Source organism: Juglans microcarpa x Juglans regia, chromosome 8S (assembly GCF_004785595.1).
Source record: "Juglans microcarpa x Juglans regia isolate MS1-56 chromosome 8S, Jm3101_v1.0, whole genome shotgun sequence".
Taxonomy (NCBI): Eukaryota; Viridiplantae; Streptophyta; class Magnoliopsida; order Fagales; family Juglandaceae; genus Juglans; species Juglans microcarpa x Juglans regia.
In genome coordinates this window covers 2145156-2203630 of record NC_054609.1, presented here as the reverse complement: position 1 = coordinate 2203630, position 58475 = coordinate 2145156, and the positions used below count along the sequence as shown (strand labels likewise).

The 58475-nt window shown below is 37.2% G+C and overlaps 5 protein-coding genes and 1 pseudogene across 5 annotated transcripts; all 6 read left to right on the top strand.

Annotated features, from left to right (window-relative positions):
• The first annotated feature begins 15656 nt into the window (after positions 1-15656).
• On the top strand, positions 15657-16943 carry LOC121244001 (putative protein TPRXL). The gene has a single exon (XM_041142051.1). The coding sequence runs from the start codon at positions 15782-15784 to the stop codon at positions 16703-16705; it is 924 nt and encodes a 307-aa protein (XP_040997985.1). The 5' UTR covers positions 15657-15781; the 3' UTR covers positions 16706-16943.
• A 1492-nt stretch (positions 16944-18435) lies between these two features.
• Positions 18436-19925, top strand: LOC121244997 (pentatricopeptide repeat-containing protein At3g13160, mitochondrial-like). The gene has a single exon (XM_041143260.1). It carries the CDS (start codon positions 18589-18591, stop codon positions 19726-19728), a length of 1140 nt encoding a protein of 379 aa, XP_040999194.1. The 5' UTR covers positions 18436-18588; the 3' UTR covers positions 19729-19925.
• Positions 19926-20986: 1061 nt separating this feature from the next.
• Positions 20987-21619, top strand: LOC121244942 (basic form of pathogenesis-related protein 1-like). The gene has a single exon (XM_041143195.1). It carries the CDS (start codon positions 21030-21032, stop codon positions 21513-21515), a length of 486 nt encoding a protein of 161 aa, XP_040999129.1. The 5' UTR covers positions 20987-21029; the 3' UTR covers positions 21516-21619.
• A 14169-nt stretch (positions 21620-35788) lies between these two features.
• On the top strand, positions 35789-36707 carry LOC121244943 (basic form of pathogenesis-related protein 1-like). The gene has a single exon (XM_041143196.1). It carries the CDS (start codon positions 35935-35937, stop codon positions 36418-36420), a length of 486 nt encoding a protein of 161 aa, XP_040999130.1. The 5' UTR covers positions 35789-35934; the 3' UTR covers positions 36421-36707.
• A 14964-nt stretch (positions 36708-51671) lies between these two features.
• LOC121244941 (basic form of pathogenesis-related protein 1-like) lies at positions 51672-52267 on the top strand. The gene has a single exon (XM_041143194.1). The coding sequence runs from the start codon at positions 51712-51714 to the stop codon at positions 52189-52191; it is 480 nt and encodes a 159-aa protein (XP_040999128.1). The 5' UTR covers positions 51672-51711; the 3' UTR covers positions 52192-52267.
• Positions 52268-53730: 1463 nt separating this feature from the next.
• Positions 53731-55113, top strand: LOC121244781 (annotated as a pseudogene).
• The last annotated feature ends 3362 nt before the right edge of the window (positions 55114-58475 follow it).

Below are 58475 nucleotides of genomic sequence, written 5' to 3'. Positions count from 1 at the left end.
TCTACTTCAATAACTAACTGTCCTGCTTGCTATAACGCCAGGCTCATGTTCTGCCTCACCCGCCCACCTCATCACGCTCAACTCGCCCATTTGAATTATTGTTCCTTGATGTTTGAGGCCCTGTCCCCGAGCCTTCCATGCAAGGCATGTGGTATTATCTCTCTTTAGTTGATGATTATTCAAAATATGTTTGGTTTTTCCCTATGCAAATGAAATCCAATGTTACTCTTTTAGTGTTGGCTTTTCTTCGATATGTGAGTAATACTTTTAATACCACAATTGTCTCGGTTCAAGCTGATTAGGGTGACGAATTTCATCCCCTAAAAAGTATTTTTCAGTCTTGTGGCATAATTCATTGAGTCATATGTCCACACTCTTATCAACAAAATGGAAGTGTGGAACGCCGACACTGTCATATTGTTGAAACAGGACTATCTCTTTTATCTCATGCCTCGATTCCTCACTCCTTTTGGGCCCAAGCATTTCAAACTGCCACTTTTTTGATTAATTTTATGCCAACTCCGCTATTGCAAAATAGGTTACCCTTTAAGGTATTAATGGGCCACATTCTTGATTATAAATTTTTTAAAGTGTTTGGGTCCGCATGGCCCAATCTAAGGCCCTTTAATCAGCATAAATTGGATTATAGATCCAAGTCCTATGTGTTCATGGGCTATAGCCCATATCACAAAGGGTACATTTGTCGTCATATTCCCACGGGCCACAACTATATTTCTAGGGATGTGATTTTTGATGAGACCATTTTTCCCTTTGTGTCTCAGTCTGTTCCCTCTCCCATGACCCAACAACTGCCTTCGGTCTACCTCTCTCATAATCAACCCAGCACACTCTCTTCTCTTCTATTTGGCCCAATTAATCTTCTAAGGCCCACTTCTCCTATAACCCAGCCCATTTCCCTAATTAGGTCTCCCTCTAACCCTAATTCCATCGTATTCTCTTATACTCGCTCCTTTGTCGCTGCCTCATCTTCTTTCCCTTACAGTGCTTCTCAAAATGAGTCCTTTGATCCTCAATCTTCCTTGTCCTCTGCCTCTGCCGCATCATCCTTGCCATACACTGCTTCCCAAATTGAGTCTGTTGATTTTCCATCTTCCTCTCATGGCCAACTTCCTCTCTCTTCCACTCATCCCGTGGTTATGAGGTCCAAAACTAATATTTTGTGTCCTCACCGTCACACTAACGGGACGATCCCATGGCCTCCCAGTCAACCTTCTGGTTCCCTTACCACGTCCACGATCTCCCAAAAATCTTCTTCCCTCTCTGTTCCCGAAGAACCAACTTCTTTTTTCAAAAGCTTCCAAGTATGCTGAATGGTGCACTGCCATGGCTACTGAGTTTGATGCTCTTCTCCATAATCAAACTTAGGATCTTGTTCCTTCCTCACCGACCTATAATCTCCTTGGTTCCAAATGAGTTTTGAAGTCTCAACACAGAGCTGATGGTTCCCTTAAGCGTCGCAAGGCGCGCCTCGTTGCTCAAGGGTTTCATCAGTAGCCTGGTTTGGACTATCATGAAACCTACAGTCCAGTTGTGAAACCAGTTATCATTCTGCTTTTGCTCTCCCTTGCTGTTACCTCAAATTGGTCGTTGCATCAACTTGACATTCAGAATGCTTTTCTGCATGGTGACCTTGAGGAGGCTGTCTACATGAAGCAACCTCCCAGTTTCGTGAATCTAGATTTTCCAGCACATGTGTGTAAGTTGAAAAAGTCTATATACGGCCTGAAACAGGCCCCTAGGGCCTGGTTTGCCAAGATAAGTGACAGGCTTCTTAATCTTGATTTTACTTGTTCTACTTCGGATTGATCTTTGTTCATTATGCGTAGTGCCTCTGATTGTTTGTATCTTCTGATATGCGTTGATGACATATTAGTGATTGGTTCCAGATCCACTCTTATTGTTGATTTTATTTCTTCTTTGAAACAATATTTTCCTGTTAAAGACTTAGGGTTTCTTAATTACTTTATTGGTATTGAAGTGTCTCGCACTCAATCTGGCTTATGTCTATCCCAATATAAGTATATTCATGATCTGTTGTGACGGACTCATATGCATGACTCTAAACCAGTAAATGTGCCTATGTCTGTTACTGAAAAATTAACAGCCTTAGATGGACCTACATTTGATGACCCTCACTGGTATAGAAGTGTTGTAGGAAGTCTCCAATACTTGGCCTTTACTAGACTAGATATCTCATTTGCGGTAACTGTGTTTGCCAATATATGCATAGTCCTCATCTTCCCTACTAGAAGGCAGTCAAGCGTATTCTTTGTTATTTGAATCATACTCGCACCTTTGGCCTATGTTTTTCTTCATCTTCATCATATAAACTTGATGCATTCTCTGATGCCGACTAGGCCAGGTGTCCAGATGATCGTCGCTCCATAGGAGGTTTTTGTATTTACTTTGGTAGTCATTTAATTTCTTGGGGTTCAAAGAAACAACCTACTGTTGCTCGGTCTTCCACGGAAGCCGAGTATAAATCTGTTGCTAATACCGCTTGTGAAGTTATTTGGTTGCAGTCATTATTGCAAGAACTTGGTATTCAGCTCTCAGCTCTACCCATTCTTTGGTGTAATAATCTTGGAGCCACATACCTTTCTCTTAATCCAGTTATGCATTCAAGAACAAAACACGTGGAGTTAGATTATCATTTTGTTCGGGAACGAGTGGCAGCCAAAGTTTTACAAGTTTCTTTCATTTCCAGCAAAGATCAGCTTGCAGACATAATGACTAAACCTCTCTCGGCACCTCAGTTTTCACAACTTCGATCAAGCCTCACAATTGTTCTAGTGATGCTTGGCTCGCAGGGGGATATTAAGGCAGTCGAATTACCAAAAGATTTGTTACAACGACCTTCTAGAAGCAAGAAGAAGATTCAAGAAGATTTGCATTGTAACCAACTTAGTGATGTGTCCCAATCATAAGGATTCTATTGTGCTTTGCTTTCTTTATATATTCATCACTCTACGCACTGATTTTGGCAAGCAAGTAGTTAGTATATTTTGTACTCTGTAAGAGAAACTTTTTTTTAGAAATATTATCAAACTGTTGGTGCTCCTTATTCTTTTCTTTCAACAGGTCTTTAATGCACTATCATGTTTAAGTAACTCTGGATCCATATCGATGATGCCGGTAACTTGCTACTGGACTTTCTTGAATTTAGCATTTGTATACAAATCTTGAAACATCTTCTCAATCGAAGATCTATATATACAGGGAATTGTGACATTAAATGTGTGGAAATCTGCGACATTTTCATTCTCGAATTTTTTTAACGCGTTGTCCAACTGGTCGACAAACTCTTTCAAGTTTGTCTTAGCATGAACATAACCGTAAAAAAAAGGCATTCATGCTATTGCTCTGCTGCGTTGTATACATTCCAGCCCAAAAAACATCTTTCAAGAATGCTGGCACCCAATGTTCACGCTCAGCATCTAAATTCTGCAACCATGCATTTTCATGCAAGTTATAAGTGGTAATTAATTGATCCCAATCTTTCTCAAACTCTTCAACAGTTTGAGTGTCATACACACATTTCATCAGTTGATTTTTTATCGCACTTTTGTAGGATCCATAGGGGCCAAGTTTCTGGGGTACTTTCTTCAGTATATGCCATAAGCAAAATCTATGTCGGATTTTTGGGAATACAATAGCGATTGTATTTTTCATCGCTTTATCCTGATCAGGAATAATTGCTTTCGGAGCTATACCATCCATACACTGTAACTAGGTCTAGAATAACCACACAATAGTTTCAATATCCTCATTGGAAATCAAGGCAGCTCTCAACAGAATTAACTGCCCATGATAGTTTACACCAACGAATGGTGCAAAGGGCATCCCATGTCTATTTGTCAAGTATTTGGTGTCAAATGTGACCGCATCACTGAAATATTGGTAGGCTGCTCCACTACGGGAGTCTGCCCAGAAAACATTCTTTAACCTCTCATCATCATCTATATCCATTAATGCAAAAAAGTCAGGATTTTTGTACTGCATCCATAAAAGTAGTCTCGAAGTGCTCCAGCACACCTGTGCCAAGTTGTAGATGTCTTGCATTGTCGATGTAGTTATGAGAATCATTTTCCAGAAACAGAAGGTTCTCAAATCCATCGGCGCCAACAACAAGAGATCCGAAACTCTTATTCATTCAGATGTCAGCCAAATCATTTGTATCTAAGACCCTTTTTACGACATCACAGACTTTTCTATTACATTGAAAGAAGTGGGATTTCCTTGGATTGAGACCTGGTTATGGATATTATGCATTGTAGTCAACTGAAACTTTTCTTCAGATTTTAAGGCATTAATCTTTGCCTTACATTCTGTCTTTCCTGTAGAATGTGGGTTCACGACATTTAAAGTCCTATTCCGGCCTTCCCACCGCGAGCACAAGCAAGGGTGATATATCTAACAATCTCATCAACTCCCCTTTCAGTCCTTTTTGTCATCACCCCAAACCCGTATTTTTTACCATATTGCTTATAATAACTCATTAAATCTTCAAGGGAAATAAACTCCATCCCTGACTTTGGCTCCTCAATCATATTATCACCATCCATCTGCACATTCTGAGATGTCTCGGTACTGTCATCCTCGGTTTCTTGTGGATTTTGTCTATCCTCATTACTTTCTTCAACTATAGAGGATGTACATGGCGCTTCAGTTTTTCCACCATCGGGTCTATTATCCTCTGAACCAACTGGTTTGTTTGTATTGATAAGAGGAGTCGAAAATTCCACGTCATGTTGAAATGGGTAAACAACGTTCTTAAAAATAAATTGAAAAAAAAGGAAAATAAAACTCATGAAAAGAAGCCAACTTATTAAAATTAAATAACATGTTATCACCACCTGTATATTGAATGGATATTGGTTCCCAATTGGATATGGCAGAAAAGCTGTTGACCACGCAGGCACTGGTCCATAGTAACCAAGCATGTAATTTGAGATGTTTGGACAAGTTGATGGTATGTCCTACCATGTTATTGGATTAAGTTATTGATTTTTTTTAAAATAAATATTAACTCAACAAATTCTAATTCACTTTTGATATATTAAATGATATTACATATCGCGGATGGTGGATTTGAACTAGATGGTGTTAGCATAAATGGTTGTTTTTTCTCGTTTCCTATGCTGATAGGGAGACAAATGCATTGTCAATATATCTCTTAAATGTCTCCATTAAAGAGAGAATCATTGTTGGCAAAGTTATTCTTAATAAGGGCTTAGTAATGGAGTTAATCATGAAAAAGGTCTAAAAAATTATAATAAAAAAATCACATATATATTACAATTTTAAGTTCAGTACATACAAATTCTTAGATATTTAAATCTCTACATTTATAGCATGAACAATATTAAGTTCAACACATTCTCATTCGTTACTCTGTTTTAAGTAATAAGAATAATAGCATGTACTGCTTGTAAGGAAAAGAAAAGAAGTCATGTACTGTAGAACATAAAGTCATGTACTGCTTGTAAGTGTTTGTATAAAGATGCCTGGCCATCTAAATCTAGTTGGGAATATATTTCAATCCAAACAATGATGTTTACCCACATTCACTTTATTTCGATCCCATGGTGAGACAAATAAAGTCATTAACTATTCCAAGGGATTAATAAATTTCAGAATCAATAACTTTTTTTATAGGTAAATTTTTCAACATCAATATATAATCCCATAACACATCAATTGAAAATTAAATAAAAAATGTTAGAAAGTTAGTGGAGACACCATGAGAAACAAATGAACTTCATTATTGTAGCATATAAGACAATGCAGCCACGTCAAGGAAGGAGCAAAATAAAAGAGACAAAGCTTCGAGTAACTTTTCTATACCACCCACATTTAAGAAACAAAATAAAGTGTTTCCATTTTACTTATGAAAAATAAAAATAATAATATTGGCTTAAACACACAGTAAGCTATATTTCTCACTCTTGAAAATCCATTTCTTTTTCTTTTTCCCTTACAACCAAATGCAGCAAAACAGAAATTTTGTTTCTGTCTATATCAAGTTTGTATAAAGTGACATTGACCTAACAAAAACTCAAAAATTTGAAATGCACAACATCAAACTAAAGAAACAGAGTATTATCAGAGTCACTTTGTCTTACACTCTCCAAGCTTTCACTAGTGACAAACAAGCATCAGATTCATCATACACATCAGGGAAGTAACTTTCTTACAATATTAAGATTCAGTATCCATTGAAAATAAAAGCATGCTATAAAATTCTTCGAAACCTGAACCTGAATCATCTTTGATTCCAAGACTAACTTAAGCCCATATTTTCTTTAAAGAAATGTGGCTATTCATCTAGCAAAAAAAAAAAAAAAAAAAAAAAAATCTTCATTCTATCTTAACTTTTTACAACTAATTTGCAACTCTCAAATCTATCCTTCAATGCAAAGATATAACTTGTTCACAACTGTAAATATATACTTCACAAACATCGCAGAAACATTTCACTGAGATTTCACTAAGATTCCAATGAGATAGTACACAAACAAAACTCTAGAAGATCAAACTTTTGATTACCTAATAAATTTCACTAGCACTACAAGAAATTTGACTTTTAGGGAGGAAATTAGTTAGGGACGAAATAAATTTTGTCCCTAAAAGTCATTTTTTTACATTTCATCTCCAAAAATGCCTGAGCTACTAAATTCGTTCGAATGGAAAAATATCTATTCGAACAAGATATTTTGTGACGAACAAAATCGTCTCAAAAAAGGAAAACCGTTCGAACGGAGCAAAATATATTCGAACATGGAATTAATGTCCGTTCGAAAGTATATAATCTGTTCGAATAATAATATTGACAGTAAATTAATTTATTTTTCCCGGGGTAAGTTAATAACCGTTCGAACTTAAACTTATTTGTTCGAACGGATAGAGATTCAATTAGTTTTTTTATTAGTATGGATTTGTGCATATATTTTTTCATTAAAGTAATAAATATTTTTTTCATTAATTTGTTATCATTTTCAAAATATAAAAATGTGTATATATTATATATTATGATTTGCGGTGAGTTAAAATATTTATAAATTCATAAATTACTTTTATGTAGTTAACTTCAAAACTTTATAATGATTTTTTTTTATGTTAAATTTATAAAAATATAACTTTAAAGATAGTATCATTTTTTATATTATCATGAACGGCAAGTAAAATTAAAAAAATAAACAAAGTAGTAAACACGAGGAATAAAAACCATACATTAATTATATTTCAAATATATAATGTTCAATACAACATAAAAAAGTAAAATAATAACTAAAACGATCATAATTATTGATTCCTTAGTATATCAACATCCTCTTGCAACATTTTAATAGATCTTTCTAGATCCCTAAGTTTCTCCATGATGGGCTCAACGAACTCCACAAACAGAGCTCGTACCAGATCTAAAGTAGCCCGAGGTGGCTGTCTCTCAGCAGCGGCAGCACTACTAGAAGCTGGATCTGTGGGAGGATCACTTGGCTGTTCTAGTGCAATCTTCCACAAGTGCCCCTGGCTCCTGCTGAATGTGATCTTGTTAAGGGTCCCCATCTGTGGCGACCTCCGCTCAGTGGCCGACACTGTAACCCCGGATCGGAGTAGGAGGTTAGATATCAGCAGTGCAAATGGTAGACTACCTCCACTGGAAAAGGGTGACTCCGATCGAATGCGGAGAAATAAATACAATACCAGATCAATGGGATCCCCCTGTGCTATCTGCAGCAAAAATTTGGCTTGATCGATCTCGAAATCAGTCTTATGTTTTTTCAGATCGATGTTATAGCCAAAAATCAAATTAAGTATTCTAAAAAATCCTATACACTCGGTCTGTCAGATCACCTTGCTCCCATCATATGGAGGAGCCGATAGGTCTCGCATTAGCTGACGCACTTGATTGTCTGTGAGACCATCATCAGGTAGATCCTCATCCTCACTACCATCCGAAGTAGCATCCGAATCTACATTCGGGGCTAGCGTGGAGGATGCGGCCGGTGTGTCAGAATCAGATGGTGCAGCCGCTGGTCCCCGTGTAGCTGCTGCAGGATATGCGTCGGCTATACGGGGAATGTCAAGGAACTCAGCAATAATGCGGGGAGAGAAATTAATACTTACTCCCCGGGCTGATATAGTGTAGAACAGAGCATCAGCACTAAGTTCTCCCATGGCACTGTAGAACTCATCGGCCATCTCTCGATATGCAGTCCCTCGCTGCTCATAGATCGGTATCCATCCCCGCTTGGTGAAGATGGACTGTATGCTCCGTCCCTCCCATGAAAGATCGGAGAAGTCAGACAAAATGACTGGACACTTGACAAGTGTAGACCTCGTCTCCAGAGCATGAGCTACTGATCCATTACTTTGGCTGGGCTGATCTCTCGCACGTTTTTTTCCGCTGGATGCCATTGATATATTGTTTAACCATAATGAAACTAAGAATATAATTAACCATAATATTTAAATTATATTATTGACGAATTATAGTATATTGAACTGAATTGAAATAATTCGTTCGAACAGAACATAGTCTGTTCAAACTAGAAAACTCTATTCGAATGGACTGTTCTGTTCATTCGAATAGAGTTTCTTTGTTCATTCGAGCGAACTTATTTTGTTCGAACAGAAATAATGTTGTTTGGCAACTAGGAGTTCGAATAGACTAGAGTTTGTTCGAACGGAAGAAGCTAAACAGCCATGGCTGAGTCGACTCAGCCTCGAACTTATTTAGATGTTATCCTTTGTTTTAATCAGTAGAAATGATTAAGGAGTGAAACCCAATCATTTCTACCGATTATTTTGATGTTATTTCCACGGAATACACCAAAATGGGTGGATTTCAGATTCGAAATCCATACCCCCCAAACATATCCCATTCGTGCAAAAAACTAAACAATAGAGGTGGAGAGTTGACCCATACCTCTTAGAAGTTCAAATGTGGAGTTCCTACAGCGGTTGAGTAGCGGTTTTCGCGGTGGAGTTAAGGGGCGAACTCGGAGGCTATTATTTTTTTTCTTTTAGCAATGGAGTACTGTGAACAAAGCAAATAGATTAAATTTAAAGATAAACTATCAAGCAGGTTCTCGATATTTTCATCGTTTGTCTAACAAAATGGTAAGTTATTTTAGTGTCCGTTAAATATTAACATATAATACACCTTTTTTTGATTTAAATTCTAATATAGATTTTCCTTTTACAGAAAGAAAAAAGTCTCGCTGACTATAATTTGACCCAATTGTATGCTAAAACACATAAAAATCGTGATGGTGTTTGGGCCAGTCCCGAAGCAGAGGCAAATTATGTAAGTTTAAGTTTTTTTAATTTCATTGTCACATAATATTTTGTTACTTATACTAACCTTAATGTTTTTGTTTTTGTAGGACAAGATGATATCTCTTAAGGAAACTGCTGCGGATCCATCTGATGCATCATCTGTCAACGATGCTCAGATCCTTTATCAAGGTCTTGGATCACGTTCTGGATATTTGAGGCGTTTAGGACGTTGCGTAAAACCATCCTCATCATCCTATTCTCAAGCCAAATCGAATGACGACAAGACTAAGGAATTGGAGGAAGCAATACTTGAGATAGAACGATTGAGGTCCAAAGAAAAAGAGTTGCTGGCCCGATTAGATCAAGCAGCGGATTTGGAGGCGAGATTAGAAGAGAGGATGCATTTGAATAACCAAAAAATGTTTGAACAATTCCAGTCAATGATGTCCCAAAACTCTATGCCACCACCATAGTCTTCAAATTTATCTTTTCTTTAATTGCTATTATGATGTTCCAAAACATTTGAACAATTGATGTTTGAATTACAAATTGTGTAATATTAATATATTATTTTTAATTAAATTCTGATCTGTATGATTAATACAGTTCGAACTGTAAATAACTAGTTCGAATGGTAAATTACCATTTGTAATTTCATTCGAACCAAAATAGACCCATTCGAACGAAAACTACTCCATTCGAATGACAAAAGAGAAATACGGACGTTCGAACAATAAATTATTTGTTCAAACAACAGTTATGTGCAAAACCCCATTCGAACGGATATAATTTCCAAAAATAAAATTTCTTTTCAAACAGACATAATTTTTGTTCGAACACAAGTCGTTTGAAAAATTTATTAGTTCGAACGCATAAAATCTGTTCGAACACTCCGTTTGTTCGAACATGATTAAATATAGACATTAATTCGAATAAATATTTCATATTGTTCGAATGGACATCTCGGTTCGGACGGAGAAATATTCCATTTGAACATTATATTGAGACGAAATCGGTTCGTCTAAAAAAAAATTATCCGTTCAAACGGTTTCGACTGGATCCACCCAATTTCGTCTCTAAAAATGATTTTTTGAGACGAATTTTGATTTTCGTCTCCAAAAACTTTTGAGACGGTCTTTCTGAGATAAATTTGAGATGAAATTTTTTCATCTCCAAATATAATTTGGGACGAAAATTGTGTTTTTTGAGACAATTTTTTATCTAAAAAAAACAATCTCTTGTAGTGTGGGTTGAAGAACCGACGGAAACTCTCATGGCATTCACGCAGGCCTCTCTCTCACCCACGACGCCGTAACCCAAAGACTTATAGGCTGTGACAATGGCTATCGCGGGATGGCAATCGGAATGAATCAACAGACTTTCTTCATACGCACGACGATCAGATCTCCCTCTCCGATTTCGCTCTCTTCCTCAAGTGGCAGAATGTATTTTTGTTTTGTTTTCATTTCCCTTCCATTCGCATACAAAATTTTTCATTGTCTGCCACGTCAGCCGATTAGCCAAGTCCTCAAACCAGATGTATATAGAAGAATTGTTTATTTTTATTTGGTGCTCTTTACTTTTGTTATTAGTTTTGGTGGACTCTGGCCATGGTGTACTATGAACTCGTGTCAAAAAAGGTCGAGAATTTATCTTTATCGAGTGTTGAATTTAAAATGTCTCATGTCATGTCTGAAAGCTACTTCCCTTTTGTTACATTCATAAAAAAATACTCCCCCTTTATTATAGAAATTACATAAATCAGGCTTGTTGAATGCTAAGAGAAGTTTATAAGTAAAAAATAAATTACTTTGAGTTTTTTTTTTCACAATAAATAATTGTTAAGAGAAGTCTTAGTGACACAAAAGCATTATATATAAATAAATTTACAAATTGATATAGTTTATATGATTTATTAGATCTTTTTTATGATAAAAGTAATTTTACAATATAACGTATCATATCAGGTCATTTCACTTTATGAATTTATTTTTGTGTAGTCTATTCGTTACTAAGTACTTTTCAATTGCCAAATGTGGAGGATGTTTCGATACAGTTGAAGGTAAAAAGCTAAGCTACGAATTATAAACCTGTATATCCATGCAAAAAGATGTACAAGAAAGCAACCTGATTTTTCATTAATGAGCCCTATCAATGTCGACTCCACATTCCACGTTATATTCTTGATTTTGTCTGCTTCTAAACGACTTTGAATCTCTACGCGTTAATCGTTATCCTCTCCCTTTTCCTTCCACGCGCTTTTCCTGACTTAAAAAGTTAATGACGATAAGTTGAAGCATAAGGAGAGAGAGAGAGAGAGAGAGGTTTTAACAACTTTGTAGGAGTCTTTGAGAAGAGGAAGATAGGCAGAGAAAAGCCAGGAGAGAGACTGTTGGTGAAGCAGAACTAGAGTGAAAAAATGAAGGCCAAGACAATGGGAGTGGTGGTTGAGGGGGTGAACTCAAGTGATCATGAGGAAGAAGCGGTTGTGGCCAAGACACAACCATGGTTTACACGAAAGAAAGGAAGTGTGATTCCAGCAAAGAGGCGGTTAGTTAAAAGAATGATGTTTGATTCCATTGTTCAGTTCATTACCTCTCTTCTCTGATCTTGTGGTGGTTCTTCCTCAGGAGTTTCCATTTCCAAGCCTAAAAACTACTCTAGCAGCTCCTCAAACATTGTGGCACAACACAATTCATCGTACGGCAGAAAGAATAACGGCAGAAAGAATGCAGGCATGTAGTACCACCATTTCCTTGGACTCCACCATCCTCAGAGATGATCTTACTGTTCGCAATGCATTAAAGCTGCCTCCTACGTGTTCTCTCCTGTTTTGTGTCTTGTTTTTGGTCATTTTCTTGTTATGGTAGATGATGCTGTTACTAGTCATTATAAATGAATTTCCTTAAAGTGTGCTTGGATTTTGAAGTTTGATGTGTTTTTATGGCAATTCAAGGGTGTCTTTCCACAGGACAATCCTTTTATAGTTTGTGTTGTATAGAATTGACATTTTAATGATATGGTGTCTATTCCTTCTATTGTCAGATTCATTTACTTAAAATTCTAGCACTGTTCATAAATATTATAAATTAAATACACAGACACCATGGTGTGTGTGGTTTATGCACCATTACTGTGTTCGCAATTGGAAGAAGAAAGTCAAATGTGTAAAATGGTAATTATATAATCATCCTCAGTTACACCGATTGGTGCGACACATCCAAGTAATTTTTAATCATGCCCATATACGTAAACGCAAAACACACACACACATATATATATGGACATGTCATATAATTCAAGTGGTCCAAAACTCTGGTGGTCCTCCAAAAGTGACTTAACTCCAAGTTTGTTGTTGGGCCATACAATCTTCTGCGAATCTAATGGGGACAAACATAGAAAAGGAAATGAAAAACTTCAACCGATGTTCACGCTTTCATGTGTTTTGTTTTTTGGGGTGGTGGGGAGGGAGGAGGGGCATCTTCAACAGTTCAACTGATGTTCACATTTACTCATATGGGTTTGTTCGCATTATCACAGAGTTTGCACCCATTGTTCTTTGCTAATGATTTGTGGAAATAGGAGCCAAAAGGTGTATCTTGATGATGGCGTACTTGCCCTGCCAATTTCTGTGCCTTTTGTCCTGCAACTAATTCCAACCATGTCATATTGTTTCAGGAAGTGATGTGATGAAGAGATTATATAAAAGTAAACTCACAAACTGACGTGATTTGATTCGATACATTAAATTGTAAATTTATTTTTATTATAAAGTAAATTTAACGGATTACACGAAACCATATAGTTTGTAGGTTTATATTTATATAATCTCTTTATGTCTGTAGTAATTCTCATTTAAAATCTTCATTGAGTTATAACACATATATGGTTAGTTCCATGGATTCCATTTGACATGAGATCAAACCTATTAATGCACCCTACCTTTCATTACTGAAAATATGTCAATCTTGATCTATTTGTGATCATTTCGAGTCATGATTAATGTGGGCTTATAGTCGTGATTTTTGCTGCAAATTACTTGCTTTGTTTAGTTAACTATCTTGCATAAACTTGGAATAAGAACCTTAAAGACGAATATCATGAGGTTGAAATCGTTTTCAAAGTTGTTAGACGCACGTGGGCTTGTTCAAGTTTGAGGTCGAAATCTTTTTCGAAGTAGGGACATGACAGACGCAAGAGGGCTAGCTTGTTCATAATTGAGGTTGAAATCGTTTTCGAAGTAGGGACATGTTAGACTCAAGAGGGCATGTTCATGTTTGAGGTTGAAATCGTTTTCGAAGTAGGGACATGTTAGACGGAAGTGGGCTTGTTTATGTGTACTGAGGTCTTCTGGACAATGACATTGGAGATGCCATGAGATAGGAGCCCAAGGCTGGACCCCCTGAAATCAAACTATCAAATCGGTGGTAACATTAATGCCTGTGGTCTTTTTTGTTTTTTTTGAGAGGACAATGCCCATGGACTGAGACAATGTGTTACATGCATGTTCAAGTTATATTTGCATCGAAGCTTATAACTATTGAGATAAATATGAATGATTAAATCTATTTTTTTTTATCAATTTAAGCTTTTAGAATAAATGGTGATTTTTCATAATATCATAATAGAGATCTTAAATTCGAATTCTAACTTTACACTTTAATCTAATTAATTAAATATTTTACGTTTTCGCATATACATGTTCAGGTCAAGTTTTGTAATGTTTTTTTTTTTAGTGTGGTTATTTTACCTAGAAAGAGGTAAACGGAATGCGTTCAAAGTTCAAACCCTCTTTTTCCAAAATAACCTCTAGACAGTGGAGTAATAAATAGGCCTTAAATGCTGCGTTGATAGGATTTTGATTTGAGAAAAAATTAACCATTTCCAATGTCAATTGAAATGGGTATCTTTGATCAGATTTTGGATACCCCCTCATATGGATTTTTCGATCAATGTTTGGCAAAGATGACATCTACTCAGAATGGTGTTCCATCTGAGAGAGAGAGAGAGAGAAAGAGCCCGATGGGAGTTTGAGCAGGATGCGCACGAGAAGTGGTAGAACAAGTTAATTAGCTGTAACACTGCATAAAAGAAGCAAAATACGAAGATGAACTGAGATATAAGATAAGATGAGTTGAGATGATTTGTAAATTATAATGAGATTTGTGAGTTGAGATGGTTTTTGAAAATTTTGTGTGTTTGGATTGAAAGTTAGATAAGATAGTTTTAAGTTGTTTATGACGAGATAGATGTGGGTCTCACAAATAATTGCATAGTATTTATAAAAAAAATAGATATGTAATTTGAAAAATTATTATTACTTATTTATAAATAATATATTCTTTTTTTTCTCGGCTTATAAATAATATATTCATAATAATATTATAAGATGCCAATATTTTTAAAATCAAATTATATAAAAAATAATTTGAACAAGTTATTTTTGCATGCCTACGATGTGCAAGCCATTTTTTTAATTATGAGTTTCATTTCTTTTCAAAAAGACTGAATGTGATTTGCGCATTCTATTTTTTCTCGAAAAAACAAACTTTTACATGACATTACTCTTCTCAATATCCAACCATTTTACAGTTTAGAAAAATTAAATAGTCCGATTTGGATGTTAAGCCTGCAGCAGAACGGGCTAAGGTTCAGTTATCTTGAGAAATGGGCTGAGGTAACAGTTATAATGAAACATAGCCGAAGCCTTGATGAGCCCACATCACATATACGAAGCCTCTAAAACTATCTATGTATATGGCTAGTTTTTTATTTTTTATTTTTAATTTCTAGGCCCATAAACTTAGAGATATGTGCAGGCGCCATGGTATTTCCGTTAAGGAAGTCTTCATTTAAAAAAAAAAAAAAAAAAAAAAAAAAAACAAAAAAGGAGTCAGAATATTGTTATAAGAGAAATGATATATAAAAGCTCCAAATCTCGCGCAAGTCCTTTTCAACAAAATGGACCTCACCATAGAAAAATATTAAAAACTTATTGTTTCTTGATGAGACTAACATTTTTATAAAAAATATATACACTTAAAACTTATACCTTGTATGACTTATTGTTGGAATTCAAAAGAGAGTGATTTGGGTCATACTCCTTTGCTTGCTTATCAGATTTCATCTACGAATTGGGTCATAAATCTGGGTCCTAATTGGTTGGTGCAGAAGGCTATAAACTCAAAGGAAAAGTGGCTCTTCCTAAAATACAATGAGCGTGGGAAATGATAAAAATTTATCAGCCAGCATCATTCCCCCTACACAAGACAACCGTTGTACAACGGGTTTCATACCCGGCAACCAAATTCAAACTGTCTGAAAAGTAAAAGCCATCCTTCCACTTTTTTCCCTTTCCATTTTCAAATACAAATCCAAGGCTTTTGTATATATAAATTTGTCACTTTGTTCTACATGCAGGCCGGTAGTACTCATTTTTCTCGATCGTTTGCTAGCATCTGAATCAAAATCCATCAAAATGGGTTCTTGCATTAGCACATGCAGACCCAAGAAACATTCCCTTGAAGAGTTTAAGCATGTCCAAGACAAGCTTGTGATTTCACAAGCTCCTAAAACTTCCATTCCTCATCAGTACTCTAACAAGATTTCTCCTTCTCCCCCTTCCCCTCCTACTTCAACCTCTTCAACCTCATCTACTTCTTCCCTCTCTTGCACCGCCGGTAGCACCACTGCGAGCTCGTGCTCATCGTTGTCATCGAGTGCATCTTCGGTCTTGAGCTCGAAAGACAGATCGTTCTCCAACGAGTTCTTGTGGTCGTGTGTTAAGGAGAATCCACATATTGTACGTATCAATTCAATCAGGGAAAATGCTATTTTGTTCTCGCCTGCTAAAGTTTATGCCCAAAAGCCAGACTTGGTGTCAAAAACAATGGTGGCACCGGTGAAACATTCAATCCCAAAGAAGGTTGCTAGCTCTACACCACAAAAGAGAGTGCGGTCAAGCTCACCAACACCTCTACCACGGCAGAAGAGTTTTCGGAGGGAGACCGAGGGGTCGAGTCCTGCATATTCTGTACCAAACAGAATTCAGAGGTCACCTTCTCCAAGCTGGAGATTCAATGGTGATAGATATGGATCATTTTTGACAAACACACCTATAGAAAGTCATTCAAAGCGTATGATTGGCTCGAGGTCTAATACAGTAAGTTCTGTGCCATCATCTGTGAGGAAGGAAACACTTAGGCCAGCAAGTCCAAGCAACAATTCAAGCCGTCCACGCCCTTATTTGAGGAATAGGGAGATGCAAATCCACAGAGTTGGTTCCAAAATCGATGAAGCTGCAGTTAGAAAAGCAGTCTCTGATCATGACATGGACTCCATTCCCATGGAGGAGGACATTGACAATCCTCTTATCTCCTTGGATTGTTTCATCTTTCTGTAGATTTGAGTGTGTCAGCATATAGCATGGTGTTCATAGCATTCTTTTTCTCTTTCTATCTTCACTTTATCTTCTGCCTTGATTCATGAACAGGTTTTGAAAATGATCAACTGGATCAATTTCCCTTTTTTTTTCTATGGTTATGGGTCCCTTTTTTCCCCTTTGTATTTTGTTTGTTGTGCATGAATATGTTATTTTCGTACCAATATATAATGAGCTTATAAGTCTTGTTTGGGAGCAATGGAGAATGTTTCTGGGTGGGCACTGGGCACACGATGGCATTGGTGTGGTGTTTGTAACTTTGTTATTACCAACTCGACTATGTTTCCCTGTGTCTCTTATAGAGGTGCAAATGGTCCGATTCGGTCCGATCCAGCAATGGATCAAATATTTTTAGTTCATCATTTTTCTGGACCGGACCGGATCAAACACTCATATCGGTCCGGTCCGGTCTAATTTTTTTTTATTTTTTTAAATAATTAATAAAAAAATTTATTTAAAATATTAAATTAAATTAAGTGACTTATTAATGTGGATTATGTAACAGATTCAATAAAAAAATATTTTATATTTTATATGGTCAATGATAATAAATTAGATGAAAATTATATTATTAATTTATATAATTACTATATAATTAACTAATTTATATTATATATTAGTTAATATTTACAATTATTAATTGTACAATTATTTTAATTGTACAATTAATATATAATTAATATATATAAAATATTTTTTTATTTTTATTTTTCATTCGGTCCAGAAAAATCTTGGACCGTGGACCGGACTGAAACTTTTCGGTCTTCTAAAACGTGGACCGGTCTCAGTCTTGGTCTGGTCCAGTCCAGATCGAAATGGTCGGTCCGTTTGGTCCGACCGGACTATTTATCACCCCTAATCTCTAGTCAACTTAACCCATCATTTTCGTACAATAACTATTAAAGACGCACAGAAATTATACGAAAGTATATTATCAAATTAACCTAGTTTTATCAGATCTGTTAGACTTACTTTACAATTTGACGTATCATATTAAGCTATATCAGTTTATAGTTTACTTTTGTGTAATTTTTTTTGTGGCTAAAATATTTATCTTATTATCCATATAAATACATAAAAAGTGATTTCGATAATATTTATAATTATTCTAGTAATTTTCTTAGATTTTATTAATTGGTCAATAAATATTATAAAATTTTGTTAGGCACTAATTTATTTAACTCTAGAGTTACCATATTTATAGCTCAAGTTGATCTCAAGCGTAAATTGCCACTATAAACAGCTTTTAGGTATCGTTTGGATGTTTAGATGGTCTCAAATTATTTTTGAATAGTAATATTTTGTGAATTGTTTAAATATATGAAATAAGTTGAGATATGTGCTTTAATATATAAAGTAGATTGAGATATATTTAATTTTTAACTGTAAAAGATTCTATTAATGATTGGTTTGAGATTAGTTGAAATGATTTTAATATGTAATATAGCTAATTTTTACTGTTTGAACTTTAAAGAGAGGATTTCGAATAGTAAATACATACAGATTAGAGAAGTGCCGTAGGAAGTGAAGTGTAAATAACTTTCCCAAAAGTTAACTCTTAAGCCGATATAGCTTTACCTATATTTTAAATTTATTTAGAATAAAACTTAGTGTATAATAAGATGTACAATATTAAATCATGTCATCTATAAATTTATTTTTATGAAATCGTGATTATATAGTTATCCTTAGATTATTTTTGTGAATTAAAAGTATTTATCCTTAGATTATATAGTTAAGAGAATCGTGATTAAAAAGAAGAGAGAGAAATAGCCGGAATCCTTGCCTCATTTTCGCTCCTTCCGTCCTCTTCCAACCCCAAAACTCCCCAACAAGCACTAACGATGTGGTTTTCTGGCATTGTTCGCCGCTCTTTCACCACTGTCCTCCAACCTGAATCCACAACTAGCATAAAATCCATTGCAAATGATCTTTACAGAGAACGCAGCCTCGAGCTCCTCGTCCACAAGTTCAAGAAGTTCTCCGAGCTTAGTCGATTTCGTACCCGAGCTGGTATTTATGAAGACACGGTCCGCCGGCTCGCGAAGGCAAAACACTTCAGATGGATCGAAGAGATCCTTGAAGACCAAAAGAAGTATGAGGATATCTCTAAAGAAGGCTTCACGGTCCGGCTAATCTCATTATATGGAAAATCAGGCATGTTCTATCATGCCAAAAGAGTGTTTGATGAAATGCCCGAGCGAAGTTGCAGCCAGACTGTTCTATCGTTCAATGCACTTTTAGGAGCTTGTCTGAACTCCAAGAAGTTTGATTTGGTTAATGAGCTTTTTAAGGAGTTGCCAATGAAACTGTCCATAGAACCAGATTTGGTCTCCTATAATACAGCTATTAAGGCATTTTGTCACATGGGTTGGTTTGATTCGGCGGTTTCAATGCTAGATGAGTTGGAGACGCATGGTGTGGAGCCAGATTTGTTTACTTTCAATACGCTTTTGAATGGGTTATACGGAAAGGGTCGTTTTTTGGATGGTGAAAACACATGGGATAGAATGAAGAAGAAGAACATTGATCCTGACATTAGGAGCTATAATGCAAAGTTGATTGGATTGGCATCACAGAAGAAAACCAAAGTGGCAGTCGAGTTAATGGAAGAAATGAAGACCAGAGAAGTCAAGCCCAACTCGTTAAGTTTCAACGCTGTGATTGAAGGATATGTTAACGAGGGAAACTTGGAGGAAGCTAAGTGGTGGTACGATAATATAGGAGAGAGAAAGGGTGCCCCAGGTAAAAGGACTTTCGAGATAGTTGTTCCCTATATTTGTGAGAAGGGTGAGCTGGGCCTCGCTTTTGAACTGTGCAAGGAAATTTTCAGAAGAAGTTTCTTGGTTGATGTTTCGTTATTGCAGCTGGTGGTGGATGGACTGGTTATGGAGTCCAAAATGAAGGAAGCTAAGAAGCTCGCGCAACTTGGAAAGACAAATAGCTACTGTCGGTATGACCTGACATTGCCTTCAGTTGTTTAGTTCTACGGCTTTCCCATGTTTATGTAAAAACTGCATCCAGCTGAAAGTGTGTAGTTGTTTTCCTGTTCATGTATATCAGTTCAGCAGCAAGCAAATCAAGAACCTCAAATCGCTGCAGCATAATTCCCATTACAGTTTTAATATATATATATTGAAATTCTTTTAATCATAAGTGAGAGGAATCCCACTACTCATAAGAAAAAAGCTAAGAAAGAAAGCAGCTTTATTGGGTAATTGATCTGCCTCAAGTCTATTTTCTCTTCGGACTTCAAGTTCTGTCTGTCCAGAGTTACTCTCAAACTTATACTGGTTTTTGCTATAAATCTCTGAAGATCCTGCAATTGATCTGTATGAGAAACCTGTGAAGATGAGAGAATTGAGCACTTCGCATCCCGGTTAGATCTCTGCATGTGAAAGACCATCAAGATCGACAACTTTAAGGCAGGTAAACTAGTCTAGCAAAGTAGTAAGTTGCAAAATGCGCAAGGATTGTTAAATTTATTAAATAAAAAATACTTTATGTAATTAAATTAGCATATTCTGAGATATTATGCAATAAATAAAATTTTGGTTAAGCAACTCGATCTTCTATCCCTTACTCTCCTTTATTGCTTGTAACGCTAATTCATAATATAGTTTGATTGCTGATGGGGCTGTGGCTTTGCTGGAATGTATTCTCCTGATCCTTAAAGGTAATTGCATCTTTTACTTGGGCATCATGAACCTGTTACCTATTTATTTTTGTATGTGATTTTATAAATATCACTCTTGGATTTTGGGAGAATAATTTGTTTCTGAGAAAAAGGTGTTTAATTCTGGTACATCACACTAGTAAAACCCTCCCTGAACTTGAAGGGAGAAAAAGGGAAAAAAACTGTTATTAAGACACCTGATAAAGCCTCGAATTATCCTATCTAGGTTTTTATTTGCATTGTATATAATTAGAAGTCTGGAACAGTATATAAGGGATAAAAATAGCTAGGGAGATAAGGTCACCAGCCAAGCCATTTCCTATAAATATACAAATATACCGAATGCCCATAAATACGACAATGATATGACCATTTCTCCCCAAGAACCTGAAATCCAGAGTCTGGAAATGCGTTCAAACTGCGTATAATTAGGCTGAGGCTTTTTTTAGCATTTGCATTGTGAATAATCAGAAATTTGGGACACATACGGGAGAAAAATAGGGAGATAGTATTTACTAGATATTGCCTATAAATACCGCAACCAACCATATGTTCCATTCAAACCTAATAAACAAGACCCAGTAACTGGAACTGGAAATACCTTTGAGAATGGGCTACTCAAGCAAGACTTTCCTGTTCCTATGCCTGGTGGGGTTAACCCTAGCTCATGTTTCTCTAGCTGAAAACTCTGACGTCCAAGACTTTTTGAATGCGCACAATGCAGCTCGTGCCGAAGTGGGTGTCGGTCCAATTTCTTGGAACAAGACCCTTGCAGCCTATGCTCAGAATTATGGTAACCAGAGGAGGGACTGCGTGTTGGAGCATTCAATGGGGCCGTATTCAGAGAACATTTGTTCAGGCTGGAGTGGCTTTACAGTATTAGAGGCTGTGAAGATGTTTGTAGATGAGAAGCAATTCTATGACTATAAGAGCAACAAGTGTGTGAAGGGCGAGGAGTGCAGGCACTACACTCAGGTTGTTTGGAGGGACACGACGAGTCTGGGCTGTGCCAAGGTAAGGTGTCATAGTGGCGGAATATTTGTGACTTGTAACTATTTTCCTCCGGGAAATAACGACGGCGAACGCCCTTATTAGGTCTTGTTTGGATACACAAGAATACTCGAATTTCCCGCTGATTATGCTACCATTCTACAATATAAGTTGAATTGGTCACTATTCTCAATGGCATTCTTTTTTTTTGAATTGGGCATTATTCTATACCCAAATTTCTCATAATATTTTTATGTAGTCTTTTGTCTCTAAGAGAAGTACTGTAAACTCAAAATAATGGCTATATTATATAGCAAATTTGAATGTGCCATAGCATGTAAGAGCTATAAAGGTTGGGCTATATGACAATGTTAGTGAGTTTTGACATGAGTCTTTTAACTTTGATCTCAACTCACTTTTCAAATGACACCTAAAAGGCTAAATGTCTTTAACTTATAATTATGAAAATCAAATCTTTTGATGTAGATAATATCAAATCAAATTCTCTCACAACCCAACTCCAACAATTGTGATCTTATATATATATATATATATACACAAAGATCACATATACATATACATACATATATATATACATACATACATACATATATATATATATATAAAAAAGCTGACGACTCCATTAACACCCAAATAGTTGTTTCAATAATGACGCTTATAATTAATTCATAACCGGAAGTACAGTTGATCAGATTAATTAGTAAAGCATTTTGCTGCCAAAAAAATACCCTAACTAGAAGATCATCGGCTGGCACTGAATTTATGGGAAATTAATGATCATGCGCGCAATCTGTGGTGGATACGGAAGATATATATATATATATATATATATATATATATATATATATATATAAATATATGAGAAATGCGATGCTTACCGTTGGGGGCTCCCGCTGGTAATTTTTTATTTTTTTTTAGTTTTTATTTTTTTACTTCATGATTAAGTAAGTATTTTTTTTTAATAATATTATGAATATTTTTTATTTTTTAAAAAATATTTAAAGATGTTAAAAATTTATGTAAAAAAATAAAATGAAAAAAAGACACAAAATGCCTTAGTGGGAGCCCCCAGCGGGAGCTCCCAGCGGTGGGCGTAGACTCACCCTATATATATATATATATATATATATATATATATTTTAAAACAACGTGACTCAAAATAAAAATTACATCAAAGTCGAATATAAAGAATTCTCAATTTATCCAATCAAACTAAACCCCGAAGTTTTCCTTGATTGTGGATGCTATGGTTGCACACACACATGTTACACAGGAGGATGAGCAACCTCAATTCCTTGATTGTGGTGCTCATAATCATGTCACCTCTGCATTAGATAATCTTACCATACAACAGCAACCATATCAAGGCCCTGCTCAAGTAACTGTTGGCAATGTTGGACGTTTGCTTATAAATCACACTGGTTCCTCACCTATCAAAACCAAAAATACTTCTTTTTCTATTGTCCAATATATTACATTGTCCTAAAGCTTCTTCTAACTTATTATCCATTCAGTGCCTATGTTAAGACAATAATTGCGACTTTGTTCTCACTGCCTCTTCCTTTGTTGTGAAAGATCTGCATACCAACAAAATACTCCTCCAAGATCCGAGTGAAGCATGCTTATATCCCATTTATCTTCAGCACCTACAAACCAATATGAAGAAGCACAATTCAACTTTCAGCTCCTCCTTTACTACTTTCTTAGGAATTACAGCACCTGTTCAAACTTGGCATTCATGATTAGGCCATCCATCAGAGTCTATCATGCGACATCTCACTCATGATTCACTCATCTCCGTATCTGGTTCACACAAGCTAAACAATGTTTGTGAATTTTGTCAAATGGCTAAGAGAGACAAACTTCATTTCCCTGATTCCTCCCATATGTCCAGTCACCCCCTTGAACTTATGCACTTTGATGTGTGGACCTCTCTCGTAATGTCAATCAGTGGCTGTAAATTTATGTTATTTTTATTGACGATTTCTCTCAATTTTCATGGATATTTCCTCTTAAACAACTTTCACGAGACCTTCAGTCCTGTTATAAAACCTGCTACAATTAGACTTCTACTTGCTTTGGTAGTTCATCACAACTGGGTGGTCCACCAGCTTGAGATATCTAATGTCTTCTTACATGGCTATCTTGAAGAAGAAGTATACATGGAACAACCCAAAGGGTTTGAGGATAGTCAATTTCCCACTCATGCATGTTGGTTACACACGTCCCTTTATGGCTTGAAACAAACACCACAAGCTTGGTTTTGACATGTCTCTCAAGGCCTTTTTGAACTTAGCATCATTGGTTCAAATTTCGACACTTCTCTTTTCTACCTACATCGATCCTCTGTCACTATTCTCATTCTCATCTATGTTGATGATATTTTGGTTGTTAGTAATTCCTTTGATGCAGTTTTAGCTCTCCTACATCAACTCAACAGAGACTTTGCAGTCAAAGACTTGGGAGCCCTATCATATTTTCTGGGTATTCAAGTTCACCGCACCCTAGACCATCTCCATCTACATCAAGGTAAATACATTTTGGACCTCCTTCATGACACCAACATGATTGGTGCTAAACCAGTCACAACACCATGTACCTCGGGTGGAAAACTATCCAAACATACAGGTGTTCCACTCCCTAATCTATAAGTATATCGACACATAGTTGGGGCTTTGCAATATTGCACATTGACTCGACCTGACATTGCTTACAGTGTCAATCAGTTGTGTCAATTTCTCCACTGCCCGACTTCAGTCCATCTAATAGCAGCCAAGCAGGTACACCGCTATATTAAGCGCACACTTGAATATGGACTCCATTATAGCAAAGGTTCTCTAGCTCTTCTTGGTTTCTGTGACTCGGATTGGGTTAGGAGCCCTGATGATTTCAAATCAACCATGGGGTATTGCATTTTCTTTGGTCCGTGCCTCATTTATTGGATGGCAAAGAAGCAACTAGTGGTTGCAAGGTCTAGTACTGAACTCTATTGGGTTCGAATGTTCTTCAAAGAGCTTGATTTTTGTCTTCACTTACTTCCATGTCTGTGGGTTGAAAACCTTGGTGAACTCTCATTATCCTCCAACCTTGAATTCCATGCAAGGACAAAACATATAGAGGTCGATTCTCACTTTATACAGGAGAGAATAATTAGTGTTATAGTCCCCCAAGTTTTCAACCAAGATATCCTTGCACGGTACATCTCCTCCACTTCACAACCTTCGGACATATTGACAAAAGGCTTGACTTCATCGAAATTTTGCTTACTAAGTGACAAACTCATGGTTCGACCTCTCACCATTAGCTTGTAGGGGACAGTTAACCAGAAGGTTCAAACTTCAGAGTCCAAATCTATCCAAAACACTGAACCAAAAGATAAAGTTGATAACTCTCACAACAGCTCACTTGCAGACTTTTGAATTTTGTATATATCGTTGTAATCCAAGATAATATTTATCTTTCTGTTGTATATTTGAAAAATATCTAATCTTGTAAAATGCTATTTATACATAATGAAAACTCTCATATGGTATCGTCTTGAACCGGATCATTCATATATTTAACTTCTCTAAATATGCTAATTTAATTACATAGAGTATTTTTTATTTAATAAATTTAACAATTCCTTGCGCATTTTGAAGCTTACGACTTTGTTAGATTAGTTTATATGCCTTAAAGTTGTCGGTCTTGGATGGTTTGTCAATTGCATAGATCTAACCGGGATGTGAAGTGCTCAAATCTCTCATTATCTTTACAGGTTTGTGGCTTGAACGTCCAAACTTCCGTAGCAATTTCGTCTTTCAATCATCCCAAAAACTTGGTGCCTATCATAGCCTTTTGAGGCCAGCCAATCACTCTGGTTGCTAGGTGTTCAAACTCATGCTGATAATCTCGAAGAGATCCAGTTTGACGAATCTGAGATATCGCTTTATCAAAGTCCTTGTACTCGGTAGGTCCAAACCGCACAAATATTTCCCGCACAAAGTCGTCCCAGGTGATGAACTTTTCTTCCATCTTGTAGAATCATTAAAGTCATTGCCATGAATACATTCGCCTCACCTTCTAAGTGAAAATAGGATAATCACACTTTACAATCCTCGGCAATGCTTAAAAAATCAAGGAACTGCACCACTCGGTGTACCCATGTTGTTGGATCATCGCCATAGAATGGTGGAAAGTCCATTTTAAACTACTGTGGATGGAATTGTTGGTGTCCTCCTTCTCCTTGGTGAGTAATTAATGATTGTGACCTCATTTCTTCCTACTTTGAAAAGTCTTTGTCTAGCCGACGGGAACGTTGCTCCGATGATGCCTCCAAAAACTCCTTGATTGCCTTCAAACTTTCTTCTATTGCTTGAAGTCGTGACCTAGTGTCTTTGGCCCCTTCCCCAATCTCATGCAAACTGCATTCCAAACTTTCAAGACGTTCCTTAGTCGTAGTCATGTTCTGATACCACTGATGGAACTAGGATTTACTACGATGAAAAGTGATAAATTGTTATCCACTTAAGGCTGGAACAAATCGCAAGTTTTATATTTTTTCTGATGATTGAAAATAAACTATAGACCCTAGTATTTATAGCCATGCACTCCTGACCATGTACGGAAACCTACTCCTATTCTAATAAAAATAACAATCCTACTCCTATTCTAATTAGAATAATATTGACAATCCTAACTAACATAAAATTAGTTTAAAGCAATAAAACAACTAATAGGCATAATACCTCTTCTTAGAATAAAACACAACTTCAACCCACTTCCTATTCTAGTCCACTACGACTTCTCCACTTCATAGTTCCATCATTTAACGCATTGGGCTTTACTTCTCTGGTCTTCATTTCTTTGATTTAACTCGACTTCCACTTTGGTTTTCTTCTTGATGCCAATCCACTCAACTTTGCATTATACCTCCTAAGTTCTTCTTCTTCGTTCTATCCCATATATTTTGATCACTATCCAAAAAATGACCACCCTTTCCGTATAATCCATTCAAAAGCGTATTGAAAGTAAACAAATCTAGCTCCACACCCTGCGTCTCCAACTCATCAAGCATTGAAACTACCGAATCAAACCATCTCATGTTACAAAATGCCTTAAAAATATCATTTATAGGAATCTGGTTTTATGGACAGTTTTGTTGGCAACTCCTTAAAAAATCTCATTAAGCAAATCAAACTTATTTGAGTTCACACAAGCTCAAAGCGCATGTATGCAATACAAAGGATCAAGCCAAAAACTATTTGACTAGGATCACGATTCACGATGTTACCATCTATAAACTTAAATTTTTAGAGTTATAATCAATATAATATCTATGGATTTCTCCCTTAATAATCCGCTCTCTTTCTCCAGCACTCATGAATTCATGAACGAATATAAAAATGTCTCTGTAATTTATGCAAGGCAATTTTTTTAGAATCGGGTTTTGCATGGTGTTGGCCATCAGGCCTTTGTCATTGATGGTAGGACATGGTGTCGCTATGGTGGGTTCTGATTAGTTTGGTGCACGAAGAAGAATGCAATGTTGGGTGGTGAATTCGAGAAGTTGGATGGGTTGGCGTTTTCTAATATTGTTGTCTCTAGGCCCTAAATGCTTCCAAAGGTGGATATTCCTTCTTGGGATGCATGGTTCAATGATGGGGAGATGTTTTTTTTTTTTTTTTTTTTTCCAAGGCAGAGATAAAGCAGTCAACAAAGCTGTTTCGGTTCTCTGTGGTTTTGAAATTTTTACGTCGAAGGACGTCACTTGATCATGTTCGTAGTTTTATAAAAAATTGGTGGGGGTTGCATTCAGTGCCTGTGGTGCGTCAATTGAAAAGCCCTCGAAACGTTCTTGTGCTAATTTCAAATGAGGAAGATTTCATTAATGTGATGGCTCGAGGGAATTCAGATGTTGAGGGGGTGTAGTATAAGGTGTTTCACTAGATGCCAAATTTCATTGAGGAAAAAGATTCTCCTTGGGTTCCAGTTTGGATTACGTTGTCGGGGCTGCCTCCAAATTATTTTCATGAGTTGATTTTGCGAATTATTGGAGGGGATTTTGGTCGTTTCTTGAAGAGGGATAATGTGACAGAATGTGTAACTCATCCACAGGTAGCGCGTACATGTGTCGAAATTAATGTCTCTAAGCCTTTGAGACATTCAATTTGGTTGGGTACTCTGGGGCTTGAAGACAATCATTTTCAGGAGGTGATTTTTAAAATGCTTCCAGCGTTTTGCTTGCATTGTAGAAAGCAAGGTCATAAGGAGAACAAATGTTTACGTCGAGATCGGCTTTAGAAAAAAGATAGGTCGGGAAGCCAAGAAGAGGAGAAAATAGAGTGGACTAAACATATTTGGAAGGCAGTGGGTTTTCACGAGAAGGAGAAGTCGTTGAAAGTGCAGGGGGAAAATGTAGTGGCTTCATCTAACCAACAAAAGAATGAGGCAGAAGGAGGGTCGATGGGTGCGCTGTTCATGTCAGTGCATGGGATGGTTCACAATAAGACCCAATTTGATCAAGCGAATAATTGGGCTGGTGGTCTCAATAAACAGTTGGATGTTTTAAATAGCTAGGACGGTGGTTTTCAAGAGTCTGATGTTGTCACTAGAAGGGAGTGTGTTAAGAAGAAATATCCTTCGGGAAGGATGGTTTGAATTAACTGAAGAAGATCCTGATAAGTACTCGGCTTTAGGGGCAGTGGGTCGAAGAACTCCTAGGAGTTCGCTAAAGTTGGTCGATGAGGCTTTGGAGTTTGAAGTTGAATGTATGGCTGATAGGGGAATTCTGGGGGAGGATGGGTTCGGTGATGATGGTTTGTTTAGTCAAAGTCAAGCAATTTCATATGTGGAGCCTGGCGAGGAATTGATTGAATTGGCTGCAAAATGTTTTGATTCAAATCCGGATATGAATGTGCTGTTGAGGAAGTTAAGGGGGTAAGGAAAAAAAATCAATTGTTGTTCTAGAGCGGCGAACTCGCTCCAAAAAATTTCTTTAATTTATGATGAACATTCTTATGTGTAATATTAGGGGAATTATTTCGTCGAAAAGTAGGCTTTGACGTATTTTAAATAAAAGCCATCCATCCGTGGTGGCTCTTTTAGAATGTTTTATTGAGGCGAATAAATGTGGTAGGTGGGCAAAATGGATGAAGTTGCCTAATTTTTTTTAATAATGCTGAGGTTGGAGGAAAATTTTGGATTTTTTGGGATGAGGGTTTTGAATTTGAACTGGTTTCAAAGTCGGATCAGGCTGTGAGTGGGTGGTTTCAGCATGTGAATTTGCGAGTTCTTGTGACTTTTGTTTATGCGAGTTGCTTCCAAAGGAAGTGTATAGAGGTTTGGGATTTTTTAAATGGGCACGATCTAGTTAGATGCTCGTGGTTCATCGAGGGGGGGGGGATTTTAATATTATTTGGAGCGACGATGAAAAAGTGGGTAGAGGGGTGGGATTGTCAAAAGTCTTGAGTTAAATGGCTTGTGGAGGGGGATTCTAATATAGTTTTTTTCATGCAATGATGAGAGTGAAGAAGAAAAATAAGCTGGTTGATCGAATGAGGCTTGAGAATGGACAGCTATTGCAATTTGTGGAGGAGGTCCATAAAGGTGGTGTTGATTTCTTTCAAGAACTGCTAACAACAACCAATGTGTAGCTTGATGAGGTTTCGTTATCTTTACTAGTGTCGTCGGTTTCAGTGTAGGAGAACGAGGACTTATGTGCAATACCGTCGATGGAGGTTAAGGTGGCTCTTTGGTCTATTCCGTCTGATAGTAGTCCAAGGCCGGATAGATTCTCTGCAAGTTTCTTTATACTTTCATGGGATATTGTTAAACAAGATCTTGTGGAGATGGCTAAATAATTTTTTGAGTGAAAGCCTTTTTCGATTTTTTTTTGTGCTACAAATTTGGTGCTCATTCTAAACGTTGATGAACCTGTGAGGTTTGGGCAGTTTTGCCTCTTTAGTTTACGTTTAATGGTGTATAAAATCATAGGGAAGGTAATGGTATTTCGAATGGCATTGCTTCTTCATCGTTTTATTTCTCTTGAACAATCTGCATTCATTCAAGGAAGAAGTATCTTTGATAATATGGTTCTTGCACAGGAGCTGGTTCATGGAATTAATCGGAAGGTAAAGGGAGGAAATGTTATGCTAAAAATTGATATGGCCAAGGTTTACGATTGGGTGAATTGACGATTTTTAATAGAGGTTTTGAGAAGATTTGGTTTTTCGGATAAATGGAGAGATCTGATTTTTAATTGTATTTCTTCTCCATTTTATTTGGTGATGATGAATGGTTGTGCTAAGGGATTTTTTAAATCTTCTTGTAGGCTTCGGCAAGGTGATCATTTATCACCTTATTTGTTTATTTTAACGGAGGAAGTGTTGTCACTGATGTTGCATAAAGAGTTTCAGTTGGGAAGGATCAAGCCATTTAATCCCAGTGGGGGAATTATGATTAGCCACTTGTTATATGCAGACGATCTCTTGATTTTTGTTAACTGTGGCAAGGCACCAATTTGGAACCTTATGGACATGATTCATATCTATGAAAATTTGTCTGGTGATCAGTTGGTTAGCCCTCATAAGTCTTCATTGTTTTTCTCTACTAATATTTCGATTGAACAGAAACAGGAATTGAAAAATATCTCTGGCTTTGAGGAAGCGCTTGGTCGTGTACAGACTTGGGGATTCCATTGCATGTGGGGAGAATGAGATTACGGATGTTTGATTCGTTGTTGGTAAAAATTCAAAAAAAAAAAAATTAACGGGTTGGAAAAGCAAGCTGCTCTCTTCTGGTGATAAGATTATTCTTATTAAGCATGTTTTGAATAGTATGGCCATTCATATGCTTTTAGTGTTGAATTTGCCAAAGGGGGTGTGTCAGTGCTTAAAGGACTTTTCTCAAATTTCTTATGGGATTCTTCCATGGAAAATAAAAAGAGGACGTGGATCTCTTGGAGAAAGATTTGTTTGCCGGTGGAGGAAAGGGGGCTTGGAATACTGGATCTTGCTGAGGTTCAAAATTTTTTGCTTATGAAGTTCGCCTAAAAATTAATTTTGGGAGGCTTGCTGTGGTAGGATGTTTTCTTTGCCAAATATGTGGGGAATGCTCACACTATGTCGGTTATGTCTTTGGGGAGAGGATCTCGATTCTGGAAAGGGGTCATGTGTTTAATGCCAACTGTGTTATGTAACTCGAGATGGTTGCTCCAGAGTGGGAAGGTGAATTTTTGGTATGATAATTAGCTGGGAGATGGGCCTCTGGTAGCGGATCATTCGTGATAGGGGATGTGGGTTTGAAGGTGCAGTTGGTGATGGATGAAACAGGGTGGAATTTGGTGTTATTGAGGTCTCTTGTTGCAAAAAACGTGGTGGAACAAATATTGCAGGCTGGCTTATATTTAAGGGAAAGAGAGGATAAGTGTGTCTAGGTGCATTCTGTGGATGGAGAATTCACCACGAAGTTGGCCTGGCTCTTAATTCAAAAATAGAGGACTCTTTCATGTGTTGGAGGGCTTGACGAAAAGCATTGCCTGTGGATGATGTGATCCAACAGCTTGGAATCCCGATTGTTTCAAAATGTTGCAGCTGTGTTGAACCCCAAGTTGAGACTTTAAATTATTCTTTGGGAAGGGGAGGGAGCGACTAGAATTTGGAATTATTTTGCCGCTATTTGTGGGGTTCGGTTGCCAAGAATTTGGAATTTGAAAGGTGTGGTGGGTTTGTGCGGCTAGTTCTTCTCAGGTTGGCTAGATTCATGGGGTTATTCCATTTTTTATTTCATGGGCGCTTTGGAGGTTTCGATGTACAGCTAGGATGGAAAATATGAAATATGATTGGAGGATCATAATTCGTGTTGTAAAATCAACGTTAATGGACATCAATAGTAGGCTGAGGCACTTCCGTAAAATGGGAGCTAATGATTTAATAGTGCTGCAGGAATTAAATTGCCCAATTGGGCCAGTTTGTGTGAAAGTGCTAAGGCTGATTACGTGGATGGCGCCGAATGTGGGGATGTTTAAGCTGATTGTGGATAGTGGGTCTTGTGATAATTCGGGGATGTCGGGTAGTGGAGGAGTTATTCGTGATTCACAAAGAAGAGTGATGGCCAGTTTTGCACATTTTTATGGCCAAGCGACGAATACAATTGCGGAGCATTGTGCTTTACTTGATGGGTTACGGTTATATCGTTCGCTTGGGTTGAGGGATTTTTTGGTGGAGTATGATTCTAGTGTAGTGGTTGGATCAGTATTTTTAATCTCTTATCATACCGGCCGGTTCGGTCGAAATTTTCCTTACCGGCCACTGGGCAGGTACAGGTATCATATACATTTCGTACCGGCTCAAATATTGGCCGATATCGGCCTATATTTCAGCCTGTATTTTGGCCTTCAATTTTTTTTTTCATTTTTCTGAACTACAAGCTTATTTTTTGACCCACAATTTAGACTAGGCTATTTATAATTTATATATATGTACTTATATATAGTTTATTTATATATAGACTATTATTTTGGAATATAATTTATATTTATATATTTATATATACAATTTATTCATATATCGACTATCCCGAAATGGTACACGAAACGGTACCGGTACCGAAATATTTCGTTACAATACCTTGACCGGTATGACATTCGATACGGTATTCAAAACATTGGGTTGGATGGTTGTCTTTTGGGGGAATTGAAGGTACTTGTTCGTTTGCTTAAGGTTCGGTTTTGACATAATTTTAGAGAAGCTAATATGGTTTCTGACTTTCTGGCTAAACAGTCCCATGCTTGATGATTTGTTCTACCACAAATTTGACAAGGAGGGTCAGTGTTAGAAATGAATGGACTATTGGTAGAACCTTTACTTGTTGTTTGTGCAACAGAATGTGGAGCAGTAAACTGTCGTGGTTCATTGGGAGGTTTGCTAGAAGAATACTGGTTGGGCTTTTTGTTGTTGTAAAAGGGTCTGGATTTCTATGAGAAGAAGGCTATTTAGGTGTTTTCTGGTGGGACAAATTTATGTTGTGTTTCAAGCAGTTGGTCATAGTTGAGCAGTTCTGTTTGAAAATCAACGAAGGTGATGGAGGACTCATGGGTGACAAAGCTTAATGAAGTGATGAAACGATGGTGACCTAGATTGAGACCCCCAACAACATAAGAAATTAGATCTTCTTCATCAACAGGTTTCCCTACAGCTGCAAGCTGGTTAGACCAATTTTTGGCAGTAATGACTAATGAGATAGTCATTGTATGACTTGTTGCCTTGGTTTCAAGTTTGGAGTTATCGTTTAAGGTGGGAAATTCTAGAGCAGGAGTGAGGTGCAAAACTATTTGCCAAGGTGGTCTAGACTTGGCAAGATGTATTTTGTACATAAACAATGGACAAAATCTTCTCTGTGAGGGTGGCATATTTATCCATGCCAAAATGAATTGGTCATTTTTCTGCCACAACAAGTAATCAGTGTTAATGACAGAAATTTGTTTGCCTTCATCATCAGTGACAAACTGTGAGGGACACAACTCAGAGCCATCCACAATGCTCAACAGATCATGGCTACGCAGCAGAGGGATAAATTGTGTGGTCCAATTTAAGTAGTTGGTTCCATCTAATCTGACAGAAACCAAGGGAGTGATGTTTGGGAATAAGAATGTAGCAGCATAATCTTTGGAGAGGGCCATAAGGATCGAAAATGGTGTAAGCCAATAATACTCTGATACCAAGTTAAATATATGGATGATCTTGTTCAAGGTGATACCAGATGATAGTTTTCATTATGTATAAATAGCACTTTATAAGATAGATGTTTTTCAAATATACAATAGAAAGATATATATTATCTTGGATTACAATGATATATACAAAACTCAAAAGTCTGCAAGTGAGCTGTTGTGAGAGTTATCAACTTTGTTTTCAGGTTCAGTGTTTTGGATAGGCTTGGGCTCTGGAGCTTGAACCTTCTGTTTAACTAGAGATGTTATGCAATAAATAAAGTTTTGGTTACGCAACTTGATTTTCTATCCCTTACTCTCCTTTATTTCTATGTTAGTGATGAGAAATCTCGTAAATTTTGTTTGAGTGGAGAAGACTAAAATGGCATAAGTTGAAGAAAACAAAAAAATACGCATTGGAAAATCTAAAAGACTATTAATTTAATCTTGATCCAAACTGATATTTTATTTAAATACAAAATTTTTTGTTCAATATTTTATTGCTTATAACGCTAATTCATAATATAGTTTGATTGCTGATGAGGCTGTGGCTTTGTTGGAATGTATTCTCCTGATTATTAAATGTAGAAAAACACATGAACTCCTACCGAGATAGCCACCAACATTTTGTACTTTTATTTTTTCACTCAATGATTAATGAATTATTTTTTAATGAGTTTATTTAAAAAAAAAAAAAAGTTTAAGGGAGTTTAAAAAGTACTTGAAAAAAAAAAAAAAACAAAAAAACTTACACACTTGGCCACTCTCGGTAGATGCAACATCATCCTATATATAATATATATGGCCGGGAAATGATTTCCCGCCTATAAATTCTACCAAGGATTTGTACCGATTGTTGTGTTTTTTTATTTAATAGTTAATGAAGTATTTTTTAATGAATTGGGAATTTTATTTTATTTTAAATGTTTAAAGGGCTTTAAAATAATGTTTGACAAACAAGAAAGAAAGAAGGAAAAAGATTACACTCGGGATAGAAACCCTCGATGAGTTTTCTCAGTGGACGTAGCAAGGTCCTTAAATGTAATTACATCTTTTACTCGGGCACCATGAACCTGTACCTTTTTATGTTACGATCTCACATCAACTAAGTATGTGATTGGTTGATGGTTTATAAGCCTCTAGGCACACTTCCCTTGTAAGCTAGTTTTCAAGGGTGAGTTCTACCTAGTGGGTTTATAACAAATGGTATCAGAGCCACCCCACATTTAAGGTCATGTTACGACGGTTGCAATCGTGCGGCACGGGGGGTGATGCCGGCATGGCAGTGTTTGCCCGGAGCTAGGAAAAGACCTAGTGCACAGACAGCCCGAGTGAGCGCCGGGACTGCCGTGGACGTCGGTTGCGGAGCGTGGTTGTTGTTACAATCCCACATCGACTAAGTATGAGATTAGTTGATAGTTTATAAGCCCCTAAGCACCCTTCCCTTGTAAGCTAGTTTTCAAGGGTGAGTTCTATCTAGTGGGTTCATAACATTTTATTTTTGTATGTGATTTTATAAATGGTGGCACAACAACCATCGATAATTCCTCTCAAGGAATTCTCCAGTGTTTTTTTTTCTTGTATTTTTTTATTCATCTTAAACATTTAAAAAATAAAAATCACATCATCATTAAAAAAACATTTCGTAATCACTATGTAAAAAAAAGTGTTGAGACCCATTCTCGAGACTCACTATCAGGACATTTAAGGGGAGGTTTAGATAGTGAGTTGAGATGAGATGAGATGAGAGTTAAAATTCAAATAAATTATTATTAGAATATTATTTTTTAATATTATTTTTGTTTTGAGATTTTAAAAAGTTGAATTCTTTATTGTATTTTCTACAAAATTTTTATGAAAGATATAATGATTAGATGAGATGAGATGAATTAAGTTGAGTTTTGAGTCCAAACCTCCTTTAGCATTTTCCTTTTTAAGAGCATTCCCAATAGATTTTTCATCCTATCTTTTAAAATACATCACCGAAATTTCTTTTTTCTATTTTACATATTGACTTTTACAATATATCATACCTCAGCTTATCTATTTTTTATTCGTATCATTTAAATATTATATTTTTTAATATTTTGTGGGAGAAAAAGTACAAGAGAAGAGAAAAAATAAATAGAAAAATGTTTATATTTGTGCCCAGTCCACACTACATGTAGCGGCAATACTGTAGAAAGATTTAAAAGAGATATGAAATGCATCATCCGTTGGATGTACTTTTGAACAACTTTCCTTCAAATTTTACATAAAAATGAGTTTTACAAAACCCATTGAGGATGCTCATATCACTCTTGGATTTAGGGAGAATAACTTGTTTATGTGAAAAAGGTATTTAATTCTGGCACGTGACAAAAGTACAACCCTCCCTGAACTTGAAAGCCGGAGAAAAAGGGAAAAAAAAAACTGTTATTAAGACAACTATCTGGGTTGAAGATCTCGGTTGAAGTTAGCTTTTATTAGCATTGTATAATCAGAAGTCTGGAATAGTATTTAATTAGATAAAAATAGCTAGGGAGATAAAGGTCATCAGCCAAGCTGTACGTTTCCTATAAACATCGATATGACCAATTCTCCCCCAAGAACCAGAAATACAGGACCTGGAAAGTGTCTTCAAATTGCATATAATTAGGTTGAGGCTTTTTTCAGCATTTGCATTGTGATTAATTAGAAATTTGGGACACATAAGGGAGAAAAATAGGGAGATAGTATTTACTAGATATTGCCTATAAATACCGCAACCAACCATATGTTCCATTCAACCTAATAAACAAGACCCAGTAACTGGAACTGGAAATACCTTTGAGAATGGGCTACTCAAGCAAGACTTTCCTGTTCCTATGCCTGGTGGGGTTAGCCCTAGCTCATGTTTCTCTAGCTGAAAACTCTGACGTCCAAGACTTTTTGAATGCGCACAATGCAGCTCGTGCCGAAGTGGGTGTCGGTCCAATTTCTTGGAACAAGACCCTTGCAGCCTATGCTCAGAATTATGGTAACCAGAGGAGGGACTGCGTGTTGGAACATTCAATGGGGCCGTATTCAGAGAACATTTGTTCAGGCTGGAGTGGCTTTACAGTATTAGAGGCTGTGAAGATGTTTGTAGATGAGAAGCAATTCTATGACTATAAGAGCAACAAGTGTGTGAAGGACGAGGAGTGCAGGCACTACACTCAGGTTGTTTGGAGGGACACGACGAGTCTGGGCTGTGCCAAGGTAAGGTGTCATAGTGGCGGAATATTTGTGACTTGTAACTATTTTCCTCCGGGAAATAACGACGGCGAACGCCCTTATTAGGTCTTGTTTGGATACACAAGAATATTCCAATTTCCCGCTGATTATGCTACCAATCTACAATATAAGTTGAATTGGTCTCTATTCTCAATGGCATTCTTTTTTTTGAATTGGGCATTATTCTATACCCAAATTTCTCATAATATTGTTATGTAGCCTTTTGTGATCTCTAAGAGAAGTGCTGTAAATTCAAAATAATTCAAAACAATCGCTATATTATATAGCAAATTTGAATGTGCCATCGCATGTATCTTGATCGAGAGCTATAAAGGTTTTGGTTGTGTGGGCTACATTACGACGTTAGTGAGCTTTGACATGAGCCCTTCAACTTTTAACTTTCATCTCAATTCATTTTATTTCATCTCAACTCATTATTCAAACGGTACCTAAATCTCTTTAACTTATAATTATGAAAATCAAATATTTTGATTTAGATAATATCAAATCAAATTCTCTCACAACCCCTATAACTCTAACAATTGTACATACATATTTCCCGTTATGAAAGATCTCACACGCGCGCGCGCGTGCACACACATATATATATGAAAAATACTACTTTGACACCTTATTTTGACACCTCATGTATTTTAATTTTTTTTCTTTACTTAATAGTTAAGGAAATAACTATTAGTGCATTGACATTTTTTTATATTATTTAAAAATGTTTTAAAATGATGAAAAAAATGAAAAGATGATTTTTCCCTATCGGCAACTTGCAGCAGACTACTCTGAGCGATAGAGTAGCACCCAAATTAATGATGCTTATAATTAAGTTGACAACTCCATTAACACCCAAATTAAGCTGTCTCAATAATGATGCTTATAATTAATTCATACCCGGTAGTACAGTTGAGATTAATTAGTAAAGCATTTGCTACCAAAAAAATACCCTAACTAGAAGATCATTAGCAGGCGCTGAATTTATGGGAAATCAACGATCATGCGTGCAATCTGTGGTGGATACGGAAGACATATATATATATATATATATATTATATACAACGTGACTCAAAATAAAAATTACATGAAAGTTGAATATAAGGAATTCCAATTTATCCAATCGAACTAAATCCTAAAGTTTTCCTTGCACAAAATCTTCTCCAATAAAATCTGAAATCCTCCCTTTCGTATCATCTTTAGCCAGAAACTCCACAACCATATTAGCTTATCTAAAATTATGTCGAAACTGAACCTTAAGAAAATGAACAAGCACCTTCAATTCCTCCCATGAATCCCATAAAAACCAACACTTGCAAACACCCAAAGACAACCATCCAACCACCACACTAGAATCATACTCCACCAATAAATCCTTCAACCCAAGCGAATGATACAAACATAATCTAAACCAGAACCTAAGGAGAATCTTCTTCCTCAATGAAATCTGGCGTCTAGTGAAACACCTTATACACCACCCCTTCAACATATGAATTCCCTCGAGCCATAACACTAATGGAATCTTCCTCATTCGAAATCAGCACAAGACCATTCTGAGGGCTTTTCAATTGACCCACCACAGGCACCGAATGCAACCCCCACCTATTTTCGATAAAACCACAAAGATGATCAAGTGACAACCTTTGACGTAAAAATTTCAAAACCACAAAGAACCGAAACGGCTCTGCCGACTGCTCTATCTCCGCCTTGAAAAATTGAAAAAAAAACATCCCCATCATTGAACCGTCGATCCCGGAAAGGAATATCCACCTCTAGAAGCATTTGGGGCCTAGAGACCACAATATCAGCAAACACCATCCCATCCAACTTCCCGAATTTACCACCCGATGTTGCATTCTTCTTCCGCGCACCGATTTAATCAGAACCCACCATAGCAACACAATGTCCTACCATCAACAATGAAGGCCTGGCGGTCAGCGCCATGCAAAAACCCTATTCTAAAAAAAAAAAAATCACCTTGCGTAAATTATGAAGATGTTTTTTTTATCGTTCATGAATTCATGAGTACTGGAGAAAGAGAGTAGATTATTAAGGGAGAAATTCAAAGATATTGTATTTATTATAACCCTAAAAAGTTAAGTCTATAGAAGGTAACGTTGTGAATCGTGATCCTAGTCAGATAGTTTTTGGCTTGATCCTTTGTATTGCATATATGCGCTTTGAGCTTGTGTGAACTCGAATACGTTTGATTTGCTTAATGAGATTTTTAAGGAGTTGCCAACGAAACTATCCATAGAACCAGATTTGGTCTCCTATAAGTGAGTTTTTTATGGCATTTTGTAACATGAGTTGGTTTGATTCAATAGTTTGAATGCTTGATGAGTTGGAGACGTAGGGTGTGGAGCTAGATTTGTTTAATTTCAATATGCTTTTGAATGGGTTATGCAGAAAGGGTCATTTCTTGGATGGTGATCAAAACATATGGGATAGAACGAAGAAGAAGAATTTAGGAGGTATAATGCAAAGTTCAGTAGATTGGCATCAAGAAGAAAACCAAAGTGGAAGTCGAGTTAAATCAAAGAAATGAAGACCAAAGAAGTCAAGCCCAATGCGTTAATTGATGGAAACGGTACTAGGAAGTTTACTATGAAGTGGAGAAGCCACAATGGACTAGAATAGGAAGTGGGTTGAAGTTGTGTTTTATTCTAAGAAGAGGGATTTTGGCTATCAGTTGCTTTTTTTCTTTAAACTAATTCAAGTCAGTTAGGATTATCAATATTATTCAAATTAAAATTTGAGTAGGCTTGTTATTTTTATTAGAATAGGAGTAGGTTTCTGTACATGGTCAGGAGTGCATGCCTATAAATACTAGGGTCTAATCTTTATTTTCAATCATTAGAAAGAATATAAATCTTGCGGTTTGTTCCAGCCCTATGTGGATAACAATTTATCACTTTTCATCGTAGTAAGATCTTGGTTCCATCAGTGATATCAGAACATGACTACGACTAAGGAACGTCTTGAAAGCTAGGAATACAGTTTGCATGAGATACGGGAAGGGGCCAAAGACACAAGTTCATGACTTCAAGCAATAGAAGAAAGTGTGAAGGCAATCAAGGAGTTTTTGGAGGCATCATAGGAGCAACCTTTCCATCGGCGAGACAAAGACTCTTCAAAGTACAAATAAATGAGGTCACACTCACGAATTACTCACCAAGGAGAAGGAGGACACCAACAATTCCATCCACAATAGTTTAAAATGGACTTTCCATGGTTCTCTGGCGATGATCCAATGACATGGGTACACCAAGTGGTGAAGTTCTTTGATTTTCAGAGCATTGCTGAGGATCGTAAAGTGCGATTAGCCTTCTTTTCACTTAGAAGGTGAGGCGAATGAATGGTGGCAATGGGTTTAGCGAGTCTACAAGAAGGAAGAAAAATTCATCACTTGGGATGACTTTGTGCAGGAAATATTGTGTGGTTTGGACCAACTGAGTACAAGGACTTTGATGAAGTGATATCTCGAATTCATCAAACTGGATCTCTCATGATTATCAGCATGAGTTTGAATGCCTAGCAACTAGAGTGGTTGGCTAGCCTCAAAGGCACTGATAGGCACCAAGTTTTTGGGACAATTAAAGGACGAAATTGCTGCAGAAGTCTGGATGTTTAAGCCACAAACCTGTGAAGATAATGAGAGAATTAAGCACTTCACATCCCGGTTAGATCTATGCATGTGACAGACCATCCAAGACCAACAACTTTAAGGCAAGTAAACAAGTCTGACAAAGCCGTAAGCTTCAAAATGAGCAAGGAATTGTCAAATTTATTAAATAAAAATACTCTATGTAATTAAATTAACATATTCAGAGAAGTTTAAACGATCTGGTTCAAGGCAATATCAGATGAGAGTTTTCATTATGTATAACTAGCACTTTACAAGATCAAATGCTTTTCAAATATACAACAGAAAGATAGATATTATCTTACATTACAACGACATGTACAAAGCTCAAAAGTCTACAAGTGAGCTATTGTGAGAGTAATCAACTTTATCTTCAGGTTCAGTGTTTTGGATAGACTTGGACTCTAGAGTTTGAACCTTTTGGTTAACTGTCCCTTGCAAACTGATGGTGAGAGGTCAAACCATGAGCTTGTCACATAGTAAGCAAAATTTTGATGAAGTCAAGCCTTTTGCGAAGATGTCCAAAGGTTGTGAAGTGGAGGAGATGTACCGTGCAAGGATATCTTGGTTGAAAATATTCTCCCATATAAATTGATAATCGACCACTGTGTGTTTTGTCCTTGCATGAAATACAGGGTTGGAGGATAATGAGAGTGCACCAAGGTTGTCAACCCGTAGACATAGAGGTGAGTGAAGAGAAAAACCAAGCTCTTTGAAGAGCATTTGAACCCAATAGAGTTCAGTTACAGTGATGGCCATATATCTGTATTCCACCTTAGTACTGGACCTTGTGACCCCTAGCTGCTTCTCTGCCATCCAAGAAATGAGGTAGGGACCAGAGAAAATGCAATACCCCGTAGTTGATTTGCGATCATCAGGGCTCCTAGCCCAATTCAAGTCACATAAACCATGAAGAGCTAGAGAACATTTGCTATAATGGAGTCCATATTCAAGTGTGCCCTTGATAGAGCGGAGTACCCACTTGGCTGCTGTGAGATGGACTGAAGTCGAGCAGTGGAGAAACTGACACAATTGATTGACACTGTAAGCACTGTCAGGTTGAGTCAACATGCAATATTGCAAGGCCCAAACTATATGTCGATATATTGATGGATCAAGGAGTGGATCACCAGTATGTTTGGATAGTTTTCCACCCGAGGTACATGGTGTTGTGACTGGTTTAGCACTAATCATGTTGGTGTCATGAAAGAGGTCCATAATGTATTTAACTTGATGCAAATGGAGATGGTTTGGGGTGCCGTGAACCTAAATACCCAAAAAACATGATAGGGCAGCCAAGTCTTTGACTACAAAGTCGCAGCTGAGTTGATGTAGGAGAGCTGAAACTGCATCAGAGGATTTACTAACAACTAAAATATTATCAAAATGTATGAGAATGAAAATGGTGACAGAGGATCAATGTAGGTTTGAAAGAGAAGTGTCGACATTCAAACCCATGATGCCAAGTTCAAAGAGGCATTGAAAGAGACGTCGGAACCAAGCCCTTGGTGCTTGTTTCAAGCCATAAAGGGACTTGTGTAACCAACAGGCATGAGTGGGAAATCGACTATCCTCAAACCCTTGGGTTTGTTCCATGTATACTTCTTCTTTAAGATAGCCAAGTAAGAAGACATTAGATATATCAAGCTGTTGGACCACCCAGTTGTGATGAATTGCCAAAGCAAGAACAAGTATGATTGTAGCAGGTTTTATAACAGGACTGAAAGTCTCATGAAAGTCAACTCCATGTTCTTGATCAAAGCCTGTGGAAACTAGCCTGGCTTTATATCTTTCAATGGTGCCATTTGCCATTTGTTTTAATTTAAAGACTCATTTGTTCTGAATGATGTGTTTATCAAGAGGTCGGGGACACAAGGTCCAAGTCTTATTTTCAATAAGAGCAGAGAACTCATGTTGCAAGGCTGTCTGCCAGTTGGGATCCTTAGTTTCCTGTTGGTAAGTGCATGGTTTAGAGGGAAGAAAAGTGGAGGATAGGGCTAAGATAGGATGTTTGGAGGAGAAATAAAGTTGGTAGTCTGGAAATTGCTTTGGTTTGAGGGAGTTCTTTTGAGCTCGGGTAATTATCTGTTTAGGAGGAAGGGAATTGGAGAAATTCGAGAGTAATTCTATAGGTTGTGTAGATTGAGAGGGAAAGGGGAAGAGGGGTTGGTGGTTTTGGATGGTAAGTCTGGTGTATGGTCTGTCTTGTTGAGAGATGTAGCTGCAAAAGCAGTATTAGTAGAAGAGGATAAAACAGGACTATCTAAGAGTATTGAAAAGGAAGTCATACCTGTTGTGATGGGACCAACAGAGTCCAAGAAAGTATCCTCCAAGATTTGAGTGGTAATAGGCAAGGTGACAATGGGTGTAGTAGGGACGGTGGCAACTGGACTGTTGGCATCAGAAGGAGAGTTAGTCTGTAGGATGGCAGCAAGGAAGTTGTTCTCATTAAAAACTACATGGCGGGAGATGTATATCAGACTTGTTTGAGCATCAAAACATCTATATCATTTTTGACTTGCAGCATGGGCGAGAAAGATACATTTCCTACTTCTATAGGATAGTTTGTGAGTAGAGTATGGCCACAGGAGTGGAAAGCTAGCACATCCAAAGGTTTTGAGGAGTGAATGGTCAAGTTGCTTTCGGAAAAGACAGAAGTAAGAAGAATGATTATCAAGGACAGGAGTGGGCATGCGAGTAACAAGGTATGTAGTCGTCAGGAACGCATCCATCCAATGTTCTGAAGGTAGATGAGACTGAGCTAGGAGAGTGAGACCAGTTTTTGTTAGGTGGCGAAGTTTTCTTTCGGATATTCCATTTTGCTCAAAAGTATGTGGGCATGTGAGTCGATGTAAAATGCCATGTGTATCTAAAAAGGATTTAAATGCATGAGAGAGTTATTCTCCTCCATTATCTGTTTGATGTTGTTTGATTTTATAGGAGAATAGGTTCTCAACCAAGCTATTAAATTTGATGAAACATAAGAGAACATCTTATTTTTGTTTAAGAGAAAACATCCTTAAAAATCGAGAGAAATCATCAATAAAAATAACATAAAATTACAGCCATTGATTGACGTTATATGATAGGTCCACACATCAAAGTGAATAAGTTCAAGGGGGTCCTTGGGCTTAATGGAAGAATCAGGGGAAGGAAGTTTATGGCTTTTAGCCAATTGACAAAATTCACAAATAGGGTTTATCTAGTTAGTACCAATACAGAGATGAGTGAATCATGAGTGAGATGCCACACGGTAGACTCTGAGGGATGGCCTAATCTTGAATGCCAGGTTTGAATATGTAACGTCCGTCCTTGTGGTGGAACTTTTTACAAAAAGTTTTTAGAAAGAATGACCGGAATTACTGTTCGATTTAAAACTTTTTATTTGCATACCCAGGGTGCAAGACTCTACGTTTATAAAATAAAATGTGCTTTAGAATAAAAGAGGTTTACAGCAGAAAACACTAAACTTACAATAAAAAGGTCTCTCGTACAATTAAAACTCATGTCTAGAATTCCGTGCTCTTCCCCATGAGCCGTGTCCGTCTTGATCATTCAGTTCCTGTGAGGGGGGAGGGGCATGCATAAAAACTAAAATGAGTTGATGACTCGTAAGCATTACTTCATACAGTTAAAATATAATAACATAGATTTTCATTCATGCATTCATCATTCATACATATTATACTTACATGCGTGCATGCATATGTGCGTTCATTTAAAAATATCATTGAACAGGGTTTTCTTTTAAAATGGGCTTTCCTTTATTTAAAACGTGTCCCCCGTTAGTGTGTTGGGGTTAGCAGTCTTCCTTTGGACCCGGACTCCGCCTGTGGCCACGGGTTGGGAATCCCTTTTTAGTCAGGGGGCAGCACTGGGTGCACTACCAGTACTACAGTACTACTTACCCAGCATTGCAATCTGCCCATTCATTAGTACCCTTTTCATTCATTCATGTGGCCGTTATGTATTTTCATACAGTAAACGTTCATTTCATTTTAGTCCTTTCCGTTCAGTCCGTTTCATTTAACAGTTCGGTTCATGGAAAAACATCGTTTAAGGCATGGACTTAAACTTTCAGTTCATTTCAACTCTATCTTTCATTTAATAGTCCATTCATGGAAAACGTCATTTAAAAACATACATGAGCTTAAACGTCAGCTTTCGTGGCATCCATAAGCATCACCTTAAACTTCGTCTTTCATAGCATCCATAAGCATCATCTCATGGCGCACATGAAAGCATTGGTTCGTAGGATCCATAAAAGCATCGGTTTTCATGTCTTTCATGCATTTTCTTTAGTTCATGGATTTTCTTAGAAAATTCATACAATAGATACAATGTATAGTCATCCATTCACATGCGTACGATTAATACTTTGTTGCGTAAAAAAGGGCTGCCAAGGAGGGCCGTACATACGTATACCTTTGAACAATTAGCATTTTTTTTCATGAAACGTCTTTCGCGTCTTTTCATAAAGTATCGTGAGGAAAAACGTTTCATTTTTGTTTCTTTATATTTTACAAAACTCTAGAAGAGTATGAATGTAACACTTACCTGGACTCCATGCTACTTACATATCATACAGTCCATTCATGTGCGTGTTAGATGGCAACCTACATGCATACACATACCTTAGCATCATTCTCTATCTAACGCATAAACAACTTAAACTAGGAATAAAGCTACATTTCACTTGGAACACTCTCCTTCTATCTTGTGTTCTTAAGTGCCATGTACTATGCTAAACCCTTTAGGACCTTCTTACGGTCACTATCTCTTCCAAACTCGACATTCTACATCGAGTGCCCATCCACTATAGTGAACCCATGATTCACCTTAGGATTAAGACACTAGAACCTCCATCTTACTCTTCTTACTAACCACATTCCGACGCATGATTCCGACCGATGGAATCACGCATCCCAATTCTAGACCATACACCCGTCACTATCTGCATGCACCTTAGCTCACACTAAATCCTTATTCCCATCCATACAGGCCACACGACTCCAAGTCAATTCTGAGGTTTAAGCACCGTGTAACTATGCTTAGGACAGATTACCCATTACATATGGTGAATCCATCCGGCACATGTGTCTCACCAGATTACACATGTAACTTACCCCTTCATCACCTAAGATTAACATATGACACGTTGATCACCTTCTTGTGTAATTAAGCACCATACTCCGATACCTCTCTTAACTCGGCTAGCATGACTCTTTATGCTATCCGTCCCTTTTGACAATTCATCCTAACACTTAACACGACAAGACTCTGTTCACAATCACGCCTTATGTCACGTCATATAGCTCGAGACTACTCCCAAGCTACATCGTGACCTTGTCACATTACCTGATATCTCACTACGTCATTTCTACGCCAACTCCTAACTCATCACGAGTACGGTCCCTCACGTACTCCTGTCACATCGTGACATCTCATCACGTTCTTGCCACATCATTTCTACACTGACTTCTCACCCATCACAAGCATGACTGCCAATAACCACGTCACTTCGTGACGTTGCCCAATCATGCTTCTGCTGCACTACTCTGATACTTGTTCTGCTACTTCACACATACTCTCAGCCATAAGTCCATCACGGTGACGCTTGTCACCTCAGACTACAGGCTATACCATAACTATTTCGGAACACTGTTCCACAGTTCCTGACACTATTTATCACGTTCCACGCCCATCAATCACACAACCAACCTTATCTCTGTGACACGCTACACGGAGTGTCGCTGCCTCGAGGAGTACACTCCACGTATACTCTTTTTTCACGTACTACGACCCATCACCATTACGGCATACGCACCACATGGTGCCTTGCTCCACTACATGGAGTACACTTTTTGTGTACTCCCTTCACACACATTACGTCACATCACCACTATGGCATACCCGCCGTATGGTGCATTACTCCACTACATGAAGTACACTCCACGTGTACTCCTTTCACATGCACTACACCGCATCACCATTACGGCATACCCGCCATTTGGTGCATCACTCCACCACATGGAGTACACTTCCTTTACACGCACTACGCCATAGAGTACACTCAGCGTGTACTGTTCCCATTCCACATACCACGTCACTAATACAGCACATACTCCACAACCACACTACACCGCACAATCCACAACACTACACAACACAATTCCCAACTACGCTCCACACTTCACAGCGTACTACATAGATATGCCCAACACTTCACTACACAACACATCACAACCCAGCGAACTCTACAAATACTAACAGCACAGTCCATAACCTAATCAACTAATCAACACCTAACATAAATAACGAATGATAGAGGGTTATATCATTGACGGGATAACCAGTGCGTTGCTCGCTGATAGTCATGATTGATGATGCCGGAAGGGTTGTACGTGGCGGCTAACCCACGTACGGTGATTGTTTTGGCGTTTAGATAGCTAAGTGTGGTCTTGGAAGGGCTCATGATGGCCTTGTGATGGTGGCAAGGAGCGTAACACGGTGGATCTAGCCGTGTATAGTGGCGGTCAGGCACGCGAAGTGTCTGTCCATCACCTGCAGTGGCTACCTTGGCCATTGGAGGTGGCCAGAGGTGCGGGTCTAAGCATAGGAGGGTCGGGTCATGGCCCTAGAGTGGTGGTGCCGAGGTGGCACTCGTCGGACACACGGCAGCTCGTGGAGGAGCTAAGGCCGTGGGTCTCCAATAGGGGAAATCGGAGGGGGCTTGGCTGGTCATGGCTGGCTGTGGGGAGCTGAGGGAGGTGCGGTGGAACTTGTGGTGGCGCTAGGGTGGCGCCATGGTAGCCTACGGCAGTGGATCGAAGCTGTGGGAGAGAGAGAGGGCTGGAGAGTTTGGCTGGCTTGGAGGAGCTCGGGGAGGAGCCATGGTGGCCAGGGGAGGCGCTTGGTGGAGTTGGAACTGGCACACGGCGGCGCTAGGGCTGTCGGTGGCCTTGAAGCCGTGTAAAACCCATAAATGGGTTTCGTGCGTGCATGCGACGGAGGGGAAGAGGGAGCTTCCCGTGGCTTGGGTTCCATGAGAAAGGTGCACCGGTGAGAGGGGAGGCCATTGGTGGCAGTGTGGTGGCTGCGTACGGCGGCGTTAGGCGTTGCGCACGGTGAGATCGTGCTTGGGTCTCTTTGTGCGTGCAATGGGGAAGGTGGCCGCGAGATGGGGGCTGGCTTTGCTGGTGGGGATTTGCCGGCGTGAGAGAAGGTCGGTGGTGGTGGAGGTGAGACTCACCGATGCACGGCGGCACCGGGCTGGGCAGTGGAAGACACGGCTTGGAGAGGGACAGCGTACTGCGTACGCGTGAGCTGAGGGAGGGAGGAGAGATAGAGGGGAGGGAAAAGTAAGGGAGAAGGAAGAGGGGTCTAGGTATTTAATCTAGTCCATTCGTCTTGAGATCCTCAGAATGATCTAACAGTGGAGAATTAAAACACTGATTTGAAATTGCATAAACATTAACTTAATTAAAAGCACTTAGAGGAATTAAGGCAGAATATTATTTAAACTAATTTTAGTTTATAAAATAATATTCTTTCATCACTAATAAATGATGAAGTCTTATTTAACATATTTGAAAGGATAAAACCAATTAATTAATTAAAACTTTCAACATAATTTAAATCCCATAATATTTAAATAACTGAAATCATTTTAATAATAATATTAATATGATTTCCGACAATTATAATATTTTTGGAGCTCTTCAAGAATATTATAATTGTCGTATTTAAAATCAAGCTTAGTTCAATAACACTAGATATAAATGTTTCTAGTACATTTAAAACCCTGGGCGTGACTTAGAAGTCACATAATATCTTTTGAAACACGCCATTGGGGTTCGGCAAGCATGACGAGGCTCGCAGTCATTAGAGAGAAGGGGTGGACAGTTGCATAATCCCATCTTCGAATTTGCTTACGTCAGAAAGAAGGAACGTATGTCAGAAAGAAGAAACGTACATAAGAAGGAAAGATCGGGGTATTACAGAATAGGTGTTGTAATTCCTAGGAAAGCACTAAAGGAAGAGCTGAGAGTTGAATTGTGCTTCTTCTTATTGGTTTGTAGGTACTGAAGATAAACAGGATATAAGCCTACTTCACTCGGACCTTGGAGGAGTATTTTGTTGGTATGCAAATCCTTCACAACAAAGGCAGAGGCACTGAGCACAAAGTCGCAATTATTGTCTTGGCATAGGCGCTAAATGGGTAATAAATTAGAGGAAGCTTTAGGACAACGTAATATATTGGACAATAGAAAAAAAATATTTTTTGTTTTGATAAGTGAGGAACCAGTGTGAGTTATATGAAAACCTCCAACATTACCAACAGTTACTTGAACAGGGCCTTGATATGGTTGCTGCTGTATGGTGAGATTCTCTAATGAAGAGGTGACATGATTATTAGCACCACTATCAAGGAACTAAGGTTGCTCATCCTCCTGTGTAACATGTGTATGTCCAACCATAGCAGCCAAATGAGAAGGGGGTGTCTTCCTTGATATGAGTATAAGTCCATTCGATGATAATAGTCGAGTGCTTGGTGATTTGTTCTGCCACAAATTTGACATGGAGGGTGAGTGTTAGAAAAGAATGGACTATTGGTAGGACCTTTGCCTGTTGTTTGTGCAATAGAATGTGGAGTAGTAAACTCTCGTGGTCCATTGGGAGGTTTTCTAGTAGAATACTACTTGGGCTTGTTATTGTTTTAAGATGGTTAGGATTTCTGAGAGAAGAAGGCTATTTAGGTGTTATTTGGTGGGGCAGATTTCTGCTGTGTTTTAAGTAGTTGTTCATAGTTGAGCAGTTTAGTTTAAAAATCATCAAAGGTGATGTAGGACTCACGGGTGGAAAAGCTTAGTGAAGTGATGAAAGGATGGTAAGCTGGATTGAGACCCCTAACAACATAAGAAATTAGATGTTCTTCATCAACATGTTTCCCTACAACTACAAGCTGGTCAAACCTGTTTTTGGCAGTAATGACTAATGAGATAGTCATTTCATGACTTGTTGCCTTGGTTCAAGGTTTGGAGTTGTCGTTTAAGGTGGAAAATTCTAGAGCGGGAGTGAGGTGCAAATCTATTTGCCAAGGTGGTCCAGACTTGGCGAGATGTATTTTGTACATAAACAATGGACAAAATCTTCTCTTTGAGGGTGGCATTTATCCATGCCAAAATGAATTGGTCATTTTTCTGCCACAACAAGTAATCAGTGTTAATGACAGAAATTTGCTTGCCTTCGTCATTAGTGACAAACTGTGAGGGACACGGCTCAGAGCCATCCATAATGCTCAATAAATCATGGCTACGCAGCAAGGGATAAATTGCGTGGTCCAATTTAGGTAGTTGGTTCCATCTAGTCTGATAGAAACCAAGGGAGTGAAGAGATATTATCTTGGCTTACAACCATATATACAAAATTCAAAAGTCTACAAGTGAGCTGTTGTGAGACTTATCAACTTTATCTTTTGGTTTAGTGTTTTGGATAGACTTGGTCTCTGGAGCTTGAACCTTCTGTTTAACTAGAGAGATTATGCAATAAATAAAATTTTGGTTAAGCAACTTGATCTTCTATCCCTTATTCTCCCTTATTTCTATGTTAGTGATGAGAAATTAAATTTTGTTTGAGTGGAGAAGACTAAAATGACATAAGTTGAAGGAAACAAAAAAATACGCATTAGAAAATCTAAAAGACTATTAATTTAATCTTAATCCAAACTGATATTTTATTTAAATATATAATTTTTTGTTCAATATTTTATTGCTTATAACGCTAATTCATAATATAATTTGATTTGCTGACGAGGCTGGGGTTTTGTTGGAATGTATTCTCCTGATTATTAAATGCTGGAAAACACTACTTCTACCGAGACATCCACCAACATTTTGTCAAATAGAAAAAATGGTTTTTGTCTTTTTACTTAATAATTAATGAAATATTTTTAAGATTAAATTTAAATACAATCATAAATTTTGCAAGTACCGTGCACTCTTTTAAAAAAAGAGTGAAATTCATTATTAAAAAATTAATTTTTTTATGTGAGTCTCATTTTACCTCACTTTTTTTTTTCAAAAAAGTGAGCGGTGCTGGCGCACTCCATGACTGTAAATATCATTTCTCATATTGAGTAATGCTATTTTTCAAGGGAGTTTAAAAAATATTTGAAAAAAAAAAATTACACACTTGGCCACTCAATATATATGGGAAATGATATTCCTACCTAAAAATTCTACCGATGATTTGTACCGATTGTTGTGTTTTTATTTATTTAATAGTTAATGAAGTATTTTTTAATGAATTGTAATTTTTATTTTTTTAAAAATAATAATAATAGGATTAGATGAGATAAGATAGGATGAGATGTATTGGGATAAGTTTTGCATCCAAACCTCCTTTAGTATTTTCCTCTTCTTAGCATTCTCTATCTTTTAAAATACATCATCAAAATTTACTTTTTCTATTTTACGTACTGACTTTTAATACATCAACTTATTTATTTTTTTTCGTATCATTTAAATATTATATTTTTTAAATATTTTGTGGGAGAAAAAATACAAGAAGACAGAAATTGTTGTGGGAGAAAAGTACAAGAAAAGAGAGAATATAAACAAAAAAAAATATATTTTTTCATTTATGGACAGTTCACGCTACATATAGTGGCAACACTTTAGAAAAATTGAAAATAGATATGAAATGCATCATCCGTTGGATGCACTTTTGGACAACTTTCCTTCAAATTTCAATTTGTTTATGTGAAAAACGTGTTTAATTGTGGCACGTGACAAAAGTACAACCCTCACTGAACTTGAAAGTCGGAGAAAAAGGGAAAAAAAACTGTTATTAGAACATTAGCATTAGATTCATCATTTTCATCTTCAAAATTTGATGAAAAATATATGTTTTTCATAAATCCATAACCTTTCTATCCATAACCCCACATTGGATTAGCCATTAGATTTATCAAAATAATAATATAATATTATTTTGTTAATAATAATATTTTTAATTTATTTTTTTCATATTTTACAATTACACTAACTATATGTTAATTAATAATTTAATTTGATATTTAAATTATTATTTCCTAACTTAAATATATTGTGGCTCAAAATTGAGAAACAATCATTTAAATAAATAAAATAATAGTTATAGAGTGTGAATAGTGAGTCTTCAAATTTGAAGATGAAGATAAATATACTGTAGCTAAAAGCTTGACATTTGAGCAGATAATGAATCCAATGCCAATATTTTAAAGTCAAAATCATCAAATTTTAAAAATTAGACTCATTTGATGAGTCCAATGCTAGTGCTCTTAAGACACCTATCTGGGTTGAAGTTAGCTTTTATTAGCATTGTATATAATTAGAAGTCTGGAGATAAACCTCATCAGCCAAGCCGTACGTTTCCTATAAATATACAAATATACCGAATGCCCATAAATACGACATCGATATGACCAATTCTCCCCCAAGAACCAGAAATTCAGGACCTGGAAGTGCCAGCTTCAAATTGCATATAATTAGGTTGAGGCTTTTATTAGCATTTGCATTGTGAATAATTAGAAATTATGGGACACATAAAGGAGAAAAATAGGGAGATAGAATTAACCAGATATTGCCTATAAATACATGACCAACCAACCATATGTTCCATTCAACCTAATAAACAAGACCCAGTAACTGGAAATACCTTTGAGAATGGGGTACTCAAGCAAGACTGCCCTGTTCCTATGCCTGGTGGGCTTAACACTAGCTCATGTTTCTCTAGCTCAAAACACTGTCCGAGACTTTGTGAATGCACACAATGCAGCTCGTGCCGAAGTGGGTGTCGGTCCAATTTCTTGGAACAAGACCCTGGCAGTCTACGCTCGAAATTATGGTCGCACGAGGAGGGACTGCGTGTTGGAGCATTCAAACGGGCCGTATTCGGAGAACATTGCTTCAGGCTGGAGTGGCTTTACAGCATTAGAGGCTGTGAAGATGTGGGTAGATGAGAAGCAATTCTATGACTATGGGAGCAACAAGTGTGTGAAGGATGAGTGCAGGCATTACACTCAGATTATCTGGCGGGACACGACGAGTTTGGGTTGTGCCAGGATAAGGTGTCATAGTGGCGGTGTATTTGTGACTTGTAACTATTCTCCACCGGGAAATAACGACGGCGAACGCCCTTATTAGGTCTTGTTTGGGTACCATTAATTCGCACTGATTACGGTACAAGCTAGTATATAAGTTGAATTGGTCACTATTCTCAAAAGCATTCCAGTTTTTGGTCAATTGGGCATTGTTCTATTCCCAAATTTCTCATAATATTTTATTTCCAAGAGAAGTACTGTAAATTCAAAAGTAATTATAAAAGGGAATCGATCATTTATATGATCGTCGCTATATTATATAGCAAATTTAAATGTGTCTGCATGCATATTATGCATGTTTGCGTTCTTGATCGAGGGCTATATATAGAGGTTTGGGTTGTGTGGGTTGCATTCCGACGTTAGTGAGCTTTAAGGTGAGTACTTGTTGCCCTATGAATATAGATCGAGCAATGTCATATTATTCTGAGAACTTGTTAGGAGGATGATCACGGCATTACAAATCATGCAATGAAATTATGATGCGCAGACGTTTGAAATTTTGAACGATAAAAAACAGAGAGAGGCATTTTGGAGTACTTGATTATTTCCATTGATTACTATGGCCAGGCATATTAAGGAGATTGAACAAGCATTTAATCAGTTTCAAAGATTAAAATAATGCATGCGATATTTGAATTATGAGGGTGATAACCAAAAATTACAAATGATATATATATACGATGGAGATCAGAGAGATTTTGAGTGCTACATTTTTACGATTTTCAAGTATATGTAGTTGAAAACAAAACATAATTCCTATATATTTACAAAAAAGTTAGAGATGAAATAAAGTAATTAATATTCACGTAATGTGAAAATAAAATCTCTTGATTTAATAATTATGAAAACTAAATCTCTTGATTTGATATTATATATGTGGCCCATAAGTACTCCGCGCCTCCAGCTCGAGGCCTACAACTCCAACAATTGTACGTACGTATTTCACGTTTCAAAAGATCACATATATGAAATGGCACTTGACTACTGCATAATTCCCAAACTAAGTTGTCTCAATAATGATGCATATAAATTCGTACCCGTAAGAACAGCTGAAATCAGTAAAGCAGTTTTCAGCAAAAAAAATGACCCAAACAAGAAGATCATGAGCAGGCAATCAATTTATGGGAAATTAATTATCATGCAATCTGCGGTGGATATGGAAGATATATGTGGAACTCAAAAAACTTATGACATTAATTTAATTATCATGAATTCATGAGTGGAGAAAGAAGAGCGGATTGATTATTGAGTGAGAAATTCATAGATATTGTATTGATTATAACCCTCTAAAGTTAAGTCTATACAAAGTGACGTCGTCCTAGTCAGATAGGTTTTGGCTTGACCGCCTTTGTATTATTGCGATTTGAGGAGTTGAACTTGTTCCAAAAGTTCTCGATCTGTTCTGTTAACCCTATCATCATGCACGCTTAAAAGTAGTGTAGATATTGTAGTAATAACCTTTCCATCTTCGCCAAAGTCCGGGTTCATGCATTTCTTCGGCTCACTGAATCCTAGCTAGCTATATAAATGCATGTGGCATAGTGGCATTAGGCATCACAAACACCAGCTGCGCGCTTTTTGTATGCACGTTTCTATATATCTTCCCGAATGGATTCAAATATTGTCTCTTCACTTCTTGTTTCCTCTCTTTCAGAAGCTGGAGAAGGCCCAGAAAGATCATGGAGCAGGGAATTCCCTTTTACAATCACAGTTTGTGCTGCAGAAAGAATCCTCTGTGCCCATGAGTTTCATTTGGCCAAAAGAGGTTTTAGTGAAAGCCATTGAAGAGCTTAGAAAGCCAGTTATACGTTGTGGATCTTTCAGGTTTTCTTAAGGGTGATTTGGTGGCAACTCAGGATGCTGCAATGCTCAATGGGGAAGACTGCTTGAAGCATGGTTTCTTCCAAATTACCGGCCATGGTGTCGATCCTCGTCTCATCCAAATGGCATATAATCATTTGGATCGTTTCTTTAAGCTCCCGGTTAGCATGAAACTTAGGGCTAAGAGAATGCCGGGTACTAATTGGGGATACTCCGGTGCTCATGCTGATCGTTTTTCATCCAAATTGCCATGGAAGGAGACATTATCCTTTCGCTTCTATGAGCCTGATGACTCGCACCCCGTCGTGTTAGACTTCTTCAAATAGCCTCTAGGAATGGATTTCTAAGAGACAGGGTATGTACACATGATTTATTCATCATTCTGATATTATCAACTCTGTGTAGATCAGAATGTGGCCTCCACATTACTAACATGCTATATTTTATACAAATCAAACAGTGTCATGTTAGAAGTATATAGAACGTGTCTTCCATACCCATTTGCAAATAAATTTTATATATATATATATATATTTATATATTCGCTACTTTGCTTCTTTTGTAGATTGGAATACCAAAAGTATTGTGAAGCAATGAAAGAAGTAGCACTTGTAATCATGGAGCTAATGGCAATCAGCTTGGGGATTCATGATCAGAAGAATTAGTAACACTTTTTCCAAGATGGTTCCTCCATAATAAGATGCAACTACTACCCGCCATGCAAAGAACCAGAACACGTCTTTGGGACGGGACCCCATTGCGATCCGACATCCTTGATTATTCTTCACCAGGACCAAGTTGGCGGTCTCGAAGTATTTTCCGACAACAAATGGCGGACCGTTCCACCTCGTCAAGGTGCATTTGTCGTTAACATCGGCTATACTTTCATGGTACGTACGTATATATTTACGTCGGCTTCGATCTAGAAATGAAATGTTAAGAAAAATTGCTAGCTGTTTTCTTAATTGTTTTTCTTCTACCAATATCAACGGCACCATTTATTCTCAAGTGCTGCTGCTTTTCCCCACAGTCACCAATCACGCCACCGGCCCCTTGCCATATTCCACGTACTAAGATCAATCATCAATGTGCTATTGATCTGTTAATTTCTCCTGTTAAAAAGGACAGAAAAACGTACAGCTGATCACCTGCATGTGTACAGAAAATAAAGCAAGATAAAGCACTTCTTCTTGTCGGCACAATATACACGTGTTTATATTTAGATATACATCCCCACGTGGGTATTGATATTACTTACACAGATGCATGCATGTACGTAAGTAGTTTAAACTTCATAATGCAAGCATATTTTACCAATGGGAGAGACAAAATGATCAGTGGCGCCGTAACCAGAAATTTTTTAGAGTGGGGCCGCGTACCATGAAAGTATCGCCGAGTTAACGACAAATGCACCTTGACGAGGTGGAACGGTCCGCCATTTGTTGTCGGAAAATACTTCGAGACCTCCAACTTGGTCCTGGTGAAGAATAGTCAAGGATGTCGGATCGCAATGGGGTCCCGTCCCAAAGACATGTTCTGGTTCTTTGCGTGGTGGGTAGTAGTTGCATCTCATTATGGAGGAAGCATCTTGGAAAAAGTGTTTGTAGTGCTGATGATCATGAATGATCCCCAAGCTGATTGCCATTAGCTCCATGATTGCAAGTGCTACTTCTTTCATTGCTTCACAATACTTTTGGTATACCAATCTACAAAAGAAGCAAAGTAGCGAAGATATATATATATATATATATATATATATATATATATATATATATATAATTTATTTGCAAATCGGTATGGAAGACACGTTCTATATACTTCTAACATGACATTGTTTGATTTGTACAATATACATCATGTTATAAGGTACACAATTTTCATTTAAAAAGTTCAAATTACCCCTAAGTACGTACTTATATATTGTCTACCAAACAATGTAACGCCCCTATTAAAGAAAAACAGAAATGCTAAATGTCGCGAAATATCCCGAAACCTTTTTTTTTTTTTTTTCTTATTGATTAAAAAAATGTTTTTTAATGATGTTTTGAATTTTTTATTTTTTTAAAAATATTTGTGATGATTAAAAAAATACATGAAAAAAAGAAAAGAAAAATAAAAAGATGAAAGGTACTTTTTGGGACACATATTTGGGACAAATTTTCGATGTGTGCAGTGTTGCTCGAAGAAAAAATGAATACATACAGAAAAGATGGAAAAAAGTGACAAAAAAGGTCAACATGTCCCAAGATATACGTCCTTTCCAACCTTTTTTCAGCTATTCCTGTATATCACATAGATAAAATGAGATGAGATGAGTTAAAATTAAATTTAAAAAATTGAATAAAATATTATTAGAATATATTTTTAATATTAATTTTGTTTAGAATTTGAAAAAATTAAATTGTTTATTTTATTTTGTATTGAAAGTTGAAAAAATTATAATGATTAGATGAGATGAGATGAGATGAAATGAGATATTTTCTGAAAACAAACGAGGCCTTAAAAGCTTTGAAACTAATTAAATGCTTGTTCAATCTCGAGGAATTCTCTCGAAGAGTGTTTTTATTCTTTTTTTTCATGTATTTTTTATTCATCTGAAACATTTTTTTAAATTCACATCATCATTAAAAGATACTTCCTTAATCATTAAGAAAAAAAAAAGTGTTGGGATCCATTATCAAGACTCACTCTATCTGGACACTTAGAGGGAGGTTTGAATAGTAAGTTTAGATGAGATTAGATGAAATAAAATTTGAAATTTGAATAAATTATTATTAGAACGTTCTAACACCATGGCCGGGCATATTAAGGAGATTGAACAAGCATTTAATCAGTTTCAAAGCTTTTAATCTACGTGATATGCAGGAATAGCTGAAAAAAGGTTGGAAAGAACATATATCCTGGGACATGCTGACCCTTTTCGTCACTTTTTTCCATCTTTTCTGTATGTATTCATTTTTTCTTTAATAGGGACGTTACATGATTGTCTGGTAGACAATATATAAGTACGTACTTAGGGGTAATTTGAACTTTTTAAATGAAAAATGTGTACCTTATAATTTTTGACATATTTCAATTGTGAATATCATGTGATTACCAAAATTGATAATTTGGAAAATGATTAAAATAATGCATACGATATTTGAATTTTGAGGGTGATAACCAAAAATTACAAATGATATTATATGTATTATATGTAAATTACAAATGATATTTTGAGTGCTACATTTTTACGATTTTCAAGTATATGTAGTTGAAAACAAAACAAAATTCCTATATATTTACAAAAAAATTAGAGATGTAATAAAGTAATTAATATTCACATAATGTGAAAATCAAATCTCTTGATTTAATATGAAAACTAAATCTCTTGATTTGATATTATATATGTTGGGAATAAGTGTAGCTAAGACTAACTCGAAGTATAGTAGCGGAACTAAACGAAAAAAATTGATGACAATCACACAGAAAGAACACCAAGAATTAAGTGGTTCGACTCAAAATGAGCCTACGTCCACTGGTGGGATCGGTATCGAAGATTTCACTATTAACAGATATGGAGTACAAATGAATACAACAAAACTTCACAAGGAAGTTATCTCTCAAAACTCACTCTAGACTTCTCTCTTAAGAAAACACTTAAAACAAGACCAAAATGTATTCTGAAGTCCTTAGGCAAGAAGTGGGCGCCGTTTGATATTTATAGGAAAAGTGAGAATTCACTTTTGTGAACATTGGCTCGAGCGAACGTCGAGCGAACGTAGATATTTTGCACTTCGCTCAAGCCAACAGTTGTGCGAGAGTCGAGCGAAGCTCTCTGCCTGAACTCGCTCGAGCTGGGTGTCGAGCGAGGGTCGAGCGAAGCTCTCTGACTTGGATATTGCTCGAGCTGAATGTCGAGCGATACTTGAGCGAAGCTCTCTGTCTGAATTCGCTCGCGCTGAGTGTCGAGCGAATGTCGAGTGAAGCTCTTTGTCTGAATTCGCTCGAGCTGAGTGTCGAGCGAATGTTGAGCGAAGCTCTCTGTCTGAACTTCGCTCGAGCTGAGTGAACCTCCGCTCGAGCGAACCTACGACACATGCATTGTTCAATCTGAATTCAAGCCACCTCATAACAAATCTCCACCTTGGCTTGAACTTGTATACTGCAACTGGCTTAGTCATCATATCTGCTGGATTCTTTGTAGTAGCAATCTTCAGAATCTGTATAGCACCCTCTATAACAATCTCTCTGAGAAAATGGTACCTGACATCAATGTGCTTCGTTCTTTCATGATACATTTGATTTTTGGTCAAATGTATTGCACTCTGACTGTCACAGAATACTGAGATCCCATCTTGTTGTAAACCCAAATCATTGATCAAGCCTTTCAACCAAATGGCCTCCTTAACAGCCTCTGCTGCTGCCATGTACTCTGCCTCGGTAGTTGATAAAGCAACAGTGGATTGCAGTGTTGCTTTCCAACTAATAGCTGACCCACAGAGTGAAAACATAACCTGTCAATGA

What these genes read in the sequence shown, in the direction of transcription:
- LOC121244001 (XM_041142051.1), top strand. Translation starts at nt 15,782, where the DNA reads ATGGGTTCTTGCATTAGCACATGCAGACCCAAGAAACATTCCCTTGAA.
- LOC121244997 (XM_041143260.1), top strand. Translation starts at nt 18,589, where the DNA reads ATGTGGTTTTCTGGCATTGTTCGCCGCTCTTTCACCACTGTCCTCCAA.
- LOC121244942 (XM_041143195.1), top strand. Translation starts at nt 21,030, where the DNA reads ATGGGCTACTCAAGCAAGACTTTCCTGTTCCTATGCCTGGTGGGGTTA.
- LOC121244943 (XM_041143196.1), top strand. Translation starts at nt 35,935, where the DNA reads ATGGGCTACTCAAGCAAGACTTTCCTGTTCCTATGCCTGGTGGGGTTA.
- LOC121244941 (XM_041143194.1), top strand. Translation starts at nt 51,712, where the DNA reads ATGGGGTACTCAAGCAAGACTGCCCTGTTCCTATGCCTGGTGGGCTTA.